Here is a 71,751-nt window from a genome sequence, read left to right on the forward strand (position 1 = left end):
AAACTACCTTGGTTGTGATTGTATTATTATGGCTATATTGCTTAAATATCAAAGTGAAGTTTTCTATGGATTGCTCCTCAGATTTCAAATAAACCATGTGTGTAGTGAATTTAGGCCAATGCCTCATTTGTGTTCTTATGGATACCTGTACAACTTTACTTTTGATTTGAAGTTTTTCACGCCTCCCTTTGCTCTTTTCTCAAAGAAAACATTATCTTGCTACAGTTTCCAACTCTTACATTATCTGCTTCACCTTTATTGTTATTAGTCAGGTACACAAAAATCAGACTGAACAGCTAAAAACTGTGCAGTATTAAATGCACACTTCAGGACTTACAGCTGCTGTAAACCCCTCACCTTTTTGCTTACTGGCCCAAGAACTTCATGTTCCCCTTTTATTACACACCCATAACTTACAGCAATATAAAAGCACATCATTGTTTTCCCTGATAATTTTGCCGCCCTGCTATTTTATGAGCCAGCCGGTTGGTCTGCAAGTACATGCACCAGGTACTGTATCTTGATGAAGGAATTGGATTATTGCCAAATAAAACAGGCAGACTATTATTATGGCTAATACGCTAGAAGTGTTTGCAATGGGTTTTTAAATAATCCTCTACATTTATATTGCACTATTCATCCTGAAGAGATCCAAGGTGCTGTGGAAGGCTGATAATGGGTCTTTTTGCTCATTGCTAGAATGTGACTGCTACTAAGCTGGAGAAATAGTGACCATCCTGCACAAACAGCATTAGTGAGCGCAGCAGGTAATGAAGCAAACAATAATATTGCCATTTGCAATTGCAAGGTAATTGCTTGATTTGGAATTTGATGAGGACATAAGAGCTGATATGCTGCTGCTTGTAAAAATATGCTCCAAAGTATTTTGTGGTCGTTTCATCACTTGTGAGTGATGACGGCACTTCCACAAGCATTAGATTCCCTGTGACCATGCTCAGCACAATGTTTCCAACTGAGCTCAGGGACGAGGCTGTGACTTGGAAGGTTCATTTCTAGCAGTGCATGGGTTCATCTAAGATGTTTTCTAAGCAGTCCAGTGACTTGTGAAGCCCAGCTCCCTTTGGCTCAGGACCTGCGCACACACAGCTTTACTCATTGCAGCCCAAACATGTGATGTGTGGGAAGCTGGATGACAGGCAGCCTTCAGCCAGGGATGTGTAGGTGCTTTGCTGATGTCTGACTAGTAATGCAGATAATACCACTTTATTTAACAGACAGCAAAGCTTTCCTAAGTGCAGTAGGAGGATATGTAGCATTCTACTGGACTATGAGAGATGAGGCATCCTTAGTATGTTCCCACAGTCTGCTCTAATTTCTGCTTTGGGGCTGGCTCTGCCACATATACTCAAAGGATAAAATCAGAGCTAAAATGGGGAAGGTGAGAAATTCTTCTATTATGTCACTTTTAAAAATTCACTGTGTTCCTATATGTACTTATGAGAGGACTTAGTTATTACCTGAAATAGCAGATTGTTCCTGGCAGACTGTCCATATCATGCTGCCTGTATAACCTATCATTATATGAATGGAACTGTACCACAAGGGATGACAACTGATCAGACCTTCTCTTGAAAAACTATTGCCAAAGGCAGATGGGAAATACCAAACCAACATACACCAAAGCCGAAATCTCACATACAGGGAAGATATAGGAAAAATTTATTGTAAAAGTAGTGGGTTATGTCCAAATTGGATACAATGCCGAATTCTTTGCAAATTAAAGGTTCCCTGGAGCTTACAGTTGAGTGCCATTTTTGAAGCCAGGAGCCTAAATCAGACAAGTGTTGCCCAAGTGGACTCTTGAGACTGAGGGTAAGAAAGGCCCATCCCTCACAGTGGGATAAAAGCTGAATCCAAAGCCTATGCCATGAATCCATTACAGTGTGCACTGATGTCCCAGAATATGTTTATCCTAATGCCCATCTTTGCCCTCACTCCCACTACTGGGAACTGAGATACTCATCCTGCAGTGATGTTTTCTCTCTGGCTCCCATGCATCAAGCACTGTCAGTTTTAGATGATGCTTGTTTTTTGTGCTTAACTGAAATCATTGGGTAAATTATATACAGTGCATCAAGTACTGTAAGTCAGTTTCAGATGATGCTTGTTTTTTGTGCTTAGCTGAAATCATTGGGTAAATTATATACCAGGGTGCACAGGGATTTAGAAGTAGGATTCCCATTAATATGGTCAGACATACATGGCTAAATCCTTGGCACTAAAATTTCCCTGCACAGTATTGCCTTAATAATATTTTTAACTTCAACAGATTGTTCTGTCTATGCAGAGATGCTACAGACAAACTGAAAGTAAACTTTTCCAGATTTTAATCACTCAAATGTCAATATTCTCTTTCTTAAGGCTCTTCAAGCAAGAAGAAACCCTGTGATGACAAAAGGACAATGTACCAAATTAAAAGCACTGTAATTATTGAAACCAATTGCTATCATTTAGTTCTCTGGAGGCTGACAGCTCAACTGCTCTCTAGAAATAAATTTCTACAAATTCCTTAGGAGTCAACACTGATGCAATCACTTATTCATAGTAAAAGGCTGTGTTGACTCAGCATTCTTCTTCACCTAGTTATGTCAAAAGGTATCAAAATACCAAACTTCAACAAATGGGGAGATGGAGACTAGAGACATTAGCATTCGTTTATGTAGTGTTAATGATGACAGAATGTTTCGTCACCACACCCTAACTCAAATAAATATAGGGATGTACAGAAACACAGTCATAAAGACACCACCAGTGAAGGTATTTAGCTTTAATGGTGAAATTCTTATTTATCATTTTTGTTGTTTAACCATTGAACCCCCTGTAAAACTTATCAGTGGTACAGAACAAACTTTGGCTGAATATCAAACAGATGCCTCAGGGTACAAAAAAGGTTTACAACATTACTGCATCAACTGCAGCTACTCAGGTAGCTCCAGAGCCAGAGCAAGAGACAAGGGGGAATGCTCTGGGAGAAGAACCACAGCAGTTGTTGCGAGGCATGCGTGAATCAGAGCACTCTGGAGTGTTATACTTCTGTAAAACCATTAAAACTAATAAAATTATAAAACTGTGAGGGTTCCTCTAGCTAACAGAGCCTATCTTAGCTCATTTATAAGCTACATACAGAAAGTAATGACTGAAATCCTCTGCCTTGTGTTATCAAAGAGGCAGACTGGATGCTCCAATTCCAGCAGGTGTACATTTATCAGACGGAAGGAACCTATTCTGACCTTTTTCATATCCAGTTGCAACCTCCCTGTTGCAAATACAAAGCAGACACAAAGCATCACCAAGTCATGACTACTACTACCTGGGGAAACAGCTATGTGGGCTGTAGGGCAACCAACCTAGAACATAGGCCCTTCGTTTGTCTGGCAGCTAAGAAATAAATATTGTACTTTGGGTGATAAAATGCTTAAATTTGGTCTGGACTCAGTGAGAGCAGCTTCCTGCAGCTTGGAAGCAACATCTTCACCAAGTCACTTTTCACATCGGAACACAATTTTCAGTGTGATATTGGGGTTGTAAATGTTTGTCTCAGCATTCTCATCTTACCAATATCACCAGGAATTAGGCAGTATGTTTGCTAAAACTGATCTCGTATTCAGGAGTGTGAGCTTCTGGGCCAGACTTTGTTACCAAGCCCTGCTTCCTCAGAAGTGTTCAAAACCCTTTAGAATCGAGATAGAAGCTGTTCAGGTTGGATCCTGCAGCTGCATTCTACCTCCCTCCATACAAACCTTACACATGTGCATGTGAGGCTGCAGGACAGGGCTGTAAATCCACAGAAAGGAGGAGAGGGGACAGGATAGCATGGATGTTTTAGGATGAAAACAATGTCTCAAAGTGAAACAACAGCTAGAGGTCCCCAATGCACCTAAAACGCCTCCTGATTTCTCATGAGGCCATGGCTATTGGATACAGTGCTGTTTGGCCAGGAATTGCTGCAATAAACCCCCAGACATTTTCTTTGTTGGGCATCCAGCTGGACACCATGAACAGAAAACTTGACTACATCATGCAAGTGTGTTGTGTTTTTACCTTCCAGGGGAGATTAGTTTCCATTAGATTACAAGTTAATTAACAATAAATGTAGTTTATTGTTATTGCAGTTGTTTCCAATTTGCCAAACATTACATACTAGCAAAACCATTTCTTTATTTTAAAATGAGATTTTTACCCTTTTATGAAATCTATAATTCTAAACTCTTTTGGAGAGCTACACAACAAATTAATTTAGTACACTAAACACTAAAGAATCTGACCATGACTGAATAGAAATCCACTCACAAAGTGGCTATCCAGAAAAAGTGATTAGCAAATAACAAAGGACAGAATACAAAAGAAATGCTGTTCTACACCAATTTCCAATTTCTACAAAAATAACTTCTATCTAAGTGGTTAAAAAGGAAGAATGTTTTCAGGAGCAAGTCCCTTAGATCAAAGATCAATGCACAAGAAAACAAATTGCCTCAGAGTGTGGTAACATAGTTTAATGGAATAATTTTACAGCTAGCAAGCCATATTGTGAAAGAAAAGTGATTTGAAAAGATGAACTTGATAAAACTGCCTTTCAGGTTGCCTCACTAGCACTCAATCTTAGGTGATTGAACCAAAACACATGTCCAAAGAATTACAAGCTCTACATCTTTGGCACCTCTAAGGCAGATCTAGCTGCTATCTACAATGTCATGTGGGAGAAAAATGAGATTCAAGACATATACACACGTACACAGAAAAGCCAAACCCAGCCTCTCACTCAGAACATGCTACATTAGGCTGTGAACTAAACCAGCACAAAAGCCTGGCCAAGATTAAGGTCCCAGAGTGTCAACTGCTGCATAAATAAACAGCTCCACTGACTTCTAGCAAAGGATGGAAAACAAATATTAGGGCTCTGACTCACACACAGATGGCAAATGACTGCAGTGATGCACCTTTGAGTCAGCTCTTACCTGTTTCAGCTCCACTGAGCTTGTGCCTGCAGAATTATCATCATCAATAGCCTGATCACGGTCCAGTCCAGCTGAGGCACCAATACAGAACCCCCTTGCCCCAACACACCTCCTTGGGAAGGCTGCTAAATACAGGCAACAGGCACAGACCTGAATGCAAGTCTCAAATTTCCTGTTTTAGAAGTGGGGAACTGGGTCATGGAGACACCAATGGTTTTCTCAATGGACATGAAAGCATGACTAGAAAGTTAAGTCGTATTGCAAGAGCCAGCAAATCTTTTGGAGAAACCCATCCAGTAGATGGGGAAACCAAAACTCAGCAGGTTGAAGGGGTCTGCCACACCACAGGAACAGCAAGTTTTACATTGGATATAATGATTCCAGATTTTGTGCTTTGCCACCTTTTGTAACAAATACGGGCCCCTGCTGATATACCCAGCAAAGGACTGAGTTGTGCTCAAGTGAGACAACAACTCTCAATCCCCTGTAGGCAGCCAGAAAAATTAACTCCCTCTGGAACTGCAGTGGCCATTTATTAGCTCAGGAATATAAAAGAGAGACAAGTAAAGTAAACTAATTACGTTTCATGGGGGCTTTTTGGATCTGGGTTCTGAGTTACGAAATAGATTGGGAATGGCTGTTTATTGTCAAGCCTCCAAAGAGAGATTGAGGGCAAAGGAGAAACAAGGATGTTGCTATTATTTACGTTGCTTGAGCACTGGCCATTGGAAATGCGTTTCTCATTGAGTGATTAACAGATATCCAGCACAAAGAGCAAATAAAAACCTTGTCTAATTCAGTCAGTCCCATTCTCTCTGCCCTCACTGCATTAAATCACATGCAACTGGCTGATTTATTTACTGTCGCTTCTTAATATCATTACTCTGCTGTGATGCCATGTTTCAAAATCAGGAATAATTAAGAAAACATAAGAGATTTTTAACTAAAGTTCTTTGCTCTTGAAAATCGATAACTTTAGGCTTCATTTAGCTCCCTGTGGATAGATTCACATCCCTGCACAGATGAAGTTACTAAAATCAATACAGCTTTGCAGAGGCACAGGGGGTCAGTCTGTGCAGAGCTCCTCTGACTTCATGAGCAAAGCACTCGCTGCTGGGTCCAAGCTTCCATCTGCATTTGGGTTTAAAAAGGTTTCTCAGCTCTAGAATACACTGTGAAAGCCCTTGATTAAGTCATTATGATGCATAATTCCCTGGCATGCCAAGAATCTAGTCCCAAATTGATACAAAGGCACGTCTGCTGAGGATGAGTGGGTATTCTGGGGTTTTATTGTGAAAACTCAGAATTATGTGCACTGAACTGCTGGTATGGAGTTTGCTTGCTCTTGCTACCGATAGCCATTAAAATGCCTCACAGATTAAACACAATCACCCTCACCGTGTCCTAATGAAAGACTCTCACAATCCCACTCCTGCAGTTATGTGAGGCCAGTGGGGTTTGTGTTGGCTCAGTGCTTCTCCCCATGCTCCATGAGCTGGGGCAGGACACTCCTCCAGGCTTGGATGGGTGAATTCCCACCACAGAATAACCCCCACTCCCAAGTGGGGCATTTCAATGTTGCTTTATTGCCCATAACAGCTGGCAAGAGTTGAGGTTATTTGGAAGGGTCTAAAAGAATTCAGCTTTCTTAAAGACAGAGCATTTTAGGGCCTGAGCAGGCCCTGGGATCAGTATCACTGCTAAGATGCTTACAGGCTTAATTCCCTCGATGACCCCAGGCTCTGTACACAGCCATGGCAATGAAGATGGACAAATGTAATTCAAAGCACAGAGTACTGTAAAGATCCATCATTAAAAAATGAGCTCAAAAGCAAATCTCTTTTTATTCTGTTTTGGTTAAAGAATGGCAGCAGGTTTGGATAACTAGTCACGGTAGCATCAGCTTCCTTCACACTTATTTAACAGGACATCATTTCACTTAAAAAGATTGAGGGGACAGTGTTACATGCTCAGACAGCACAGCAATGAATGTGGTATAAATACCTGGGGAGACAGATTAGTTTGCTATTTCTGCTCACAGCTTTCTCCTAGGAGCACAGAAATGCCATCTCAGCATGCTTTTTGGAGGATTAGAAAATCATAATAAACACAAGGATAAAAATATGCCATGGGAGTTACAGCTAATTTCTTGCTATAATTTGCAGCAATTTACACATAATCATTTGAAAATACTGCAGAGTGCCAACAGCTGAGTGTCTGCTGCAATGGTGCAAATCAGGAAAATGAGAAATGCAGTTAGGGCTGAAGAACTCTCCAGAAGGGGCATTTGGGAGATTAAGTTCACAAGCTCTTCCTTGCAGTTGAGTAATGAAGGAGATTTTATTCTACCACAAGGAGCTCAGTTTCTTAGGCTGCAGGTGGATGGAATGACCTTCATAACAACTGACTTTAGACTTCAGAAAAGTCCCACCAAACAGCAATGTGGTCTGCCTTTTTCTTCTACATGAAGGGGTTTTTAAATTTTTTATTAAAAAAAGGAGGCTGCAAGCAGTAGGCACCAGCATCACGACATTTTCATGCAAATACACATTTGAAAAGGTAATAAAACTGTAGTAAAATTACTGAGTTAGGGTTCAGAAATGTGTTTTAATATGAATATTTATTTTGAACATATGAAAATTACTGAAATCCCATTACATATTCATTTCCTAATCATAATTTCCATCCAAATATCTGGATCGATTATAAAAGAGGAAAATATCTATGCACTGTACATTTGTATTTTTGTCTATTTTATAACTTTAAATATTTCAAAACAATTTGAAAGGGGAATAAAAACAAATGTGCCCCCAGACTGGAACCCTGCATGTAAAACAAACTAAAGATGAGTTATGAACCTCCATGAAGAGGAATTTATAGTAGAAATACCAGTGTTGCTGCAACCCTCTTTTATAGGGTCATCAATGGAGGGGATATGAAAAAAGGGGAGTTAAATGAATTATTAAGAGAATACATTCTCTTCTAAAGGAAAGATATCTAATCTGTGGATCACCAGCACTTGACCCAGGGTTACCAGCAGTACCAGAAGCAGATGCAGCCTTGATGTAAATAATGGCAAAGTGCAGGAGCAGATGCAGGGCTGATTTAAAAGATAGAGAAGCACAGAAGCAAGCACGCTCCTGGGAGGGCTGATGGAGAGGACTGCAAAGCTCCAAGGCACCCAGGTAACCAGTAATTGGGAAGGGGAGCTTGAATTTTAAAGTGATTTATTTTAAAAACATGAGATACATAAGCTTCTCTTGGAAAATCAAACAGCAATGAATTTAAAAGCATGCCTAACTTTAAACTATTAGTAGCTTTAATGAAGAGCTGATTTTTTTTTTTTTTTTTTTTTTTTTTTTTTTTTTTTTTTTTTTTTTTTTTTTTTTTTTTTTTTTTTTTCCCAAAGACACCTGAAGGAACTGGGCATCTATATTTTATCCATGCTCAGTGGAAACTCTTTACCTAAATCTTGTTCATATATTGGAACTATGATTCGTGGGACTCTGTATGCTAAGCAAGGCTCAGATGTGTCACTGAAATGCTGTCTCACCACATTCTGAGTATCACCAGTGTCTAAAATAGGTTTAGATGTTGAATCCTGTCTCTCCTGGCAGCATTATCTTGCTGAAAGACACAGATCTGAACAAACATTGCTGATCAATCACAAGTAACTGTGCCCATGTTCATCTGCCCCAGGAGAATGAACCAACACTCAAGACCACCCTTGACTTGTGACACCCTTGACTCGTGGGTGCCAGGGACATGCAAAGTTTTGGTTATCATTTTGAGGCATGAGCTCTTGACTTCTTATTTCATGAATACTCAAAAGCAGATTTTCATTTCTTCCTCTTCTGGGAGCAAGTATTTCCAACCATGAAGCTGACTCCAGTGTTTCTGCTGGCATCTGCAAGAACTTGCTAAGCTCCTACCAAGATTTGTTCATGCTCCATTGTCTGGGAAGCTTAGGGACCTTTACATTTCTGTGGCTCACTGCTGACAATGATGACTGTGTGCTCAAATTCTCCTAATCCGAGATAAACATTTGGAAAGGCTTATGAGAATGTAGAGCATGTGTCTGCACACATGCACATGATGACCCATGACACATGCCCAGTGCAGAACTATGTTTGGCTGCTCCTTGACTCATGGTGATGACAGACCTGGGCGTTCAGAAGAAAACAGGCTTTGACTTGAGATGAGTTCACTTCACCAGGGGAAGTGACACAGCAGCAGCTGAATCCTGAACAACACAGCCCAAGCTGGCCATTCCTACAGTTCCCATGGGTCTCTGGAGTGCTACAGGGGAGTCATAAGGGGAGTTGAAAGACCACCTTGTCATGTTTGAGCAATGGAGAACCGTGGTGAGCATCTGCATTCGATGTGTGGTATTTTGGGAGCAGGTATTTTTCCTGTGTGGTATTTTGGGAGCAGGAGAGAGCTTATGCCATATTGCTCAGCCCTCAGTCATTCTAGATGGCACCACAGCTCAACAGTGAGCTGGAGTAGTTACTTGTTTTAGTTTATGCTGGGAATCACTTTGGCTTTCCAATTAGCCCAGAATGCCTCAGCTTCCACAGAGGATGCAAAACCAGCTGCCTCCTCCCATCCCTTCTGGAGCTTCCCTTCAGTACATGTCTGACACACAGAATGCAAACTGGGTCAAAGTCTCTCTTTCAATTGCCACAGAATTTGAGATCCAGGATCCTGATATTTTGTCCTCATCCTAGAGACATTAGGAGACGGCCTTAAATGTTTTGAAGCTAACTGTTCTCAAAATTAATGGAGATGATCTTTCCATGCTTTGGACAGGAGGCTTTGGTGCTTCCTGGCTGGCAGAATTCATAGAATCAGAGAATCTGAATGGTCTGAGCTGGAAAGGACCTTAAAGACCACCTGGTCCCAACTCCCTTGATGTTGGCAAGGTCACTTCTTGCTAGACCAACCTGCCCAGAGCCCCATCCAACCTGGCCTTGAACACTTCCAGGGATGGAGCAGCCACAACTTCTCTGGACAACTTGTTCCAGTGCCTCACCACCCTCACAGTAATGATTTTTTTTCCCCCTAACATCTAATCTACACATATCATTTTGCAGTTTGAAGCCATCCCCCCTTGTCCTGTCATCCGTGCCCCTGTAAACAGCGTCCCTCCATCTTTCCTGTAGGCACCCCTTGGGCTCTGCAAGGCTGGAATTAGGTCAGATTGAAGCCTTCTCTTTTCCAGGCTGAACAATCCCAATTCTCCCAGCCTTGGCTCATAGGAAAGATGATCCATCCACTTAATCAACCAAGTGCCTTCCTCTGGACCTGATCCAACAGGTCCTTGTTCTCCCTGTGCTGGGGGAGATGGGCGCAGCCCTAGAGAATCCCTCCCTCGCTCTTTGGCTGCAGCCCAGAGCTTCGGGAAACGCAGTATCACTCATTAACTCAGCTCAATAGGTCTGTGGTGCCCAGAGAGCCCCAAAATCGCGGCTGTGCGGAGCAGCTCCCCCGGCGCTGCAGCGCGGCCGGCTGCGACTAGATGTCAGCACTCCACTGGGCAAGCGGCCCCAGCGAGCATCCCCCGCACAGCACAGAGCATCTCCCATCGCACCTCCCCGAGCCTCGCACCGGGGCTGCGCAGGGCAGCTGCAAAGCTACAAGTGAGCAGTGAGCTGTTCTTTCTCAGTGAAATCCAATATCACAAAAAAAAAAAAAAAAAAAAAAAAAAAAAAAAAAAAAAAAAAAAAAAAAAAAAAAAAAAAAAAAAAAAAAAAAAGCACCAACAACACAAAAACCACCCCATTGCAGACCTAAAAAGGGAAGAAAAACAGGGGGAAAAAAGTCTTCAAATCGTTTTTTTAAGGCCTTGGACTGTTCTTCCAGACCAAAAAAAAAAAAAAAAAAAAAAAAAAAAAAAAAAAAAAAAAAAAAATCACAGTTCCCACAGTGACCTGGAACTGGAACAACAGATGCAGCACGGAGAGCTCAGCAAAGCTTTTGTTATTTGGCTTGGGTTTGTCTCGAGCGCGATAACATCGTCTCTCACAAGTTTTATGAGGATCTGTCATCTCAGTCCCCATCTGTTCTGCAAAAATAAGCCTTTTCAGGTTAGAGTAGGATGTGGATTCAAATCCACAGAGCACAGATTTAAATCAAAGTACCTGAAGCCCCTTCCAATTGCCAATTGGGAGGGTTTGCATTTGAGCTTCCCTATCAAGCTGGTTTCTGTTTCAAGCCTTTTATTAACAATTTACTGTTAAAGTATATCCAGCAAAGAGGAAAACAAGGAAGAATCCGTGCAGTGTTTGAGAATGCAGTCCATGCAGCACTGGGAAACAAAGCAGGCAGGAAACAAAGTAGAGTTTCATTAATTCAGAGGTATTCACTTACAACAACAAAATAAGAATAAAGTCTCCTAGAAGCAAGCAAGACACTGCCTAATGCAGAAAATGAGAATCAAAGCATTTGAGTGGCATGATGCAAGAGATCCCAAAATTGATTTCTTAGAGTGCTCAGAGTTGACCATTAACACTTGTGTGTATAGATACATCACCTGTCACTGCTACTGAACATCCAACACTTGAAACTGCACCCTGCACCTGCACACTGTTGAAAACACTGAAGGAGAGAGACCCTGGGGCATTTTCAACAGCTCCATCCTGAGCTCTGGTCACCAGTGTCACAGCTGGCTGTTAGAGATGTCTGCTCAGAGCTGCCACCCCATTCTGGGAGCTGAGCCCTCAGCTTCACCTCACAGCCCTTTAAGAAATCAAGAGACTGTAAGTAGCAGCATCTACTGAAATTGCCAATGTATTACATTGATTTCTTTCAATAATGGTGACATATTCATAGACTTATTTCATCACCCTCCTCAGAATCCTAAATGCTTCACTGATGAAGAAATATCTGCATCTGCCTGTGCTCTGCTACTGTCAATGATGAAGAAAACAAAACTGGTCTTCTTAGGAATTGTTCACTCTTCTCATATTCAACTATTATATTCTCAGAGAAGACAAAAAAACTTTTCATTAATCAATTACTAAGAAATTCAGGAGCAAGCTATAATTTCACAGACTGCTATATAAGAAGAGGATTTTTATGATGTCTGCTCTAGTACCCCTCTCAGCCCTGTTTACAGCAAACATCTGACAGGAGGGGAGCTGGCTGGGTGAGCAATGACTTCCCTCTGGACCAAAAATTCCTGTCCAGTTGGAAGGAGTTAGGCACTGTTACATCCTTTTTGTAGGCTTTTTTCCCCCCCCCTATTTGCATTCCTCACAAAATGATGTGATTTTGCTGAAATCACTGAACATAACAAAGGCAAAGTCAGCCTGACAGCTCTGCCAAAGCAACAGCTGCAGGTAGTGGATAGGAAACACCTCTGAACTTCCAAAATGAGCTTTGGTAAGAACATTGGTGTTTTGGTGTATGAAAGAGGGGAGATTCAGCTTCCCACACCCAGCCCATTCCCAGTCCTGGCATCACATCCTTCCCTGGGGGTAACATCTAACATTGCAGTTTCCAGCTCACACTGCCCTCTGGAACACATCCTCTCTGAAAGGTGAACACAACACTAAGCCCCCTCTCTCTTTGCTTCCAAGAGAAAGGGAGGGAAATAATCCCAAAGTGCTGGATGCTGTGCTGGTTCCAGCTTGAGGTTTCAAGCCCCACTCTGATGGAAGATTACTGTGTCACTCTCAGCCAGACTCACCACATACAGAAAAAACCTGAGCAGGAAGTGGAAAATACCCTGGTCTACTCAATGGGTTTCTGCAAAAACTGTGATGTCAGAGCAGCAGCACACGTATCTGGGGGAGCTGGCTAGGGTTAGCAGTGTGCTGACACCAGAGCTGTTCCACAGCCCAGACAGGCTTTCCCCACTGTAATTAGGTGCCAGTGCTGTCCTGACATCTGAGACAGCAGCTCTGCTCCTCTTCCACAGGTCTGAGCATTAGGGAATGCCCAGGACTGGAAACAGGCTTATAGCCACGCCTGGGACAAAGAAAAGCTGTTGGTGCAGGGTGCTGGGAGTACCTTTTGCTTTCAAAGGTACAAGAGCAGTGAAAGAGAGGTGGGTAAAAAGTAGAGAGATAAAGAAAGATGGAGAAAGAGAGGGGTCTCCAGACATCAGACTGCTCACTGCTCTTTGAAGCCTTTGCAATGGGGTGAAGCTCTCTACAGACACATCCCAGCCCTTTAGCAAGATCAGATTGCCTAGGAGAAAATGTTTGTAAGGAAAAAGCTGGCTAGATACCCCTGCTTCTTCTCCCCAAAATAACAGCTTGACAGAAGACTTGAATCTAAGAGCAGTTGTAGGTATCATGATACTTCTTTGTTACCTGTCCTAAAAGATTCAGGCAGTATCACACATCACTGGCCCCGTATTTTCTATCCCATGTTCTGACATGCTGCCTGCATTAGCATTGTCTTTCATACTTAAAATGTCTTTTACAGCACAACTCCCCATGGGGGAAAGAAATCTTTGAAGCTTCCCATTCAAATCTTCAAAGAAGGACCTTGAAGAGCACTCAGAGAGAGTGTGGAAAAGTCTGGAACAGGGATAATGCTATAAAACTGGATTTTCCCTTTGTCCATCCATAATTGTACCACTGGTGTGCTCTCACTTTTTGCACTTCCTCAAAACTCCCTGACTGCTGAAGAAAGTTCATCCATTCCTCCATCCTGCTGGGAATGTCTACCAGCTTCTTCACAAAGCTGTGATCAGAAATAACCCATAAACCTGCAATACAGACTGCAGCCTTAACCCTGGCAGCAATGAGATTGAACTGGGGGTGCTGGGGGGCTGCCCTCTCCAGCAGCATGCACTTCTTGGGCATGTTTTTTCAAGCCAAATGCCTAACCTTTGCTAGTGGTATGTAGTAAAAGTCCCTAGAAAATGCCAATTTATGCTGCTAAAGAATGTGGTAAAATCTGGCTGATTTTAGTTGCAGAATAGCACTATTTGGAGAAATAAATCACTCAAGACATAAAAGGAGACTTTTTGTTTCATTTCCTCTATGACATATTCCCCAACCCATACTATTAAGTCACTACCTTTTACAGGAAATTCTGTGGTAAAAAACCCAGAAAGATTCCATCAGAACCAGACGAAACAAAACCGTGTGCATGTCCTGTGCCTGCTCACTGCCGACCCTGACCGAGAGCAGTGAACTGCTCTCTGCATTTTGTATTGAATGGAAACTGCTGAGTTCTATTACGTTTATTACTTAGCTCAGGATTATCTGCAATATGTACTCCAGGAATCCCACCTTGGACCAGCCCAGACCAGGGTTGCTCATGTCTTGCGAACCATCGCATTTTCCCTGCAAGACCAAACCGAGGAGGCTCTCAGGCCACTCCTGGACAAGATTGACATCACCTCTGTAGCTGTTGCCAAGAGAATTTTCAATGGAGTCATGGATGAAAAGTTTTCTGATGGAAATACTAACTGGGGACGAATCATGACCATATTTACATTTGGAGGTCTCCTCACCAAGAAGCTTCAAGAGCATGGGGTTCAGCTGACTGCAGAGGAGAAGGAGGAGATCTCTTATTTCATCACAGAGTACATCATAAACAACAAATCTGAATGGATTGATGCCAATGGTGGCTGGGTGAGTTTCTCATTTTCTGCCAAAGTCTAGATTAGGAGATTTCATTAATTTTTGCAATAGACACTGTCAAAAACATTTTATTCAGAGTTTCATTTGGTGGTTTAATATTTGGTGTCTGGAATGTCTAATTGAGACTTAACAGTGAGCACTTTGCTTCTGCTTTAAACAGAACAGTGATGAAAGACAACTAGTTTTTTAAAAGGCACTTTCCAATTTTGAATAATACAATCATAACATAATTCAGGTTGAGAATGACCTTAGAAAACCATTTGGTCCAGCCTCCCACTCAAAGCAGTTTAAACCACATATACCCTGAAATTTCTATTATTAAATCTAAAATTAAGTGGCATCCTAAGGTCAGCGCAGCAATTTTTATTTCATATAGGAGTTGGTCCAAAAATACTTAAGTTCAAGGTAAGGAAAGAATACACAGGTGTGATCCTCACAAATGAAGTCAGCACTTTTGCTGGGGATTTGAACAAAGCCATTATTTAATCCCCAAATCAGTTTTACTTACAACAAATGTACAAGTAAGTACAACTGGCATGAAATCTTTTCTATTTGGACTGAGATAATCCTAGAACTTCATCTATGAATGGTCAATGCTGAGAAAAATACTTGTATACTAAGTGGACTGTTTTGCCAAGCTGCTGAAATTCCTCTTCTGCCAGTGAAACGAAATATCATTTTGCTCTGCAAAGTTTCATCACACCAATACTTCTTTTTTTTTTTTTCTTTCCTGTAATTAGGGGAATCTGAAAATCAATGACACCAGTGTCAGTTATTTCCTTGGTACTTTTTTCCTTTACTTATATGTAAATGTTACTTTCTCTTTCCACCCCCTCTCATCCCACTTCTTTCATATTTCCTACTACTTTTTCCTCCGACTTATTTTCTAGTGGTTTTGTTTTTTTTTTTTTTTTTTTTTTTTTTTTTTTTTTTTTTAATCTTTCCCTGTAGCAGCAAAAAAAAAAAGGTGATAGTGACTCATGGCCCCCTTGATGCATTGGATTTATTATAAGGGTTCTCTTTCCATCTCTTTCAAATAGAGTCAATTTTATTTCAGAGAAGTATCAACTCCTGGCAACATTCTGTCATAATAGGTGGCTCATCACAGTAGAATAAGGAAGCATAAAGGAAGATATTTCTGAGTGTATTACTACATCAGAAACACAGTACTTGTACCTTCCTGGAAGATCTGGACTCAGATGATAGAGTTCACGTTTGTATTCTATTTACACAGGGAGGGCATAATCTTGACTTGGAGATAAAACAAACATTCAGCAATGTGCAGCTATTTTCAGCAACTATTTTTAAAGCCCTATTCATCTTTTGGAGGTAGAGCTGTGAAAAGCTGTCCCTCACTGCACAGTGCTGCAGCACTGTTAATCTGACACACAGAGTGCTGTGGCTTCCCTGCATTCCCTGCTGTTTTTAAGCTGTCCCTAACTGTGCGTGTTCTTTTCCACAGGAAAATGGCTTCCTAACAAAGTTTGAAAGAAGATCACTACTGTCTTTCTCCAAAATTACAGCCCTGTTGATAGCTGTTGTTTCCTTGTTCAGAGAGTACTACTGAGGCAAAAGGATCTACCATTCCTGTGTAATCTAGATATTGCCACAAGCTTCACTTCTCAGCCTTCCTCCAAGCAATATCAACAAGAGAATAATTTCCTTCCATAATTTGTTTTTAATTTATTTGTATTTATTTTGACTAAATACAACGTTTAACATGCTATCCTAATTACCAAATCTGAAGATGAGATCCTTCCAAAGGGGAATGTGCACGACATCATGCAGCAATTCAAGTCCACCTTTCCAGGCAGGATTGCTTTGAGATCATTTTCCACATCCAGACAACTCTTGGAATCTCTCTTGCATCTCCATGAAAGGACATTATTTTAGTGAAATACAATCCAATGGGTTAAGAAACAAGTTTTTATGTCATTTGTTTTGTAAATGAAATAACTACTGTAATGCATTTTATTGCAACCTCTGTATAAGAAAAAGGGGGGCGGGGGGGATTTTTGTGAAGAAAAAAGAAATAGGAACTCCAGTATAGAAGTGGGCAGAAGTCACTGACACAGACTAAGCAAATTCTATGGGAAGAACTGTTTGTGGAAGCTAGCAATTTAAAAATGTGCACTCACTTACTATTATAGCAATGGTATGTGTTTCTGTGCTGTATTTTTTTAATCGCTCACATCTACAATGAATGTTCTTTCATATCTGTGTAATGTAGTCATCTGGCTGAAAGTTTTTTAAACTAAATGTTAAAAATAGACAAGTAAAAATATTTTTAAGTGAGAATTTGTGTAAATACACTAATATTTTAAGAAAATACATTAAAATGTGTACTTTAAAGCCTTAAGATTGATCTCATTTTTTCCAGAAAAATTGGAGCATGGGAAAAGATCTGCCTGAGTAAGATAATCTTAGAAGAGTTATCACAATGCTACTGGAAAATCCAAGTAGTTTATGGGTTTGACCTGATGTCTACAGCTGTCAAGACTTTCATTTTCTGTAATACTTTTCAGGTACTATCTGGTAGCTTGTATAAGAAACATATCTTGTGGCAAAATAAATGAAGTGGATCAGCTCTGATGACAGTAACTAGTGTTTTGGGATACATCATAAAACTCAACAAATTCAGAAAGCAATGCAAGAGTCTTCCAGGCTTTTACAGTCTGGGGCAATTCACATTTTTACTAAAATTCTATTTGCTTTCAAAAACTAAACAGTAGTTCTTCAAGAATTCAATCTAGAAGGGTTTTCTTCAGCTGTAGTGATTTTCCATTGGGGAACTAAGGCTGGGTCTAAACACCCTTCTTTTTTTAGATGTGTTGGAGGTGAACCAAACTGAGCCAGCACCTGCCTGTGGCACACAACACCACTGTTCTCTGAGACAGATCCTCTAGAAAATCCAGCTTTGTCACACTGAGAGAACAAATCAGCTCTTCTGGTAATGGGCTCTCCATCTTTCATCTCAACATAAGATTTTTTTTTTTTTCTTCAGTAAGTTTACTGGAACAACCTGCCCAGGGATATGGTAGAGTCCTTCTCTCTGGTAGTTTTCAGGATGCAACAGAACAGGGCACTAGATAGAGTTTCATCTGGGCTCCCTTTTCTAGGAAAGGTTGGACCACACGAGTTTTCAATGTCCCTTGCAGCCTGGGTTGTTCTGTGATTCCATGGACTAACATGGTGGGTTTAACCACAGAACACAAACAGATGCTAATGTTTGTTAGAACACGTACTTCTCCCTCTCCCTCCCTAGTGAAAACAATAAATATTACTTTGCATGCAGGCAGGATTTGTGAGGTGGACTTTGTTGCTGTTGAAGAAAAGATGGCAGTGTTCAGAGAGCAAGGGGCAGCTGAAGGAAAATGCCCACCTCCAGAACACCTATGGCAGCACCTGTCAGAAATGACATTTTGAGACATGTTTGATGTGTATTTATTAGCAGTCTAATAGGAAGAACAGTAATTCTTAGTCAGTTCCTTTTTGAGCACTGCTGCAAGCACGTATTATAGTGGCTAACACTGATCTATTAATACCACATCCACTTCCTTTTACACTGATCTACTAACCTATTTTATACTCAGAAGCACAATTTTTTAGTTAAATATAAAGGGCCATGTCTTTTCAAAATATAGATGACACAATAATTTTAGAAGTTGCTTCCGTGGTAAGGGCAGGGTTTAAACAAGAGAAGCCTGGATCATTAATGGTCCAGCAGGCTCCAGGTTAACTTCACCAGGACAAACCCTCCTTTTTTCAGTGCAGAGCAAGAAAAGCAGTGATGAGATGTACCACCCCAATTCTAAGCACAGTAAAACACCTGAAAACAGCAGGGCTATTAGCTAAGTTTTATAAAATAGTGTAGATGTAACTGTCATGAAGTTATCCATCCATGACACTGAGTAGTGCCCAGGTCCAGGGGCACCGCTGTTTAAGGGATCCTTGGATCTGCCAGGGGAGAACAACGTGCTGCTTCTAGAGCAAAAGGTGAGGTCAAAGAGCTGCACGGTGGCACAGCTGATGACTCCATCCATGCACACAGCAGCTAAAGTGAGATGCCATCAAAAGTCACACAGAAGAGATTTATGAAAACAGCTGCTCTCCCACAGAAATGTCTCTTTCTGTGCTTAAAATCACAGAGTCAGTTAGGTTGGAAAAAACCTCTGGGGTCATTGAGTCCAGCTTTTGACTGGTCACCACCTTGTCAACCAGACCACGGCACTAAGTGCCACATCCTGTCATTTCCTGAACACTTCCAGGAATGGTGACTCTACCATCCACCCAAACCCTGGGCAGTTAGAGGTGTTTTGGACCCAAAGGCCTCTGTGGGGACGTGGCCGGCACATTTCCCCGGGCTGGACAGCGATGACCACCCGAGCCACAGGCCCGGGCTGTTCCCTCACACCCTCCCGGAGAGCTCAGGGCCCCGCTGGACGCCACAGGGATATGAAACCGCTCGGCAGACGGTGCTAAAACATCCCACCGAAATGTACTTTCCCTTCGTACAGCAAAATTAGAGAAGGGGAAATTCTTTTAAATTCTTTGCAATATGCGTCAGGAGAAAAAAAAAAAAAAAAAAAAAAAAAAAAAAAAAAAAAAAAAAAAAAAAAAAAAAAAAGGTGGTGTTGGCAGGGGCCCTCCAGCAGCGGGGCCTCGGAGCAGAGACCGGGCGGTCCCGGGCCGCCCCCTGGCCCTGCCCGGCCCCGCCGCGGGCCCGCCCGGCGCACTGGGCGCATGGAGCGGGCCGGGGACGGCGGAGCCATGGCGGCCGCGCTGAGGGCGGCCAAGCAGCGGCTGCGGGGGGAGCTGCGGCAGCGCCTGCGGGCCATCGGCCCCGCCGAGAAACAGCGCCAGTCCCGCCTGCTGGGGCGCAAGGTGGGTGCGGACACCCGGGCACGGCCCAGAGAGCCGGGCACGGCCCAGAGCTGGGCACGGCTGGCCGGGAAGCACGGCCGGGACTTTCCAGGCCCCGCCGGCGAGACCGAAACCGTGACTCAGGGGCCCTTCCGCCGAGCGCGGGTGAGCTCCGCCTCGCTGCCTGCCCTCGGCCCTTCCTCGGCACTGCGGGGACCGGGGCTGTGGCGCCGCTGTGACAGGAACTGCCCGCGGCACCGGCTAAAGCGGGGAGTGCTGGGGACCGTCACTTCACCCTGGAGCGGTGGGCACACATCGCCCCTGGAGTGGCGTGGGGATCGCCCTGCACCCCTGCGGTGCTGCGAGCACTGCGGGCAAGGCTCCCGGGGGGCGGTGGTGACAGTTCAGCCCTGGAATTGTGGTCACCCTTCTCCCATGGGGCCGTGGTCACATTTCAGCCCTGGAATGGTCATCACCCTTCCTCCGTGGGACATTCCAGCCCTGGAATGGTGATCACCCTTCTCCTGTGGGGCCGTGGAGACACTCCAGCCCTGGAATGATGATCACCCTTCTCCCATGGGACACTCCAGCCCTGAGTGGTGATCACCCTTCTCCCGTGGGGCCATGGAGACACTCCAGCCCTGGAATGATGATCACCCTTCTCCCATGGGACACTCCAGCCCTGAATGGTGATCACCCTTCCTCCTTGAGGCCGTGGTCACTGTACAGCCCTGGAATGGTGATTACCCTTCTCCTGTGGGGCTGTGGAGACACTCCAGCCCTGGAATAGTGATCACCCTTCCTCCTTGAGGCCATGGTGACACTTCCCCCGTGGATTTTGGGGACAGTGGGGCCCCACTGGATCCCCGAGGGCTCCTCGGGGTGTTTATCTCAGACATTTCACACCAGCCTGGCTCTGGCCATAGATACAAAACCCAGCCACTGCCTGGTTTGGCCTCTTGTTTTACGCGCTGTCATCTCCCTTCTGTGTCTTCCAGCGGTGTTTCTTCCACACAGTTTTATTTCTAATATAATTTTTACACGCTAAAAGATATCAAGCAGGGTTTGTCTAACTGGTATCCTAGCACAGAGTGATATGGGTATGTACTTTTGAAATGTCCTGTTTGTGTTTGGATTACACAGTTTTTATATAGACGTATTTTATCATTTTAATAAACATAATAAAATTTTATTTTGCAGTCACTGCATGTAATAGACCACAGTCCTCATTTTTTTTGCAGCACCAGCGGGTACTTCTAGATGATCTACATTTATATGGTTATTTTCCTGCCAGAGGATCTCAAATCATTTTATAGACTTCATTTACTACTAATGTGTAGCCACTTCATGAGTGGGATGTGGCAGCACAGAAACTTTAGGTTGTAGGAAGTTTTAACTGCAACTTACATAACCTTTTTTTTTCATTGGGAATGCTTTTTAAAAACATATCCACATGTAGCATCCTACTCTCATGGTAATGCATTTTAGTAATTATACATCCTAGACTTAAATCACTCAATTTTTAGCAAATACTGGCATGCATCCTCTTCAAAAATTCAGAGTCCTCAGCCAACTCTTAAGCACCTAGCCCATGTAGTAATGAATTTTTAGGAGCCCTCAGCTTTTGTCTAGCTGCTGCTGATAAACGCAGCAACAGAGCACTCATTTCTTCTAGTGAGCACACTGAAAGATACAGCCTTTGTTTTGCTTTAAAGAAGGCACCAGGAAATATGACATAAATTGATGTTATCGTGCCATTTTAATAATCTGACAAAAACTAAAAATCCTGAGCTTGCTTGCGTCAGAGTGGCCCTGTGCAAGTGGCAGAAAGTAGGGTCAGTTTCCTCATGGGGGTGGGTAATACAGCCGGCGTGGAGAAATTTTGGAAAAGGCTGAGGGAATATTTGGAATGATATAAGGCCAAAAATGTAGCTTTGTAACATACATCAGTGCTTGTAGCTAATAAAAGTGAGCAGGTTATATAACACCTGAATAATATTTTTAGTAGTAAAATCTCATTTCAAAATAATCTTTAAATTCAAAATGAAATAGCTTCACAGACCGACCAAGCCACCAGTATTTAATTAGCTTCTGGATGATTATTCTTTTTTAATGCTTATGTTCATGATTAAAGTCATGCTATTTGCATGTCTTGCTCTGATTCTGCGAGGATTGCCATCAGCTGGTGAACAAAGGACAGATAATAGTTGTGTGTGGAAATTTTTTTAGTCTTCTCAGAAACAGCTCCCAGTCATAGCAGGAGCATCTGCACAATTCTGAGAACATCTGAAATCGTGTCTTCCTGCTCACATGTGGGTTTACATCTTCAACCTCATTATTGTTCCTATACAGCTTAATTAATGTGTTACTGGATGCCTCAGAACAGAGGGGACCTCTGTGCCCACAGCACACAGCCCTTGTCTCTAAGTGTCTCAGTTTCTCTCTTCACCAAACCCATGAGAAGTTTTGGCTCTGGAGGCCCTCAACATGAGCCACAGCCGTTTTCTGGAGTCTGCAGTTTGACTGAATAGTCTGCTTTTTGCAGCAAAAGCTACCATGGAAATTCTGTTCTTTTAAGAGCTTAATCCTGTGGAAAAATCCATGTGTAGGGTTAGGCAGATAGAAAAGGAAATAAAATACGGGTTTGAAATGTTAAGATGGCTCTGTGGCCAGGCAACACGTACACCATCATTTAGTCTGGAGTGTTTCTTTCTTTTCCTCTTACAAAATTATATCCATCTTCTAAATATTTCACCTGGGTTTTTAACTGCTGTGATGGAAAGAAGATAAAAAATGTAGTGGGAACCATATCTTGACTCAGATATGGGCATTTGTATCTCAAAACAAGGCCGGGGCAAAGGCCAAAGCTCAGAAGAGTGAGTTACCCTGCAGTTATACAAACACTGAGCAGGAGATTGGTGATCTCTGTTCTGTAGATACTAGAGTGTTTCTCAATTGTCTAATATTTTTGACAGATTTTTTAAAGTGTAGAATAAGAGTAAATCACATCTAAATGAGTAGGGTCACATTTATATTTCTTTTGTTCAGATGTAAGTGACAAAATATATAAGCCGCTAGAGAATGAGAAGACAAGCTTTTAAAAGCCTCCTTTCAAATTTTAATGTGGAATTCAGTCTGGAATGGGCAGAGACAGGTGAGGTATGAGTCTGCTAACACTTTTTCATCATATAAGCATTTTTTATTTTCCCTCCTATATTCAGCCTTTTATAAGCCTGGCACAGAGTCTCATGAAAAGCAAAAAATGACAAAGCCATCTTTCCTTCAAGCTCTGAAAAATGTGCAGTAATAAGATCACCTGTTGGAAGCAGGAGATGTTTGAAGTCATGTAACTCATCTTGCTGGAGGGAAGACATTCAGGCTAACAAAATAAAGAAGGGCCTGGTCTTGGAAGACTTTGTGCTCCTCAGTCATCTGCTCTGGTGCTGATTTTCCTTTGAGTTATTGTTGAGGCGCTTCCATTCTACCTCGGCCACAGTGAGAGGTGCAGCCAGTAAAAAGGATGGGAGAAAAGGAATGCTAAACCCTCCTGGCTTGCATAAGCTGGCAGTTCTGGCCTGCTGTATCTTTCTGCAGTGATGTTGGGCATTTGAGGATGTCTGCCCTGCATGGCACAGGTCTTTATGGGATTGGAAGACTGTCTGCAAAATCGTTTTTTGCTGGACCAAACCTGTGTTGCAGTGTTTAGTCCAGTGGATGTAAAAAGTTGCCTATTTGGATTTTGCTGATGGTAGAAATGTTGAAATAGGCAACAAAATCAGTTTATTCTGTTTATGATACATCAAAGTTTGAATCTCTGTCCTTTTCAATGAATACTGTGCTCCAATTTTGTGTTAAATTAAAGTAAGTTGATCTTTCAAAAAACTTCCCTAAACTGATTGCGTCCATTTCCCATGTAGGTGATTGCCCATCCCAAGTACCAAGAATCCAAAAGAATTGCAATCTTCCTGAGCATGCCAGATGAAGTCCAGACAGAAGACATCATTAAGGACATTTTTAAGCAAGGCAAAGAGTGTTTCATCCCCCGTTACAAACCTCAGAGCAATCACATGGACATGCTGAAGTTATCATCAGCTGAAGACATTTCTTCTCTTGCTTTGACATCCTGGAATATTCTTCAGCCCAGTGATGATGACACTGCAAGAGAGGAAGCTCTTGCTGGTGGTGAGTATTTTCTTGCTGCATCATGGGATTGTTGAGCAGGAGTAGCCTGGAGGCTGGTAGGAAATACTCTGATAGGAAGAATGAAATGAAATGTTACACCTTGGTTTTATACCTTGTGGAGAGATGTTCCTTTCTCTTGCCTCTTTTTCTCTGCCCTGTGCCACCCCTGTGACATGCCAGCAGGGCAGGAACAAGACTGCACTGATCCAGCTGAAAGAAAACTCAACCCTCCAGATAAATCATCATCTTAGTCTGATCCATGAACATCCTCAGCACAGTCCCAGGCAGCAAAATATAGAGGCTTGTAAAGGAAAGAGGGGCTAGTTGGGGGTAGCTTAGGTGATCACTGATTGGGGAATGGGGGTCCAGGTAAGGATGAACTCTGAGAACTTTGGTTTGTGCTGCCTGAAAGGTTGGGAGCGTTTCAGCTGGTACCCACAGACTGAGAATTTTCTGAAATCTTTGATCCTGCAAATTGTATTGCATGGATGAATCACAGTGCTGATATGGAGCCTGCCCCTTGTAGAGCAGCTCTCTGGACTGAGGCCTTTAGACTGAAAATAAAAGGACTTATAGACCTGTATGAATATTGCAGTCTTTTCCAGAATTATTCTCTCATGTTTTTATTTTGATTTTATAATGCTGTCTCAAACACTGGATTCTTCATAGGATTGAGAAGGTACAAATTAATTAAGATCAAACTTGTGTATTTGTGTTTTGATCCCCAAATAACCTCTCTCTGAACCTAAAATTCCCCAACTCCTACTTGTAAACAAGTTTACTTTTTGTGTCTTTGTATTCATTATTTGCATTCTTTTTCTAAACACTTAAACATCTTCTCAAAACATCTGCAGAATGTTTAATCATATTAATGGAAAACTCATGTTGAGCTTGTGCTTGAAACCTCAGCCTGGGAAGGTTTTCTCCAGGTTGAAATTCACCATGCAGCTTCCACTTCTCAAACACTTGCCAGCTTTTTAGTGTTTGATAAAGGCACATAACATTTCTATGACTCTGTTTGATTGAACTTGGGCTTGTATTTGCTTTGGGATGCCAATTTACTTTCCCAGAACGCTTAACCATGTTTTTTTCTCTTTTATTTTCAGTCATTACTTCTTTAATTCAGAATCCTTTCTGTGTCTACATTTTAGCTAGCAAGGGATTTCACTGCTTCGTACAATCATCTTCTTTACATTTAATAGTCAGCACTGTTCTTCATTTTTCTAATGTTTGTCAAAAAATTGTGTATATTGGTGGGATTTGGGGACTTTTGAAGGTAACCTAAAACAAAATCCAGAGTTCTATGGACTGAGCTTAGTTCAGGCACTCTGGACAAGCTTTTGTACTACGGATGAGCTGCTGTTAATTGAATTTAACAAGTCTGTTGCAGATATCACAGAGTAAACACACAATCTGAGCTGTGATGGGAGCAAGGACTTCCAGGTATAGGGTGCTCTGAGGTATACCTGGGTGCCAGAAAGTGAAAATGGGGCAGGCAGGAACACACTTTGGCTAGTTCTGGAGCTGCTGCTTCCTTCTCTGCACCAGGCTGTGGACAGAGAGCAATGCCAGAAGAGCTCCTGTGCTCTACAGAGAGGTGCCAAGAGACCAGTTGTAAGAACTGATGTATGTCTGTGTCAGACTCGTTCTGCTTGAAGCTCAATATTAGTCTGTTTGTACTGTTTGTACAGTAATTTTGGAATATTGCCATTTGGATTGGAAGTCAGACCTTGGTCCTTTATACTGGAACAGTTTTTTTAAATTAGAGAATAAGTTTCAGGTTTTTTCCACTGTTGCAGCATCGGAGACACATTCCTAATCTGTCTCCACAGAAACATACACTTCATCTCAATATGTCTTTATAGTCCTCTTGCTATATTTTTTGTCACCTATTACATTTTTTGAACTTTGGTACATTTGCAAGAGTGCAAATTGCCTTGCTGCTGCATCCATCCTCCATTGTTGAAATGACGCATGGATGGCACGTTTATCTCAGAGATGTTATCAGATACTTTGGTGATCTGAGGCATTTACATTGTTCTAAGGAGATAACATGGTGTTACATTAGTAATGTTCCCATGGCTGGCATAAATTACTATGTAATTTCCAAGAAATAGCCCGTGGGTACATAAATAAACCACGTCATTTCTGAGTGCATTCATTTTCCATGGCAAAAAGCTTAAATTCACACTGTCCTTAAAACTTCAGGCATGGTTACTGTTAGAATAGCTCAGAAATAAGACTGGGTATAATTTTTGCAGAGTTTCCCAGTCTTTGGTAGCACTCATGGGCAGTATTGAATACACACGAGCCACTCATTTTGGAGATGGTATTTTTTTCTGTTGGACCAAGCTTTACTTCTTTTCATCTTGGCAGTGCTCACATCACACCGTGTTGGCATAAACAGAGATCACTGCTTTTGTGGTAGGAGAAAGTCCGATCTTCTCTATCATGTGTGGTTGACTCACTGGCATGTGAAAAGTTGCTTTCTTTAGGCAAAATGGACACAATAACAGAAAGAACAAAGGTGGAAGAAGTTCAGATCCTTTGGAGTAGGGATGTGTGTAGGTGCATGACCTGGTTCATTTCCAGCTATATCTGTTGAAAAGAGTTAGACAATTTCTGAGCAAGTGAGTAGTACATTTTCCTAATAGGTACCAAGTCCCATTTTATCCTCTCCCATCAGAGCTATAAATGTGCACTCACATTGGGTTTTGCCCAAGGTAATACTGCTGATGAAAGTCCAGGCAGGTTGCAGTATTTGTTTACAGAAGTGTAGAAACCTTGCACAACTTTGGAAGGGATAAATCAGATAAAACTGTACGCCCTGTTTGCTTTTTATCACTACTCCTACAGAAGTTTAAAAAACACTTTGCCAGCAGCTTCATTTTCAGTGTGGTTTAGGGAGGTGTTGTGATTCACCAAGCTGGACATGGGTTTCCTCATTTGTAATGTTATTCATTATTACTTAGACCTGCTCTGAGAATTATGAGGGAAAAGCTAAGTTACTCCTCTGAAAAAGAGTTTATTCTTACTGGGACATAAAAACAAAAAAAAAGAAAAAAGGAAAAAAGACTAGGTTGAGTGTTTCCATATGGTAAAATTCTTAGAGACTGCTTTGAAGGAGGCACATGGCCAGGAATCTCAGCTGGAAGGCTTGGACCTGAGCAAATATGCCTAACTGTTTATAACTGAACTACTGACTGGTAGCTGGAGGTGTGCAATAAATTATAAACAGCTTCTCTAACATTCACCTGCATGATGGAGAGAGGGGGTTTGGCCTAAATATTTTTCTTGGCCAAAAAATGAAGTGTTATTAGAAATTACAGCTCTGAATCTGCTTACTCTAATGGATTGGGCCATGCTTTTCTAAGAAATGTAAGAAATGGGATTATGTGTACAGACTTAATTCAGCCTCTTAATCTCTGTCAATTCTGCCCCGGTGTCACAGTACATTATTACATGGCCCTTGTCCCTCAGGTGTGAACTCCCTGAAAGGTGAAGCCAGTGAAATGGTCTGGGCTCTTTCAGAGAGGCAGAAGAGGATCACTGTTTGCTGTTAACAGTTGCTACTAATGAGTATCTGATCAGTTGTTTGCTTACTCCCTGCTCAGGTTAGAGCTGCAGGCCTTTTTACTCTGCGTTATTCAGACCTCGGGATGGAGATCTTTATTTCTGTATGGGCTCTTCATCACTACTCCATTCAGTGATACTAAGTGGTATTTGCTGATGGAGAAGCAGCAGAGGCTCAGGATCCTGTTGCAGCCTGAGTTGTGCAGAGGAGCTGCCCCCAGTGAATACAGACTCTTCTGCTTGCTTTTCCAGCATTAAGTTTTCTTCTCTGTTCCATCCAAAACAATAATTTCCCAGATTTATCTCAGCATTTGACTAGACCTCCTTTTCCAGCTTTAATTTCTCTACCACCATAATGTCCCTTTCCATCTTTCTGCTCTTTGCCCGGCCTCTCTGAAACTTCCCTCCTCAAGTGTCCTTCTGTGGCCTTTCTCACTCTATTCCCCACATCCTCCTGCTCTCAGTCCCAGCCTGTCATTTCAGGGGCAGCTGGGCCAGCATAAATAGCTTGTCCCTGCCAAAAGGGAGGAGATCATGTGTTTTGTCTTCTTTCACTTGTCTGTTTCCAGACATACAAGATTCTCCATCCCACTTTACTCATTTCCTTCCCCACTGTTCTGGCTTCTTTCTCTTTCTCCTTGGCTTAGAAAAAACTTCACTGTTTAATGGTGCTTTTTTTACTAAATAGTACAAAAAGACATAGTTTTGTGATTGTTTCTTTTGGGTAGTGCCTGACTAAATGAGCTGCTGCCATTTCTCCTCCTCTTGGTCCCCACCCCTCCTCTCCTGTGCCAGCACAGATGGCCCTGCAGCCACATTGGGACCTATACTGGGAAACCAGTCTTGCTTAGGAGCAACCCAGCACTGGTAAAAGTCTCTTCTCAGACAGAACAACCACAGAGGTTTGGACTGATGCAGCAGAAGGGCTGGTAGGAAGATGATGGTGAGGGGTTGTGAAAATGAATGTCATGCCAAAAAAAGTCTCAGTGAAACTTCAGTCATCATTTCCTTCCATGTTTCAGTTCCCAGTCTTGCCCCAGGCAGCAGGAATAGGAGCAGCCAGTGAAATGAAAGTCCTTTAGAGTCCTCACAGCTGAGATGGGTCTGGCAGGAGGAGCTGAGCCTGCAGCTCCATGTGCTCCAGCTGTCCACCAAAAGTGGCATAAGGAGTTTCCCCTCGTGTTTTCAGCCTATTCTTGCCTCTCTCTCATGAGCTGGATCAACCTGCTGCTCTGGGTGAAGATGATTTCCCTCCTTTCCCCTGTCCTGTTTTCGTTGGGATTTTTTGAACCCAGATGAGTGGATCCAGTTTTCCATGTGGCCAGATCAGTGCCATGTGTGTGGGAGGAGGGAATGAGGAGCCAGGATGGGGGAACATCACCTGTGGCACAGGTTCCTAGAGAGAATTGTGGGGCCACCTGTGCAGATGTGACTCCAGTAGTGGTACAGGGAGGGGAGGCACCTTCAGAGAGCCCCAGAGCTCACCCTGACATGTCTCTCCTAAGCCTGTGCCAGTTGCAGCTTTTCAAACATTTGCAGCATTGCATAAGCCTGGCCCAAATGGCTTTGAACAGGGCTAAAGCCACATCATCACCAGTGAGGGTACTACAAGCAAGATTTCAAGCTCTTGCCACAAGGCATGGAGCAACAGAGCTTCTCTCCTCTCCTCTTTTTTTTTTTTTTTTTTTTTTTAACTAGCTTTGATCTTGGAAACCAGTGAACCATTTTGCAGAAATAAAACAAACATTACCTCCCCACCCAACCTCAGTTTGGCATAAATACCCAAGCTGAAAAATGTCAGCATTTGACAATATATCATCTTTTATGTAATGGGGAATGCTGAATAATCTGCTACTACTCAGCTACAGCATAATGCATTTTTGCTTTAAGAAATGAATGTATTAAGACCTTGAGTTGTATTTTGTAATTTAGCTTGGAGACTTCTGGCATTTTCAGCACTGAAAACTTCGTGGCCTACTGATCACAGTACTTGTGTTGTAACTTCAAATAATTTGTGAAATATTAACTAGATAATCCCTGATTTCAATAACGGTAAAAAAGTTATGAATATAAAAAAAATATCCAAATTTGAAATAAAATAAGGAAATACTAACATAGGTCTAGCAGCAACTTCTTGCAGCTTTGTTTTCACATAACCTTTTGAATGTTGGCTTTTAAGGTTAAGGTAATTTTATCTTTCTGCCCTTTTAACTTCCAGAACACTGTGAGACTTTCTGTAGCATAAATTACAACAATCTGCTGGTAGCAGAAACAGACAGGGACAGCTTACCTATGTGCTGGTATTTGGTTTATAGGGGCTGTTTATGCCAGGGAACATGATTCTCTTGCAAGGAAACTGTTGGCTACCTCTAGGCTACAGTTCCAAACCTAAAATAGTTTGAAATTATTCCTGAGTGACCATTAACCCTATTTGAAACTTTGCTATGGGGATTTGCCCTGCAGAAGCATTTTTGTCTGCAGAAATGCTTTTTCACCTGTCTTTAAGTTCCTGATATTTATTCATGCATTCAAATATTCTGCATTTGCTGCCAGGACTGATGGCCTTGTGATGCCATCAGTATTCTTAGTTATTCCAAATTTTAGCACAGTTCTTCAGAAGTGTGACTGAATTGATGGCAGCACAGTCTTAAGAGGAATAGGTTTGACTTAGAACTGCAGAATAAAATGGGATTTTAAAAAAGGGTAATGGGTTCCTCCCCCACCCCCCAAAAATAATGCACCAGAAGTTAGAGGATTTTGAAAGATGAGGCACATTAGAGTTTAGAAATAAAAAACACTTGTGAGTAGAAAATGCTGTGGCTTGAAGCATAAGGAAGGTCTAATATCCTACTTCAGCTGCATTAGATGTTCTGCAGCTGTCCATGAAGGTGTAATGGGACCATACAAAATGATGCTAATCATTCTGAAAAAAGATATGTAGTAAATAATGCTCAGAGGTAACTGGGAATATTTAAATGAGCTATATGCAGATAGGAATGTGTCTGGAATAAATGAAATATGGGTACATGAAAAGCAGAGATGTTAAATGTTTCTGCTTAGGAAAAAAAAAAACCAAAAATAAATACCTCAAACAAGATTGTAAAGTGATTGAAGGTACTGTTAGATTTCTTTTCCTCTGGGAGACTTGATTAAAACTTGCAGTACAAAATATGTCAAGGGATAGATTATAATTTAAAATCTTTTTACAGTGGTCATAAAAAGAAAACCTGAGAGCATGGCACAATACAAAATTGAAAATCGAGGCTTAGCTGCTAATGTAATTTATTTTTTAATGAAATGATTTAAAGTTTGGAATGAACTTCTGTTTGGAGACAATGATCCGTAGTATTTTTGATACGCAAAAGAAGAACAAAATTCAGTGCAAATGAGGCATTAACATTCTGATCATGAATCTTGCTGTGGAGAGAGAGGATCCTTCCCCTCGCAGTGCAGGATCTGGATGTGCAATACAGCATCACATGTTTTACAAGAGCCAGGAAATCTCACAACTTGTGGCTGTGTAGCAATAACTGAAGGATCTTCCTACCTCTGCAGCTGCACTCCCCAGATTATTGCCTTACAGACAGGTTCTGGTTTCTCTTTCCAGCAGGCATTTGGAGCATTCCTCTAAGCATCTAATTTTATTTGTATTAAGCCTTTGGCTCTGCTGCCTTCCGTCAGCTGTGAGTTGTACTGGTTAGTTAGTTGTAATGTGAAATATTATGTTCCTTATTATGTTAATATTATATTATACTCCTGTGACGTGTGAAATATTATGTTTCTTTTATTAATTTTAAATTTGCTGCTTTCAGTTCAAGGGATACTTCATTTTTCTATGATGAGAAGTATGTAAGGATGTTTGAACTACATTCTTTTTACTATTCATTGTTTAGTTACACCTGTACTATATTTATTGTATTCTTTTCTATCAAACTATTGACTGTTTAATTTTTCTTGTAGAGAAGCTTTTCTGTAGGAGTTCCAGGCATTGCTCTTTCAGCCTTTGCAATCTCTCTGATGTTATTCTGGAAAAAAGGATGCCTGAGAGAAAATTTTATGCTCAGGTAAAGAAATACTGTGAAATACATGTAGGGACACTGGAGATGTTCATTCTTTCTGTATATACCATAACACTGCTCTTCAAATCAGCTCACTGGACAGATCTCCTACTGGTTTCCACACCAGTGTTCCACAATGACACATCATTACAAAAGCACCTGTTCCACTAGTAAAGATCTATAGAATAATTTTATATTATTCTATCTAGCTTGTTCCTTAGCAGGTAGAGCTAGGAAAATGCTTTCTTGGAGAGAAAACATTTCAGATGATAGCAAGTTTCCCTCAGGGTTTTTCTGCATCCCAACCTTCAGCTGAAAGATGTGTGACTCCATCCCAGCACTGGGGTTATTCTCCCTTGGAGCTGGTCTCAGCCCTTTCCTTGAGGTCTGCACCAGCTTCCAGAGCTCTCTGAAACAGCTCAACAGTCAACACTTAATTTGCTAAGTGAAGGCACAAATGTTTAGCTGAGTTTCTCCTAGTGCTTCTGTTCAGAAACAAGTATGACACATTAAGAGTGGCTTTTTCAAAAGGCTTTTGAAAATGTGCTCTGAAATGCAAAGTTCATGTGTTTATATGGTGTTGCTTTGTAATGCCCTTTGGTGTCCTTATGTCCTGAATTTCCCTCATGCAGACTAAACCACAAGCACTGTGTGGTTTAATTTTAATACCACCCATGCCAGGGTGTCCTGCAGTGAACCTGAAAGGCTGAGAGCTCTGGAACACTACAGCTTTTTTGCTTTCATAAAGTTCATTAAGGCTTTAAAGGAGTGTTTTTCCTTGTAATCATCTTAAGTGTCACATCCACGTTTGCCTTCTTGCAGAAAACTCATCAAAACAAATGAAAAGATTACTTCTGCTGTGATCAATTAAAGTTTGGAGAGAAGTGAAAGCAACATGGGCAAGGGCCTTGGAGTCACTGCAAGTGACTCTCGAGGGTTTTGTTTCAAAGAGGCTAATTTTGCTCCAGTGAGTGTGAACAGTAGCATTGTCAGATTTTTCATACAGTTTCCTAGAGACATGAGTCTTTGAAAGGCAGATAAGAGGTGAAATTCATTTCTGGAGTGTGGCAGGAGTCTGTACAACTCATGCAAGGGAAATGCCAATGTGCAAGTATCTCTGGCTGCAGTAATTAATCCAGACAGACATCTTTGTCTCCCTTTATTTTCATGTTTTGGAAGGGAAGACTCAGCACCCAGCTCGTCTCCATGCCCTTGTGCACACAATGTGGGGAAAACAGGAGAGGAAGCTTTTCCCTGCTGCCCACCTGTGTGGGGAATGTGGGTTGAAGATGTGCTTTGGTGAGACACTGAGCCCTCCTTGCAGCTGCCTGGTGCCAGGGGAGACAGTCCTGCTGCCTTTTCCTTGTGCCCAGCTCTGTGCTCCCCTCATCCCAGGTACCATCTCTAGGACTTGCTGCTGAGCAGATTCAGCTCATGAATCTGGCAGAAATTTGGGACTTTTTTTCCCTTTCTTTTTCCTGGGATTGGTGTTCTGCCAGCTTAGTGGGCTATTAATTCAGGTCAGCACTTTTCCAGCTACAAAAGATTTGTTTTTCTGGCACAGTTAATCCCTGCTGGTTTTGCTGAGATTCAAAATACACAGTTTTCCCCCTGGATGGTGGGAAATTCCTTGGACTGGCCCAGAGCTACTGGTTTTCAGGGAGCAGGAGACTCATGCTGCTGTTTCATGGTGTGGGGATAGCTCTGGATCTTCGTGTTTGGTGTCATGCTGAACTCAGTCCCTGCTTGGGCTGGCTGCTGTGCATAGGAATGAGTTTTTGGGATGTAGATAAGGGCAGATTCCAGTCCGGGAGTGACATGAAGCTTTTTGCCGGCAGGTGTCAGCATTCCATACATTTGCCATGGAGCATTGGTGTCATTTCGGCTGTTTTCCTATAATTAAAATCTCATCCAGGCATTGCACTCACACGCACAGGAGAACAAATGCTCCAGCCTCATTTCCCATAAAAATAAGGGATTGGAGCGAGGGAGGGATAAGATCCCAGGGAGAACCGGATTTTTTAAACTGTGCAAGCTTAAAAAGATAAAAGAAAATCTTGTGCTGGAAGAAGCAGGATTTCTCAGCTGTTGTGGTGTTAACACATTTGCAGCAACTGTGAAGGTGCCATCACCTCCCAACCAGCTGACTCTGCATGTACAATAAACCCTGCCTGTAAGCAGCCTGATACTCCCATCAAGTGGTGTCACTCCTTGCAGGAGCCAGGTTTATGCACTGACTTGGAAGTTGTTGTCTTACCTGTTTATATTTCACGAGCAATTCTGGGTATTTTATGATAGACTATCTGCTGAGTGAGTCAAAAGGTATTGGAAATATTGATAGCGATGCATAAAGTATTGAAAAAACCCCAGATGATTCACCTCTGTCTTACTTTGGCTAAAAAATACCCAGACAGAAGTATGCAAAAGAGGACCAAGAGTGAAGTCGTGCACGTGTATCCAGTGGGAGTATTTAAATGAATGCTGAGGCAAACATCATGAAAGTGTAGCTGATAAGAACATAAAGAAATTCCCATAAAAACACATGAAGATACACAAAGATCCTTGCATTTTAGGCTGCAGCAGTATCCTCACATAAACAGTTTGAGCATCAATGCCTTGTGAGTTTCTCTAAAGGAGCAGATTTGCAGTCAGCATTTGCTGATTTAACAAGATACGTTGATGTGCTGTAAAGTGGCTCTAATGCCATTTCTCCTCTCTTTGGAATTGCTCCTTGGTACATCTGGTTTCAGAGTATTTTAGTAGTTTAAAATCATGGGAGAATCCAGGTGCAAGCCTTGGAACCAAACATTTTTGATTGCCCATGTTTTCCCAATCAGTGCTTACATATATGAATATCAGAAACAGATTAAGTCATTTTTCACAGACTGATAACTGAAAAGTCCTAAGCTATTTTTTCCTTTGCTCTGAATTTGCAAAACCAGACATTTTGTGGGTGGCATTGAGTGATCATGTTTTATTTACAGGGCTTACGAAGGCTCGATGAATAATACTGAAATAGAAAAATGCTTTTCGAATTTTCTTTTAGGTGGAACTCTCAAAATGAGACTCTAGTCCTCATCTTACTGTAAGTTAAACCTCAGGGGAAATGAGTGTGATGGTTATAGCCTCACACATTGTGAAACCAGCCAGAAATACAAGTCTTAGCCTTGTACAGTACCTTCTCTGGTGAAACGTGGAAGGATATTTATCTGTGGAGCAGGATAGGTTTGTTTGAGCAGGGCTGACAAAGCTGATGCTGTGCAGTGCACTCAGCTTTCCGGATGCATTGGCACTAAACCTGTAAGATTTTGGTTTAAACTAATTCAAAATCAGAGGTATTTACTCAAGCACAGCTCAGGAGCAGAGGAGCTGATCAAGCAGCTTTATTATGTGTTTTTGAGGTTTAATAACGGGCGAGTGGCTGCCACTCAGTTGTTTTAAATCTTTATGACTGATGGCTATCATGTAGCTTCTCAGGGAGGCGGATAAATATTTTATTATGCTGTAGTTCAGCAGGGCAAGTGTGAACTGTGAAGACCAATGTTTCATGCTGACACAAGGCACTGACATGGATGAGTAGACAGATAAACGCTGAGTTGCTCAGTGCTTGTTTGTAGATTCTGCTGATGGTTCTATTTTCTGCAAAATATTTTATTGAAGTAATAACAGAAGCTGTCTCTGTCATGCCAGCAGCTGGGATTGCAGAGGAGCTAGTCTGCTTAGCATCTGTGTGGCTGTAAAAGGTGGGTCATGGGTGTGCAAAATACTTTTTAGAGGACAAAAGGAGACAAAAACCTTCCTAGTGCCTGCAGTTCCCATACACAAGAATGAAAATAAAGCAATGACCCCTGGTGTTAAGAGCATTTCTCCCTGAAGGATGCTTTGAGGACCTAATGTTGTGTCTCATAGCAGGAGGCTGTGGATGGAGTCTGTGACATTTGGATGTGATACTTTGACTTTTAATTCCTGTGCTGGGTTAAAGTGAGTCTCCCTCTGGCTCCTGGTGAAGCAGCACCCTGAGATGAGCTCAGTTGGTCAGAGCATGGTGGCTGTGATGCCAGGGTTGTGCATTCAGTCTCTGTGTGGGCTGCTCATTTAAGAGTTGGGCTCAGTAATCCTTGTGGATCCCTTCCAACTCAGAGTATTCTGTGATTCTGTAACAACAGGTGTTTGTGAATAGGTAGAAAACAGTATGTCCTGCTGAAGTGATGTGGTAGTGCACAATTAAAGATGTTCTCACAGGGGAAACACCTGGAGGAAAAGCTACTGACTGAGGTTTAAAATGAGCTGGTTTTTCAGTCTAATATGAAACACAACTTTTAGTCCTGTTAAGTATCTGTTTGGGATCTTAAGGAGGCTACAGAGTGAGCACTCAAGGAGAGCTTTTTAGGAACACCACATATCTACAAGAGAGAAGAATTCATTCTTCTCAAACTCATGTCAGTAATATCAGATTTTTTTAATATAGTTCCCAAGGTGGGTGCAGAGAGGAGTCAATGGGGCAATGTCAGTTTAGAGCAACTGAGGATGAGGTCCTTCATGTTGTAACTTCGGTTTCCATGGAGATGAGAAGTCACACTGAGTTTCTGACAATGTCTCATGTAAGCAAATAATTATCAGTTAAAAGTTTCCTTTCTTTTTAAAGGATTATATTTGCATTTTAGCAGACTGGCTGGGGTCAAGGCAAGCAATGTTGCTGTTTATGTCTGCAATTCTCTGTGTTACTGGATGTGCACCTCATTGGGTTTGGATGAATGCCTTTTTCTCAAATGTTTATGAGTTGCAGCAAAGGATAATGTTTTTGTCTCCTTGGGCATATTACAGTGTCTGTCTTCTCCAGGGGTTTGTGGGGAAAGGAGCTTGTTTCCTCTGGAAGCAATCCCAGCTCTTTGGGAACCATGCACCTCATCAGGGTCTGGATCAGGTCTGTAGTGAACAGATCTGGCATTTCCCTTTCTGATCTTATACCAAGAGACGTGTAAGAGCAGAGATGCTGTGCTCGAAACCCAGGGCAGGTTTTTTCCAAAGGGCAGAAACCTTTTTATCTGGAAGGAAACTGTAAGTGTTGGTAACCTCAGGAGTGGTGCTGAGGCACCCTGGGTGTTCTAGGAGAAACCATAAAGGGGAAGGGACTTGTCTTGCTGCAGTATAAGTGAAATATTTTTGTGGACTTGTTTTCCCTGAGATCTGGTGATTAACTCAGACCACAGTGTTAAGTGCTGTGTAAATTCAGAACAAGATGGTGATCTGTGCCCTATAGAATATGTGTTGAAAGCAAACACCTACCCAAAAGGCCTAACTATGCTAATGCTGACAGTAATTAAAGCTGCAGTGATGACTGTCATAATTTAGAAATTTCTGAGTTATTCCAATTCATTGGCTCATACCCTGCATGTCACCAAGACTGATACTTAGATATTAGGATCAAGTGGTTGTTTTTTTTTCTCTCTGCTAGGGTGGCAGATACAGAGGCAGCAGATGGTTACTGCATTCTTTTCATTCTGAAAAGTAAGGTTTTCCTGAAAGGGTTTGCCTTTTGATCCATTATGGTCTTTGCTAGGTCAGAAAAGGACCAAAGTAAGTTTTCATTCCTTGTAATCAACAGCTTTCAATTACTTGTGAGCTCAGCAGAGGTTTTGCACAGATCTGACACTGTTTATGGTGTGCATAGCAACATGAACACTCCTTTCCTTTAAACAGAAAGCTGTTCTTGGCATGGTTCTTCTGCTCCTGCACCTTATATAATCATTTCCATCTGAGCAGAGCACGAGCAAGGTGTGTGTAGAACAAAACCAACCACTGGAAAACTCATCCTTGCCTGGGGTACCAGACCATGAGGATCCAGCCATCCTTGTGGTGATGGAGTAAACAACACACAAACTTGTGTCCTTCAGGGGAAGCTCAAGCTGCACAGCTGCTGCTGTGAGGAGCAGCAGCAGTGACACAGAGCTGATCACTGTTGACCTCTTGCAGGCTCAGGCAGTGTCTGTGCTGTGAGCATGGTCCGTGTGAGCACGTTGCTGTTCTTCACAGGCATACAGGAGTTGCTGCAGCTCAGCCTCTGCCCCGTCCTCTGTCAGTGCTTTTGAGGAGAGGATCAAAAGAGTCCTAGCTCCCACTTTGACAGGTCCCAGGCGCTTTGCTGTGCCCACAAAGCAAGAGGCAGCAAGGGATGAGAAGTTGGGATGACAGAGTATTTCAGTTTCAGCTTCCATTAAGACTGTCAAGCTGTGCAGGGGGAGATGAGTGACCCCACACAGCGGGTGACAACGGGCTGGTGGAGCCCCTTTGAACCTGGGAGGAGAGAGGCCGTGCTGGCTGCTCCTTCTGAGGGCAGAACAAGTCCCCAGCAGTCTTTACATGACCTGTATCTGTGCAGTTTGATGGACTCTTTCTATAATTAACCATTGTCAAGAACACTTCTGAAAATGCCGGCTGGCATTTCAAATAGGAACATCAGATTAAGGAGAAGAGAGGTAATGAGGTGCAAGGAGAAAATCCTTCCCTGGGGAACAAATCAAACCTGATACCATCATGAAAGGTAATGAGAAATGCACTGCCAAACTGAGGTTCATTGTGGCTGCCTAGAGGAAACGAAACCATGTATTCTTATTTAAACACTGAGAGGGGATGCTAATGCTTTGGTCTGCTGCCTAAGTCAGGGCATGTGCAGCTTGCCCACCTGCCTCTTGAGTGTAGTTTTGATACAAGTTTCTTGAGTCCTTGGGCCAGTCATTTCACTTCTCTGTGGCGTAAGGTATGTCTACACCATTGTAAGGGAGTCAGTGCAAACAGAGTGTGTCTGTACACCCACAGGGCAGGTTCAGAAGCTGTGGCTGCATCTACTCTGCCAAATAACACAGAGCTAAGTGCACAGATAAGTCCTGTCCACACTACACAGAACGTGGCCTCTCTTGTCTGGAGGAGCCAGACCTGTACCCTTCTGTCTTTACTGCACATGGCAATCTTGTCCCCTGGAGCAGTCACAGGTGTCACCTGGTCTGGCAGTGCCGGACACTGTGCAGACAATTAAGGTATTGACCACCTGTGATCCTGTAAATCAATTTGTTTTCTGGCTGTGCTGCATTTAGCAGTATAAATGAAGCCTGTGTGGCCGTGTCAGCATGGCTGTATGCCCACACTGATAGATAAGTCAGGGTGTATTATTTCACGCATGGTGCTACACAGTGGAAGGAGATGCAGCCACAAGAGCTTATGCCATGGATACATTGAGTATTAGGTGGCTGTCATCATAATTACTGACCTTACTGGGATACCCAGTAGCTTCAAGTGTGCAAGAACCATGGATATTCTCTGCGCAGAAGCTGGAGCAAAATGTTGTTGCTTGAGACAGCGCTTTCAGCCTTCAGCAATTTGCAGACCACATGCAAGTTTTCCAGGAAAAGCACAGCTTACCTGTAATAAAACTCTCTTGGCTGTGGAAGCCAGCTTTCAACTGGGCTCCTGGCATGTGGTCAGAGGGCCCTTGGGGATCCAAGAACCACCAGTTAATGTCTACAAGCACGTTGGAGACAGTGGACTTTACAAGGAGATGGGCAGACATCAAATGTGAGACTTCCCTTAACGTGTTTTATGAGGCACTAAAACACCTGATGTGTTTGATTTTCAAGTACCTGCTCTGTCTTCTCAGGGACAAGGATGCCATTTCACACAGTGGGCTGTAAGAGCAAGGGCAGTAGGATATGAGGACAGAGCAAGCCACAATCCTGGGTGGCAGACAGTAGTCCTGCAGGCCTGGGAGAGTTGGGGAGCATAAGGACCCCATGCCACAAGGGGCATGTTCTGATCCCCAGCTGCCATCCTGTTGATGTACCCTCAGTGCTGATAGAATCTTAAGTGTCTCTAATCTTGGTCTCATCTGTGTGTCACCTCTCTTCCTGTGACACCTCTTCCCCCACACTGCCACAGACACCACAAGAGGTTTTGTTGCTCCCCAAGTTACATGTCAGGGAAACATTTACTCCATGCAGCTCTCTGCCATACATTCTAGATCCTGATACGAGATTTGGGACTTGAGCTGCTTGAGCTGCCCTTGGGCTTCTTGCAGGGTTAGTTGTGTCATTTTTTCTACTGAAAGTCTTGAAAGACATTTACTTAAATATTGTGTAGTGTGAGCTGCATGGATATCAGAGAACATGTGAGTCAGAGCAAGGCAAGTCAGTATTGCTGTGCTCCACAGAAGAAAAATATAAAGGTAACTATTACAGTATTTACAGCATAATTTTTCATACTGAGATTTGCATAAGCTTGTTTGAGTTCTTCAGCGTAAAACTCCCATGATTATAGAGGAGCCAACTTGTTAAAAGAGTCCCTGTTTCTCCAGAGAACACAGAGGAAAACAGTGCTTTAATACATTCTAAATTCACTTGAGGTGCCTGATGCTATCATTTCAACTCTACAGAAAATATATTTCTTCCCTTCACTGTTTTTGCTATTTCCCTCTTCCCCTAGTGTTTCTCTTGACTTGTCTTCTTTGTGTCTCTAACACAAATGTAAGAAGAAATGGCACCTTTTTTTGCTCTGCAGATTTGCCCCCAGTGTGCATTCTTCCTGCCAGCAGCAGACTGCAAATGTTTCCTGCTTTTTGTCTTGAGAGGCACCTGGAGTGAAAACAGCTCAAACAGACTGTGAGGCAGAGTGTGTTTAGTTCTGAGCATCGTGACTGATTGGTACTTACTGGTTTCTAGGCCACCTGAATTCCTGCACAAGGCTGGTGTGATGAAGGATGTGGAGTGGATAAGTAGGGGTAACTTGGAGAGGATTGGACCTGCAGAATCTATTCCTGACCTTGCTAACAGGGGGGCTGGTTTCTAGGTCCTAGTCCACAGGCCTGACAATTGACAAGAGCAAACTGAGGGGATGTGACGTGGTATGTCCAATATGATGTACATGGTGGTACCATGAAAATGCCATCTCTTCTCAGGGAGACCACACTTCTGCCTTTGGGCCTCTTTTTCTCTTTGTTTGCCATTTGTTATTTCACTCATTTCACTGTCCTGTGAGTCAAAAGTTGACTGCAGTGTGGTAAAACACCCCACTCCTTTTTAACCCAACCAGTGTTATTCTGTGGTCTGTCCTTTGGCTAATTCTCTCCCCTTACTCCCCTGGCCTCCTTAGAAAAGCTATACTTAGTGACTGTGAGATGCAAGATTGATGTTCTCTAAGCATTTTGCACTTGTTGCCTTGCATATTTTATATCAATGTTCTAATTAAGACATCAGATTATGATGGGTGAGTGTTCATGTCAGTGACTCTTCTCTGAACAATGAAGAGTGGAAGGAAATCTCCAGGAGTCTGGGAAGTGTGTGCAAATGAGTTGGTCTTAAGTGAACTGTTAACATGCTCTTCCAGGCAGGGTTTGGAGTTGATATGTGATCTCAGATGGGATTGCCTCTAAACTGAAAAACCCTGCTTTGCTCTGGCTTTTCCAGTACGTGCTCCCATGCATCTCCTTCAATGGTGAGCATCATCCCTCAGCTCAGCAGCTGAGCCCAAAATGGCAGGAAGGAGTAGGTGTGGACATGGAAAAGCAGAAAAAGACCTGTCCAGGTCCAAGCTCTGGTGAAGGAGCAGAGTCTGGTCACAGAAAAGCTGCTCAAGGCTAAGCACTGTGCCTGTAAGAAGGCAGAAGCAGCAGACTGAGACTCTGTATTTGCTTTTTTTCCAGACTCATGTCAGCTGTCTTTAGTCTGTGCTTCCTTTCCACTCTCTGCCCTTCTCTCCTTAAGTGTCTGTCTGCTACAGCAGCAAGAAATAAAAGACCTTCCTTTGCATTGTGAAAGGACTAAGTGAGATGTTCCTGGGTTCAGGAGTCAGCACCAGGCTCGTTTGTTTAGAGGATGTCCGTGCAAGGCTTCTCACACTGAAGGTACCAGCCTTGCAGAAGTGATGTGCAGCAGCCTCCTGCCTGGTGGGCACCCCTGGTGGCTGGCGTTTCAGTGATGTGAATCAGCTCCTGAAACAGGTGTCCAGCCATGTGTGAATTGGAGCTGGCTCCCTGGCATGGGGCCCATCCACATCCCCTCACAGAGCATGAGCAAAGCAAGAAGTGTTGCCTTTTTATCTGGAGCTGGTTGGTAGGGTCTTCTGTTGGAGTTTCACCAGCCAATCCAGGTGATTTGCAGCTTATGCATGTCCTTTCAGGTTTTTAACTGATTTTGAGTTCCAATCAAGTCCAATCTCACAAGAATCCTGGAAAGAGGGATATTTAGGGCAGGGAAGCAGAATGCCTGTGTGTGCTGCCAGGACAGTGAAAACTGCTGGAGGCTGAGAGAGAAAATCGTTTGGGACAAAAGGAACCTGATATGACAAAGGGACAAGCCTTCAAATCTTCATCTTGATATAAGAGGTCAAATTACCACTTTCAGAATATGTTGTATTCAAGGCTTTTTGGGTTTGGAAAGTCAAGAGAAGGTTCATGGCATCTTACAGTGGTGTCAAGAAGATGTCTCCCCTCTCTTACACATCTTCTTTTCATTCTTTTCTTCCTTTTCTATTTTTGTGTCTGATGTTGAAGTTCATTTGATTTTCTGATTCCTCCTGCATTTAATTTCCCTGAGTTCAGTCTCTGTCTGGATTTAGAATCATAATCATTTGTATTTGGAAGTGTGGGGTTAAAATGATAAAAAAAATTGTTAAAATGTAGGGGATTTTTTTCCCATCCAGCTTTTCAAGATCTAATTATTTTTCAGCTGAACTAGTATGCAGTTGATAAGATGAAAATGTAAATTTACAGGTTTAGTATTCAAAGTATTTTTCATCTGATCAAAGAAAGGGAAGCATTTGACAATACACAAAGCTTGCATTCTTGCAAATGTCTGAAGTTATGTGGTTGTAGTCAAGCCATCAGGAAATCCACAGGGCATCCACTAATGCTTATTTCATTTTTCTGCAGGAGGTCTTGACCTTATCTTCATGCCAGGCCTTGGGTTTGACAAAAAAGGCAACAGATTGGGAAGAGGGAAAGGATATTATGATACCTATCTTGAAAGATGTATGAAACATCCCCGTGGAAAGCCTTACACGATTGCTTTGGCTTTTAGAGAACAGATTTGTGAATCAGTGCCTGTGACAGAAAATGATGTTCCAATAGATGAAATCCTTTATGAAGACTGCTGAAAGTGTTTTGATACCAACCCACCTCCAGAGCAAGCAACCAAAGGTGTCATATGCAGCAATCATGTTTTTTTCTAATTGTCATATATGACTTTGGGACCAATAAAATACACTATTTCTGTCTGGGGACAACAACCTCCCAAAACCGTGTAACTGTGGTAATCGTAGTGAAGATTATGTTGATTTGCTCTTAATTAGCAAATGTCTGGTGTGAATTCTTATTCTAGAATCAATGCAAACACAAATGAGTGACTGTTTATTACAGTAGGGACCATTTCTTCTCATAATATTTTTGAGGTACAAGCCTCTTGATACTTGAACAGTTTTATTATTCTGGTTTAAAATTGAGCTGTCTAGTAATGACAGTTCTTGATCCATTCTGGAAATAGATACTTGTAATGGTAAAAGTTCTTAGTACTTAAATATTGTGTTCATCCATGAGCAAAAGAAGAAATTGATGGAGACATCTTAGAGTAAGCTGGGAAAAAATGGTGATGGGAAAAAAGCCTTAATTAATTTTAGTGTATGCAGCAATTTTTGACTGTTTACTTGGCTCCTCACAGTTGTTTTAAAATAAAGGGAGTACCTGTTAATAAAAAAAGATTGATGTCCAGAATTTTTGTATGTTCTTTCCTTTATCTGAATACAAGATTATAATGTGGTCTAAAATGTGACCAATGAATTCTCTATCTGGAGCCAGCTCTTTTTTGGTTAAATAATATTCAAAATTACTTTAAGTTCTCTGGTTTTGTATATAAGCCATTCATAATGTCCCAAAATACTGTATGGTGCTATATTAAAAAATGAGAGATGCTGAGAATTGCAGAGAGCAGGTTTTATGGATGGAATAAATTTTTGTGTGGGAAGTTGGTTTTTCTCTTCTTTTCCAGACAATCATGGAAGTCCAGAAGAAGATAGTGAGTTTCCTCTGCACACTGTCCTTGTAGTATAAGAACACAGTATTTCCCGTCAGGATCAATCAAACTGTCAGAATTTTGTGTTCCTTCTTCAATGCAACTTCATCTTTTCTATGCATATTTAACTCTTCCCTCAATCAATAAATCAGTGCGTTTATTTTTCACCAAACTACTCTGTGTCATCTTTAAAAAATCCATAAATTCTCAAGGACCAGCTCCAGAGTGGAATGACCTTAAGGCTTTCTCAACAACAACCAGTTTTGTGAACAAAACCATGTCTGCAGTACCTGAAAACCTTTTCTTCTCAGAGTGCTTGTATTCAGTGCTGTTTCCACTCTGCTAATAGAGGAATTGGGGTGAACATAAGCTTAGCAGCTGAGGTCTCTCTGGCCTGTGCTCCCTGGTGCTTCTCCATCCTGTGTTAACCAAGGTCCATCTGGCCGGGCTGAAGATCCCTCTGGTGTTGGCCTGCTGGGCACCCCACCCGTGTGTGCAGGAAAGTGCAGTCTGGGCAGGGCAGCTGGTAGCACTTTGCAGTATGGGCTGCTGAGTTAAACCAGTGGTGATCAGAGCTGGCCTTCCATACCTGCCTTATCACACTCTGTCACCCCTGCAAACACAAGTTGTGTCCATGGGTGCACGAAGGGAGGTGCAAACAGAAATTGAGATGGCAGCATTGGTGCTGCTGCAGTCGTTGGAATGTCCCCCAGGTCCTCTCAGCTCTGACTACTGCCAGCTGTGCTGCCTCCCATGAGGGGGACAGAGTCCTGCCATTCCAGACCTTTGGGGAATAAAACTGATGAGAAAATCAGACCTTTTTATTTATTATTTTTTTTTACCATCTCTGTCGTGTCAGTATTTTGATCCCTTCTTCATTTCTGAACTTCCATTAGCATATGGAGAGCAACAAAACGAAACAATGGGGCAGGTTCTGTGTGTGGCAGGCCTGTTCCTGGGTTTGTCTGCTAAGCTGCTTGAGTTCACCTACCACATTAGGCTCAGCACTGTGCCATATGGCACGGCCTGCCACCAACATCAACAAAGCCACACTGAAGCCAGTGCTTGTCACAGCAGAAACCTGGAACCTGCATCTGATACATGTTTTAAATGCATATATTAGGTCCAACACTGTGCGGCCCTTTGGCTTAGCTTTTGATCTTCCTGTCTGAACTTTGATTTATTCACTAGATTAAGGGCTGCTTGGCTTGTAGGTGTTTCACTACAGATGATACCAGGTGAACAACTGTGTACAGAAAGGCCAGCATATGGGGAAGAGGCTTCAGAGCCAGCACTAGCAGCCATACAGAAACAAAGGGCTGAGAGACAAGGACTTGGTTTTGTTGTGTGAGAGTTCAGAATAGGAGGGGGGAAAGGAAAGACAAGAATTTGGATGCAAAATACAGGCCCTCATCCAGCACAGCCGCAGATAAACACCAAGCTTTGTCCTTGTGGGCTCACTGGAGTTGCTGGAACTAATGGTGTAGAAAAAGCAAGCAACAAGCTTTGAAGGTTTTCAGGACTTGAGGCAATGAGTGTCCCCAGACTTCTTATGTCTCAGGTCACTTTTCAGTTCTTCGTGTAGCCATTCTCTCCCACTTTTACTCCAAAATGCCCTTTTGGCTGCAGCTGCAGAGGGAAAAGATGAGGAGACTATTTAATGTACTGTATCACTGGGAACAAGAGGAGCTGGTGCTTTGTTCCTTGCCAGCCTCTCCTGAGTCAGGAGTTGATCATTACAGGCTGCTCTCCTACAGGGGAGCTGCAGGACCCTGGCTGATGCAGATAGCTCTTAACATTTAGCTGGTGGGGATAGTAAAACGATATTTATGTATATTGTCTTGAGAATCACGGAGCTAAATAAATGTGACAGTTTTCATTTGGCATCCCCAGCCTTGCTGCTGTCGCTCAGGGTTTTTCTCTTTGCCACAGAACATGAAATCACTGTCAGTTTGATAGTATATAGCAGTGTTCCTGAAGCACAAAGGTTAGGGGGGTGGGAAGCGCGTCAGGATTATTTACGTTTGCTATGCATGAAGTGGCACTCGGGGAGCGAGGCAGGCTGCCAAGACCGAGAGGAATCGGGGCTGTCTAGTTGCTCTCTTGTATCTCTCCATGCTGGATTGTCAGGGTAGGATTTATAAAAATTGCTTCAAAACAGTATCATCTTTCCTCAAATGGACGTGCCCCCGTCTGGCACAGCGATTGCCATTATTGCTATTCTCATGACAAAGCGTCTATCAATCTCCACTTTGTTTATAAACAAATCTGCCTGCCCTGCATAAGAAATAGATAGGCTGAGGAAAAACACCATTACCAAAGGAATAAGTTAATTATATTTCAGGATCTCAGCAGGGAATGCTATCTCAGACTATTCAGTAAGATCTGACCAGTGGAGTTATAATTAAAAAATGTCCCCAGGGAGGAACTTGTAAATTATTTACTGTAAGGGGCTTTTCCAGGCTCTTTTAGTTTAATTACACACTCTGGAAGAGAAAGGACTCAGAACCAAATTAACTAAGATGTTGAAATGGCTTTGTTAAAATCATGTTTACAGCTAAGCAAGTGGGTGACTGTGAGGAAGGTTCAAATATAGGACAAATCTTTGAAAGCTGACATTACTCATGGTTTAAAAATCATACGGAAAGCACCAAAAAGTCTGTGCATAGAAAATGCAATTGATGGTTTTGTCCAGTATTCCCATTAGCCTCAGAAGACTTAGTATGAGCCCAGATCTGACAGTGCCTCATGGTCATTTCTTTTGTGGAAAAGGAACTGACTTCTGTGGGCTTTTCTGTGGGGTACAGAGGAAACTGGTTGAACTTGATGGTCTCACAGGTCTTTTCCAACCTGAACGATTCTATGAGTCCATGATTCTAAGCCTTGACAGAGGGAGATGAAAGATTAGAGGTGATGATGGAGAGGCAGAATAAGAGGATTCTGGCACGGTCTGAATTTCCCATCACTCTCTCACCATTTGGGACATTTTAACTCAAAGCAGGCTGGTTAACCTTTAGTGGAAGGTGGGCTGAGTGTGTCCATTGGTGCTGAGGGACAGGCACTTTTCAAATATGTAGATGTAGACAGTTGGCATGATCTCTGGTCAGATGTGGAGAATGGAAGTCAAGAAAGTTCCCCCCTCCATCTCAACCACTGACTCATTGCTTGGCCAAGAAGGAGGCATTATCTAATATCTGTTTGCTAAGGCATAAGGCAGCCAGGAATACTCTATCTGCCTGCCTGTTGATGCCAAATTCTATGTATGTAATGGCCTTTCAGCTGCAGTTGCCCTTGAATTTGTTTCATTCTGAAAAGCCCCACGTCTGCTGTGGCACCTTCACCACAGAGCCAAGGGCTGCACAGAGCAGCCAGCCAGGCACAGCTGCTGGGGCCCATATACATATGTGGGCACTTCTTTTCACCCTGGGCCTCCTTTTTCTTTCAAATTTATTGCACTTACATGTCTTGCTTAGATGGAAACTGCTCCAGAGTTAAGGACCTCATACCCCCTGCATGTGTACAGTCCTCAGCAGCTGCCATGTGATTGTAGCCTGGGGGTATCATTATCACATCCTAAGCAATAAGTTCTCCACCTTCAGGCAAACTATCTGCAAATCTGGAGATGAAAGCTGCTTTAGTCGTTCATCAGGCAGATGAGATCTCTGCTTTTATTTTGTTATACTGTAAATCTGCTACTTAGTTTTCTAGTCTCTCTGCAAACTACTGAATCATAAAAATGCTCGTAGCAAATGCCAGCTTGTCTGTCACCAGTATAATGCATTTTAAATGGCTTATCAGCTCCAAGAGAAGACTACAATACTTTGGAGATGATTTGGATATATAGTTAGGGAACAAAATATGTTGTCAGCTTTTGAATTGTCTTGATCAATAGATTTTATTTTGTATTTTACTTTAGTGCATCTAGTAGTACTTTGGGAGGAAAGAGAAGATATCCCTAAATTTCTGCAAGTGTAGCCTTTTGATGGGGAAAACTGCAGAAGAAGAGTGGAGTAGGACAGAATGTAAACCAAAGGATTCTTCTTGAAAGGGCAGGACTATAAGGTTCAAATACTCTGAGCAGAAGTACTGCCATTTCATTATTAGAAGCGGTGAGTCCATATTAACCTTTATGGAAAAGTACTGTAGGCTATAATAAAGCTGAATACCTTTCTATAGCATTTTTTATCACCTTGTCAAATTTAATAAAATATTACTAACAAAAAAGTTCTATTAGGATGGCTAAAAAAAGTACTGGAAAGGATCATTTCCTATTGAATAGTTTAGATTCACCATTCCCCCCACAGTATATGAGTGTCCAAATGGTGGAGCAGGTCATTGGTCATTTCCCACTGAATTATGGGGACTTCATTCTGCTCCTTATCCCTGTTTTCCAGATCAGGGGGCTGGGTACCTGAACTATTAGAGACCAAGGCAAAGAAGGTTTTAAGTACCTCAGTTTTTTCCTCATCCTCTGTCTCTATGTTTCCCCTTACCTCCAATGGACACTGTCCTTAGCCCTAAGGGCACCTGTGGGCACCTTCCACAGCAATAGCCAGGTTAAGCCCTAGTTGGGCTCTGGCCCCTCTAATTTATTCTCCCTCTGTAGCCTCACAACATCCTTGTAGCTCAGCCAGGTCAGTCTTACCCATTGGTTTATCTTTTGGCACATGGAGGAGGCCTGTTTGCACCTTTAGGGTTTCTTTCTTGAAGGATATCCAGCCTTCCTGGCCTCCTCTGCCCTTCAGGAGCTGCCTCCCAAGGGACTCTGTCAGCCAGACTCCTAAAAACAGGCCCAAGTCCAAGGCACACATTCTGCTGACCCCCCTCCTTCCCCAAGAATTAGGAAACTATTGATAATTTTCTGATCACTGTGCCCAAGGAAGCTTTGAACTATCACATCACCACTTTTGTAATTCCTGGTGTGGGAAAAAACCCGTGGTCCCCTGGGAACACCACCATTGGAACCTACCAGCCCTTTAATACAGGCAAAAGTGGAAAACTGGCAAGAAAAAACAGGGAAATTTAACAGAAAGCTGGAGCTGAGGCAGGAATTTGGGGAGGTTTAGATACAATCAAGTCATGCTGAAAAAAGGGGAAAAGAGATTACCCTCTAAGAACTGGATTGCAATGACTTGGTGGGAGATGAAAGAGCTTAGCTCAGACTTCAGCAGTTTTGCAGCCACCCTCCTGGGGACACCTTGCAGGAGTCAGTGACCAGATGCAAACTGCCCCTTTGCAGCCCTGATAACTAGGCTAAAAAAAACTTTACAAAGGCTGGTAGACACTTGCTTCCCTGAGGCTTCTCCTGCCTGGGCTGGTAGGACTTTGACAGACCCCCCATGCTGTAACTCTGCCGTGTCCCTAACACAGGACACTCACGTATGAACACGGTTGTTATCATAAATTAAGAGCCCTGGGAAGAGCCTGGAAGTTGGCCGTAAATCTGGTGGTAAGCGAGCAGCAGGGGCTGGGCTGCACATCATTAATAAAGATGTTGAAGAGGCACAGGCGCTGTGTTGCTGTGGATGTTGTTGCTCAGGGCTCCACCACAGCACAGCTGAGATTTGGTACACACAGGGCTATCAGTCAAAGACTCTTTGCTGGCTTAAAAACGAGCCAGGTTACTGTTGGTAGAAGATGTTCTTGGTGATGAGGTTTTCATTTTACTTTTATTTAAAGCAAGAAAAAAAGTCTGTCTCCATTTCTCAACATAACACAAATTCCTGATGGAATTCCACAGCTTATTGAACAGTGCTGTGAACACTTTGTTTTGAATAATTTGCGCCAAAATTAAAGTGAGGTTTAAAGCTCTGTGTGACACTGGTCTTGGCCGTTGTGAGCACAATCTCCAGCACAACAGGCCTCTGGCTGGGATTAGTCCCAGCACAATGCAGATTATTCAAGAGGAAGAATAAAGAGGTAAGAGGAGGGGATTATAGTGCAATAGGCTTAAACCTGGTTTTGCATAAGGGCTTGGGAGCAGCAGCAAGACCAGGCAGGCTATTTTCTCACCATTTGAATACTTCAAATCCAGTCTGATGTATAACTTTCTGCCTTTGCCTCTATTTTCCCTGATGGGTATACAAATTTTTGGAATAAGCATCCTCCTTCAACATTTATAGGACACTCTGTGGTGCATGGACAGAAGCCATAAGGGGCACAGCAGCTGTCTTACTTACTGTGGCACCCAGAAATGAAATGTTTCTCCCTGAGGACAGCAGGCAGAGGGCTGCAGCTGTCTGGGCATCATGGAGGAGGGGGAAGAGGAGCAGCAAGGGTGAATGGCCTGGGAGGAGGGAAAGGAGCAGCTCTTCACTGGGGGCTGTCACAGACTCACCCCCTGTCGTTCAGGAAACTTTTTATACGGAGCCATGGGAACACAAATATTTATGGATTTTTTTTAAACAAAATGTAAGTTGGATTTTAAAGCAAGCATTTGTCTAAAATTAGAAGCCATGGGCCTCAGATGTTGTAGAGTGTGACAGGAGAAGGAGCTAATTGCAAGCAAACTTCTACCCCTCTTGATTATTGTTGTAACACAGAGATCATTAACATGATGGTCTAAACATGAAGTAAGTTGTTTGAATATTAAACTGTAGAATCCTTTTTCTGATCTCCAAGCCACTATCTAAAGTAGATGGGATGTGTGTGTAAAAAAAGAGGTTTGGACTCTGCCCCCATCTGATGCTGTGTCGCTCCCTGTCAACATGTTAACTGCTGCCAGGAGGCTGCAAAATGGCATTTTCAACATTCTGATTTGTTTGTGGGTGTATTTAATACCTGATCCACATGTTCATCTGCAAGCTCTCACGTGGCCATGGAGGTGCTGCCTCCTATGGTCCTCCCTTATCTTCTGGTTTCCAGCACAACTGGCCCTGCCTGGAGATTTAGGGCATTTGAATCAAGGGAGGTGGGAAAGGAGAGAGGCCATTTGCCAAATGAGCATTTCCAGGGCTTTGGGAAGGTGCCCAAGTTCCAGGTTGTGTGCTTTCAAACTGCTGTCTTCAGGCAGAGGAGGAGGAAGAGGAGGTGGCCAGTATGGACAGCCTCCCGGTGCAGGAGGGCAGTTGAAAAGGTGACCAAATTCTACACTATTTTCCTGTTTTCTGAGCGCATGGAACAGCACAAACATCCCTTTGGTGCTTAAAATACAGTAAAGCACTTCCCAGAGAGGAAGAATTCGCCTGCAGCTGAGCACCCTGCTTCTTTCCAAGGTATCCACAATGCTGCTGTTCCCTGAAGTGACCTCTGTTTGGTGTCACTTGGAAGATGGGTCAAGAGCAGTGTAAGCACACTAAAATCCTATCATTTACCCTTCTACCCTGATGAATTTTATTTCTCAAATAGCTGTTGTGCCATACGAGAGGTGGTGTACAAAGAAGACCCAGTATAGGAACTGTTTTGCAAGAGAATAATGATGTTGGGAGGCAAATACAAGCTTATTAATCATATGCAGACCAAAAAATCCAAAACAAAGCAACAAACTAATATTCAAAAACTTCTCTACTCATTTTGAGTCTGGTTTTAGGATGTGTGTGTGAGACACAGATCTGCTTATCCTCACTCCATTATTCTCCATATTACTCTGACAGCAGGTAGTGTTTGAGGCAACACTGAAACTATTATTGTTATTATTAAACACTATTAAAGGCATTGAGCCCAGAGCACTTATTAAGGAAACTATTTGTTCAAGGAGGAGACTTAACAGCTTTGGCTTCGTGGCTTCCTTCCTGTGTAACACTTTGGAGCACAGGAAAGCAGATCTTGACTTCAAGGGTTATAGCTGTGTCTGCTGAAGAGCTTGAGAAGGATCAATGTAAAATGAATCCTAGCACAGCCTATCCCCAAGAGCACAGCAAATTAATCCACCACTAGTTTCTCTCTGTCTGGAACTGGAAAATACAAACAGAAAGTGAAATTTGTGCTGATAATTACTTTGGCAGCTGTCACATGTGCATGGTGTAAAGGATCAGCACAGACAAAGCTTCCAATATGGTGATAGCCTGTGGTAATGGCTATGATTAAGAGGAAGCTAATTAGAATATTTTACACATTCAGTCCCCACAGTTCACTGCTCTTTAAGTAAATTTGCATTTGGGAAGGGAGTCTTGTTTTTGATGTACATGGATAGTGTTCCCTGCAGACTTCCATTGATTTACACCGTAGCCATTTGTACCAGAGCATTTTCTTTGGTAGCTCACCAAACATTACAGCTTACACAACAAAACTCAGAAAAGATTTGTCCTAGTTCTTCTTACAAACAAGCAGGTACAAATACACAGAACAGAGATTTTTAAGGTTACCTTAAAAAATAAAGGAATTTCGTCTAATGCTTCTTTTTCAGTGTTGCTTCAAACACTACCTACTATCAGAATAATATGTGAGGAATAATGGATTGTGGATAAGTAGATCTGTTTCTCACACATGTGCCCCAAAACCAGATCCAGAATGAGTGAGAAGCTTTTGAGTAGTACTTTGATTTCTAAGTCACGTAAGTATTTGCAATTTTATCCAGGATGGAGATGCACAGGCAAAGAGACTGGTTTCAAGCAGCATGAGCATCCTCAAGTGCTTTTGTGTTGGAGGTATTAATCCACATATGGGTATTCAACTACTATCAGAACAAACTGTGCCACTGCACTAGAATCAGATGAAAATATGCAAAGCAGGTAGCTTGAGGCTCATTTGTACTAAAGTTCCTCTGGCTGTTTGAAGAGACTTTGTAATGTCAGCATACTCCCACCTGAGCATATTCTTTATTGTGAGCATTGTAAAGTGGCCTTCCTGGATGCAAAAATGGGACCTGAATACATTTACTTCAAGGATGCAAGCTTTTTTTTTTTTTTTCCTCTTAAGTAAAAAAATGACCAGAATCAAACTAACCTAATTTCTTTCTTTCTTTCTTTCTCTCTTTTTCACTTTCTCTGTTTCTCTTTTGAAATTATGGAAATATAGAGTGAGAATTGGAAGAAATATATAAAAAATCTGGATTATCCCCGTCTTATTTCTCCTGCTTATGTTTTATCCTTTCCTGTCCTTGTCATTGCTCCTCTCTCTCCTCCTCATAGTTATCATCCTTGTTATCCTTATCAGCATTATTAGTTTTGCTGGCATCCAATTCAAAAGCTCTCCATCCCATCAAAGGTTTGTATTTTCAGATGCAGGAGAGAGGCTTTGGATAGAATCCCACCTTTTGGGGGCCCTTGGAGATGCATGGGGGAGAAAAGGCAGATAAGAACAGCAAGTCTATAAATCTCCACATCTATAAATCTTAAAATGGATTACTGATGACAGTGACTCTTTAATGGAAAGAGTGACAGTCCATGTAGACGAAAGGCAGTGTAATTCATGGAGGCTATTAAATTTGAGAGGCCTTTTCATTCTCATTTGTCTTTCAGTGTTATGTGTTGATCGCAGGGAGATTATTCTCTGGGGAGAGATGTGCCCTACTCACCAGGGCCCGAGGAGTGCATGTGTTTGTCTGTCTGGCATTTGCTGTGGTGAGTAATATATTTGCTTCTCCTGCACCAGAGAGGAAAACCCACAGTGCTGGTAGTGGATGGAGAAAACACAACTGGCTGCCCTTCTTGTGATATTTGAGAGCCTCCTGGTTGCAGACAATGTGTTTTTAGGGTTAGAAGTATCCAGAAAGCAAATGCAGAGTAGTACAGGGCTCATGGTCAAGTTCTCCCCATCTGTTGATCAGATGGGATGTGGCTGTGCCCTTCACAGCACAGCAAGACTGTCACAGGACACAGGCCACCTTCACTGGCTCAGATGTGGTGGTGGGGCTGTTTTCTGGGAACAAGAATGAGGCCTGAGATCTCAAGCCACGATGGAAAAAGCAAAAGCACCCAGCAAAAGCAGCTTGTGGCTTTTATAAATACTGATGCTTCAGAATTAAGAGTTCAGAACAGTGAACGGGCACACATCTAAAAGCATTCACTTTGCCACGGTAGCATTCTTTCATTTTGGTCAGGGACCTCCAAAGCTACTGTGCAACCCATTGGAAAATAAAACCCAGCTGAGTTTCATGAAGAAATGAGTCACTTCTTTTCCTTGGGAGAGGTTGGGAGCAGGACAGTTTCACTCCAGGGTATGGATGGATTCACTGTAACACAGTCATTTCCTGCAGGTGATGGACTGTTACTGCTGGGATGTGTTCCCTTTGCATCCTTGCAGTTGGTGCAATAGTTCATCCAATTCCTCCCCGTGCCAGCGGATGCGATCCCCATCAAAATCAATTGACTGAAGTCACACCCTGCATCTTCAGTTGCTAAGGAAAGAAAAATCAGTGTTGCTCATGAGAGGGCCACTGGTGCAGAAAGTCACTTAGCACCAGCAGCTGCTTTATGGCAGCAGAGATTCAGAGGTGCCAGCGGAGGCTGCAGCAGAGTCTTGTGTTGCACTGGAGTCCTGGGGACATGCATGGGAAGAAACCTTGAGGAGAGGGTTGCTCCTTGTCTGCGTGTGGAAAATTCCCATTCGTTTCTGAAGGAAAGCACATTGTGTAGTTTATTTATGCACTTATTTACACAGCTAAAAAGATCAAGGACATTGCTGACAAACTACAGAGATCTGGATCCACGCTCTCACTGCAGCCAGGGAGATGACAGCGGCTTCAGTGTTCTAAATTACTTATTGGCTAATGAGCCATTTTCTATTCATTATTAGCTTATTACTATTAGCTAATTAACCCTTGTGGCAGCCCCATCTCAGCCGTGCACCTGCAGAGATGACAATGCCCTCTCTCACTCCCAGGTCTGTGTCCAGCCCAGGTCAGGCGTGACCTCCTGGAGTTGCTGCCCTTTCCTACAGCGAGTGGGTGTGTTGGGCTCAGCCCGAGCACTGGTGTGTGGCACCTTTGTCACAAGGCCCCGCTGGCATTTTGGCAGCCTTGCCATTGTGCTGGGGATGAGTCAGAGGAACTGCGCTCCCTGCTCAGGGCTGGGACAGGCTCGGTTTCAGTGCTGAGTCACGGGCAGTGTGAGCAGTGTGGGCAGCCTGGGGCTGTGGTTTCTATCCTCCTGCTTTATAAAGGACTTTTGCTTATTTTTGCCCGTTTAAAAGGTCACTCATCCCTAAGCAATCCCTCTGTAGATGTTCCTCTGGCACATCTAGTGAAGGATGGGTTTGCTGTTCATGGTCCTCACTGTTTAACATGAGGGTTTCACTATGGTGTATAACCCTCATCCACATTGTGTCTGCTTCCACCAAGACAGATCCCACTTCTTCCAAATATTGTTATTGTGATGTATTATTTATACCGTGGAAAAATATTAAGGAGACAGAGGGGGAAAAATTAGCTCATTCTTTCTAAGATCTGCAAGCAGATGAAAGACAAAGAATATAGAATTTAGAAAAAAAAACCCCAAACCCTCAGCTAATTTTGGAGCACGTTTCATCTTCACAAAAGCCACTCATTTTCTAGATAATTCTTTGTAAACCTTTCTTCCTTTTGTTGCAAGTTTGGTATAATTTTACGTTATACCAAGTTCAATGGAAGGAAAAAAAAAAAAGGCATGATGGTTTGAATTATTCCCCATCCCCCCATCCCACAAGAAAACCCAGGTTTGAACTTCCCTTTTTAATATGCAAGGACCCAGCTAAGGACGCCCTTGGCTAATCTTTCAAAATGCAGCATTTTGCTCCTTCTAAGTCTTAAAAGCTGCTTGGATTTTGACTGAACGTGTAACCCTGTATTAAACTTCTAATGGCTAATGAGACAGAACTTGGTTATGAGGACTAAAATACAGAAAATATAAATCAGTAGCCTAGAATGAGTACTCATCCTCTTTCACTTTCATTAAATCCATTTTAAACTAACTTTACCATATATCTTTCATGAGATTTTCATTACTTTGCCATCCTTTGAGGACAAGATGGGACAATCAGTTTTATTGTTCATTTGTCTAATTTTTGCTTCACTGTGGGTTATTCAGGCATTTGAGTGTGATAATTCTCTGCCAGCCCAAGCTGGTGTTTTAATCTGTGCTGTCCCTTCTCCTCCTCCTGTTCTCTGCCTTTTTTCCAGTTGGAAGGACAAAATGTGCAACTTCAAAAAACCCCAAAAATTAAAAAATCTCTTGCAGTGGTGTTCTAAGCTGGAACAAATCGTGGAAGTGCTAAAAGTGGCTTTTGTCAGTTCCATTTTCCTCTAGTCATTTGCATCCTAAGTCCATACAGATTTTATAGATTTTTAGCATGGGGTGATTTCCTAAATCACTTTTCAGGCAGAACTGCTGCTCTGGATGTCCCTTGGTCTACCATTTTTGCACAGTCTATAGGAAAGATGAAGCTGTGTCTGTCCAATGGTGTTTCACTGGCTAAATCCTTCTTAATGTGGGAAACAAATGTGGCAGGAGTTACCTGGGCTTTATCTCATGTGAATAACATAGCAAGGTCTTATTTGATAATGTCAATGAAGTTTCTGACTTTGCCCTGACTCTGAATCTTTAATTTTGTTAATGCATACTCATGAAATCCCTCACAACAATGACTCCTGTTATCTAGAAAACATTTGAAGAACAACAGAAGGATTTATCTAATTGTACAGTTATTTGTGGGGACTGCAGTGTAACTCTGCTGGAAATAATGGCAATTCTGCAGTTACTCATGTCAGCGGAGTTATGATATTCCCTGATTGCTCTCCAATTAACTTGTGCCACTGCAGCAGCCCAGGAACAGAGTAGGCAGGACACATTGTTAAGGAAACCAGGCATTTTAAAGGGGCTCCCTAATGCCCTCCAGCCCCCAAACAGTTGTTCTGTTTAAGCCAGGGTTGGATGAGCACTGGCAGTGAGGATCCAGGGCTGTTTTTTGGAGCCAAGCTCTGCGCTCAGCTCACGTTATTGATGGGGTCGTGTGTGAGGGAGGCTTACACAAAGGGAAGAGTAATGGCATAAAGAGAGAGAATGGCAAATTGGCTGCCTGAGAAATGACCTGTGCTCAGCCCTGCTGAGTGAAGCCCTGGCAGCTCGGGGCTGGCTGGAAGGGCAAAGGCACAGCAATGCAGCTGCTCACTGAAAATAGGGGAAAAGCCATTTTTAGTGGAAATGGAAATACTGAGAGGAGTTAAAAAGAACAGGTCAAGGGATGTAGGCTGCTCCCTCTGAGGTGGGGTTGGATGGAGGATAATGATTTGTTATTTCATCTTTAAGGAGTTTTATTAATTATTATGGAACAGATGCCTGTGATGGGAGCACTAAGAGGCAAAGCCAACCAGGCACATGAGCCTTGGGAGCCACTCCTCTTTTGGGCACTGAGGGAATTTACAAGTGATTGATCCCTTCATAGGGCAGAGGTTTGGTTAAGGCAAAGCATGGCAGGAAGGCCAGATTTGCTGTGGATGTTATTACCAGCAATAATTCCACTCCTGTCACCTCCCTTGGTAACAACCAACTGCTGGAGCAGAGCAGAGGAGATGCTGGGTAGTGACAAGTGGCAGGGACAGCAGGTCGAGTTTCGAGCCTGGGGGACAGAAATCAGGACAGACAGGTCCCAGCAGGAGCCTTGGTGGCTTTCTAAAGCCATTTCTGGGCTCTTGGTAAACAGAAATAGGGTCAGATGGGTGCAAGGAAAGCAGATGATGCTGTTTCTTAGACAGCAGATGTGGATTCCCAATGTGTGCTCATCTCTGCCTCAACAGCTGGATCTCATCCTCATTCCTATCTCTCACCATTACTGCTCTGAGCTATTGCACATTTAATATGGGGAATTTGATTCATTTTATGGCAAGTCTCACCCATCTGCATATGTTGGTGTCGAGTTGGCTTCTGTACAGAGCTCCAGTGCTAAATGTGGATGGAGAAATCTAGGATGAAAGGTTTGGTCCCCTCAGGGACACCTCACAGATAACAAGGTGTGTGCTCTTCAGTCCAGTGATCAAGGAATAATTCACTGCATTTTCAATCTTGGCAGCTTGTTTCTTATAATTCCTTGAGAAGTGGTAATTAAATGTCATTGCATTAGACCCAATATGTCCCAAGTAGAGAACAAACTCATACTCATAATTATGTAGCCATCACATTAAACAAACAAGCTGCTCATTAAAAATAGATGCAAAAGATTCAATTAGATCTAATGCTGTATTAAGGATTTGATGACATGCTGGCTTTATCTCCATTGGTTCTAGGCAATAATGAAGCAGCTTTTCAGAGTGACCCAAGAGGAATATGTTTCTTTTTTAAATACCCATTTTTGTTCTTAATCTTAAAATTACAATTAAGTACCTTTACCTCTAAGTAAAGAGGGAAGAAAAAAAAGGAAAAAGGAGCTTTATTGTTTTCTAGCATTCCATATGGGTTTAGAGGCACAAAAGATTGAGGGAGCCCAATCTTTATGCTGTGTGCGACCTCTAATACAATTCAGAATAATGTAATAGGAAATCAAATCTCTGTAAGGGAGATTATTGAGTGTACAGAAAAGGATGATTATTGAATATACAGAATTTCCTCTCAGCATTATCTGCCTCCCCTATATGTGCATCTCTCCTGTATGTCTTAGCACCAGAAGAGCTGTGTGATGGTCACTTTAATCTGTTCCTCCCGATGAATCTGCTGCCTTTGGTCCATCCTCCCCACCCGGCTGGGCACTGCCTGCAGCTCCCACTGAGCTATAGATCTTTCTCTCACAAGCTGGTTTTATTTAAACCCCTGTCTGTGGCCCTGCCCCTTGTGTTTTGGAAGCACGTTACATTTTGCCAAGCGATCAGGACTGTGCTGTTCCATCGCTGCTTTCTTTTCTCTGAAAAATCTGCCCAGGGGACAGAGCTGTAAATTGTATCCCAGCTCCATCTTAATCCATCACTTGGACCAAGCCAGCAGAATCTTTGCAAAGACTGAAGTAAAATCAACTTTGTTTTTTCCTTCTCTTGCCGAGCTTGCAATACAGAGGCTGTTAATTATGTGTGGGCAGATTATCCAGTTGCAAATGAACCCTGTTACACCAAAAATAAAACACTTTTATTCCCCTCATTGACCTTTCCTACATTGTCACTCCAATTTTTGCTAAGATTATTATAGAAAATAAAACATTTATTTCCACAGTCTGATTTACATTGGTTTTGTTTGACTGTGCTTCCCTTTATTTGGGTTAATTCAGCTCCCTCCCTGAGTCTGGATAATGAAAAGTTGACTGACTATAGTGAGGAAAGACATATTAAAATTTATAGTTATCAAATAGCCTGATGCAGTGTCTGTTGTAGATGGCAAAATGGATCGGAATGATTGGGCATTTGTCTCTGAAACAGAGGGTGGTTTTGATGTATGTGCATCATTTGTAAGAGAATTTGCCTCTCCATAGCACTGCTGTGGTTGATGCAGCACAATTAAGAATTTCATCACCAATCTGAAAAGTGCCCTTTGGTTTTGAATGTGGTTTGATTTCACACAGAAATCACCTTCTGGATATGATGCATTTGGAACCACAAGAATCCCACTATGTCTAGGATAATTGCTATGATGGAAATTTAAGAGATGTATGCTTGTGAGGGATATTGTTATAATAACCAATTTCTTAACTCCACCTTGTAGATCAGTATATTCCAGCAAAGGACACAAGCTTGAAAAGTTGAAGATTGACATGTCCATGTTAATCTACAAGAAATAGGGATAAAGGAATATATTGGGTATGTTTTCAGTTCAACTTCATCTCTTGCTACTGTGTCCAGTCTAAAGATAGCTGTGAAATCTCTCTTGCATTCCAAGGTGAGGTACAATGTGGGAAATAAATAACTCTGCAGTGCTGCCAGTGCAGAACAGGAGATGGTGGTGGGGAGGTGAGATGGCTTTGCCAGCCTGGTGCTTGCTGTGTTTTCATGCTCTCAGGGAGATACAGGCTCCTTCAGAGTGTAACAGTTGCTGATTTGGTCTGTAAAACATATAAACTTGTGTTTTCAGGTAGAAAACTGCGAACTGGAAAAAACCAGACTGTTGGTTTCTGCTGAAACATGAAGAACATATTTTTTCCACTTTTACTCACATATTTTTCCCTAGTCAGCACATTTTCCTTTTAAAATATTTCCCCCCATTTTTTTTCTTTCCTTTTAAAATTTTTTTTCCAAATGAGTAGCAATACCTTGGGTGCCATTTCGCTGTCATCTCCAAGTGCCATTTCTTTTCCTCCAAGGAAGGAGCTGCCATGAAAGGAGTAGAGGAAGTTTATGGGAGAATTTTTCCTGATAAGGGCAAAACTGTGACCATCCTGAGCCATTGTTGGCATTTTCCTTCACACCACTCTCTGAAAGCTCTTGACCAGAGGAAAAGGATATGCAAAAGGTGAGGTTTTCTTTACACTTTTAGAGCCTTTCATCCCCCAACAACTGAATTAATTTCATCCATAAAACAAGAGCCTTGAAGGATCCCACCCTCTTGTGCATGGGATGGGTTAATTTGTATTCTGCTGCTGGTTCTGTAAGATAACAAATACAGGAAGAGAACATCAATCCTGATTTCTTTTCTTTCTTTATCTCCCCTCCTGTTCTCTGTTGTGCCATGACTGCTAATAACATTCTGGTTTAGTGGTGGATGTAATAAGATATGGATGCTGGATATTGTTTTTTTATACCTGTTGCATCTATATGTGCATGGCAGACTTCCCTCCTCCTCTCCTGCTTTGCTCTGAGAATTCATTTACCTCAAAATTACAGAGCTGTAGTCACAAATCCATCAGGTCAGAGAGATACTTAGAAGAAAGATGTAGTCCACTCACCCCTCCTATGTGCTCTTACATTGTTATCAATCCCTCAACACTCTCTTCTCTTTTTTGCTGAAAAAGAGGGACAAATGCTCCATTTTTTCACTTAAATTTCAGATCATTTGCTAAAGTCATTTTGTGTAAACAACTTTCATTATTAATAAAGGTGAGACTTTCTGTACTTATAATAAATTTTTATATTCATAAAAAGCCAGGGATTCAAAACACTCAGCTCTAAATTATTTATCAGTTAGAAGGACGGCTGGATCCACAGTACAGGACATTTCTAAGGACTTCAGCTGACCACAGGGGTCATCTGCTTCAGGTATGACATTGCTCTTTCTGCTCCCTAGAGTCTTCCTAACAGAGGGGGGTGGTGGGCATCATTCAAGCATGGATAAGACCTTGAAATTTATACATTAACTGGGGAAAATGCATGGAGACGTGATGTGAAAGTCGGGAACTGGATGTCTGTCCCTCATCCATCAAATGCAAAGAGTGAAGGTGATCATCAGAGCCCCTGAGGGCTGGTGGTGCAGGGCAGCACCTTCTGCTGCTGCTGCTCACACTTTGCCCAAAGCCCCAGACTTGGCTGGCTCTGAGCCACCTGAGCTCAGGTGGTGTCACCTGTCCTTGCTCCTGGCACAGCGTGGCTGGGTGGGTGTCAAAAGGCACCCAGGGGTGCTGGATTTGGGCTTCAAAACGTGGGTTTCGAGAGGCAGAGGATGCAGGTTCACCCCCACAGTCAACAAACTCGTGTCCCCAGTGGGCCAATCTCCACCTCCAGTCTCACACAGACAGATCCCTGATAACATTTCACCACCCCACATGTTTTTCACCCATTGTGTGCACTACCCCAGAGTTATCTGCCTTCACAGCAGTGACATAACCTGGAGTTCCAGCCCAGAGCCTTTGCCCATGCAGAACCTGTTTTTTTCATTCTTTTGAAGAAATTGCAAAATAAAAAAAATAAATAAATAAAAATCCACCTGTGCCCAGGAAAGCAGAACTGAGAAATAGAACAGAACAAAACACAGACAGAAGAAGAAAAAATTTCCACTTACCAAAGCTGTTAGGTGAACCTCATCACACATTCATAACTCTGCCTTCCGCCAGCAGCAGGGCTTCAGGAAAAACATCTCCACAGCAGACAGCAGCACAGGTGATCTAGTGCAGAGAACGAAGGGCAGGAAGTTTCCCTAAGATTTGTATTTTTATGAGTAACTGAGACTTTCCAGTTTATTTGCACAATGAAGGAAGTGAGCAGAAAAGAAAAAAATTCCAGCTCCTTCCATCATGAAATACATATTGTGGCAGAATGCTGCATGCCTTGTGTCAAAGGATCCATAGTATTGATTTCTTGAAATGAAAAATAAGTTTAAGGTGGAGTGCTTGAGGAAAAAAAAATCAATAAAATTTCAAGTGACTGAATAGAACTATCAATTGTAATGACAGCAATCAAAAAGCCTTATCCAGTTTCATAACATTTTGGTGTCTGGACCTTTATTTTCATTAAATTTGTCATTGACAGAATGCTGACCTTACCTTACCAACCTGTCTGAAATTAGATTAAAATTAGTGTGGCTGAAAATGCTTGATTTCATTCCATACAATGTGTATAAGCAGAAACTGGAAAACATGGAGCACAAGTGTAGATGTCTGCAATGCAAATTGGGATGCAACAACCCAGTCAACTCAAGAAGAATAGTTGAAAATATCTCCTGAGATTTAAGGAAGAGCCTCAGCCCCCAGCAGTTCTCACTGAAACCATCTCCCAGGGTGTTAGCAGGAGGGCCAGAACATGAGAACCTGTGTCTCTTCCAAAACCCCTCATTTTTTTGGTTACTTTTCCCTTTCGTTCCCACAATATTCAATGAACAATCAGCCCATGTGGGAGCAAGGGCTGCAGCTCTCTGGGGACATTTCTCCCTGACATCCCTCAGGATGAGGGACTTGCATTTGAGCTTTGCCCATCACCATCATCACCATCATCGCCCTCATTATAGGGCTCCCAGACAGCTCTCCAGGACTCAAGGCTGTGCCATCCCTGGGCACTCTGCTCTAAGGGCTGTCATGTTTGTTCCCTAGTTAACACATGGAGGAATTAATTATTCATTATTATAAATCACCTTATCTTGCTATAAATCATGTAAACAACATCATCCTTTTCCAGAGGGGATGTTCCCCAGATGATGCATCTCTGTAACCCTGGTGTGACTGAGGCTTTTCTGGTGTCTGGGGAAGAGCCAAGGCCAGGCAGGGATGGGTGGGTTTTCTCCCTGCTCGTTACATCAGAGCCTTGCTCTCTCCTTCCTGCTTATCCCTGCCTTGTTCAGGGCTGCTTTCTCTGCTTCTCCCCCTCTGTGCAGTGAAATGGGGCTGTGGCTCAGCAGCTCCCAGGGGACACACGTGGCAGGTCCCCACAGCCACAGGAGTGACCACAGCTCACCTTGGCTGCCCTATGGTTATCCCCTGTCCCCTCCTTGTTACTCCACCAGAGAGAGCAGGGACAGAGGCAGCCTGGGCTGCTTTCTTCTCATAATCTTCATCCTCTCTATTTTCTGTCTTCAGATTTCCTGCACTCTTTTTTTCTCCCTGTGATTTTGGAGCTTTTGCTGTTAAGGCTTCCCAAAACATTCCTGGAGCCACCTAATCCTCTACAGCCCCAGAGCATCAGGGTCACAGATGCTGCTGACCTTCACTGCTGGGAATGACTCTCCCAGCGGACATACAAAGCTCAGACCTCCCAGGATGTCTTCCTCTCCTACTTAGGGCTAGAAAAAACATCCTCAGGATGAGACAAGAGAACCTGTCCTTGCATTTCTTGGCCAAGAGCTGTTCTTTGTGTCTCTCTGAAGTCCAGGGTGTGCATCTTGCAGCTGCTGGGCAACAAAAGGTGCATCTATACAAACCTTTCAGGATAAAGCATCTTGGCCCCCTGAGTCACTGCCTGGTACCACAGGATCCATGTCTATGGCTGAAGACCATCCCAGGAATAGAAAAGAGGGGAAAATGGGTTAAAAGTCTACATTTTCCAATATTCCAAACCTCTTTTTTATTTGTGGCTCTAGGCTGGATTCTGGTTTGACTGTACAAATGGTTTCAATGCAAAGTACTTGCTTTTCCTATTTCAAGACCTTTCTTAAAAGGCACAACCACAAGGAGCTGCCCCTCAATGTGTAGCAGTGCCTCTGATTTGGAACATACCAGACACTCTTGTCTTGGTTGTCATCAAAGGTATCATGTCCTCCAGCATCTAGAGGTTAAATTATGCTCTCTGATGGAGAATTTCTGCCTTCTTTTGTTCCAAGTGATGACACAGAATTTGTATCATTTTCCTGGAAATATTTCTTTGTACTTACAGGTAAATAAAATCAAGACTAAATAAGAAGCTGGTTGTCAAGTGATTCTATCTTTCCTAAAGCCTTTTGAACTTTTCAGGTCTCAGAGTCTTTGATTTACTTTGCTGTTCAGGTGTCATCTCGGGCTGATTACTTTTGAGACTTGTTCTCTTGTCCCAGGTCGTTGAGTTTTGTACTTGGTCTTCAAGAGCACCTTGGCTTCAGCTATTTCTTTGGGAATACACAGGCTTGCATTCACCTGCAGGGAGAGCAACCTGCACTAAACTACTGGAGTTGATTTACAGGAAAAGGGCCAATTTTTTCCTTTATCGCTTCTACTGTTGCAGAGAGATGAATTCTCCATGGCATAATAGCAGAACAAAAATAGATTGCTTCTGTAATACTCTATACAACAGCCTGGAATACATCAGCCTTTTCTCCCAACAGTTCTTTGACAAATGAAACTTTATCTAACCATGCTCACCATGTTATTCTCCTTCTCCTTTTTGCTCCATTTTTCCAGATTCCTGCAAGTGCCAAAATGGTGATTGTGCAGTGACACAACTGCTGTGGTGCTGCTGCCAGAGATAGGCAGAGGGACTCAGTGACATTGTGAGCACTGGATTTCATGTTGGATGGACAGCATCCATCCATTTATGATAGTGCCATTGAAGACAGGTGATACTTGGGCTCTGGGCTGGGTACTGGTCAGGTTTCCCTTTATTTTGGGCTGTATTTGGTGTCTTGGATAGCCCTCAGCAATTTTTGCCCCAAGTTTCCAATTTCGTTCAGTCTTGATGCAGGACAAGTATCAGGGAAATGTCCTTGTCTGTAGAAAACCTTCTAATTAAAACAACTGCTTGGCTCTGCGCTATTGAAAGCAAACAACTCTGAGGGGAGCATTTGTTTTATCTGAACGTGGAGAGAAGGCAATAAATGCTCACAATCTGGCTAAAAATAGATGTCAAAGTGAACTCCCTATTTTCAGGTCTAAAAAACCTAAAACCTTTTTTATAAAATTATGCTATTTGTCAAACACATTCAGACTCTGAGGAAAAGCAATTCCTTTTAATTTGGGTGAAATGTACCATTCAAATTGAGGACTTTATGGTTTCATCCTCCCCCAGCACCTCAGCCCAGTGTTTCTGCAGAAAAGGGTATTAAATGAGATTAGCAGGAAGTCAGTTCCTCCATAAATTAGGATTTTGTATCAAGTATGTGTGCTTTGGCCACTTTTTCTTTAATTTGACTTATTCCAATCCCCATTACTTTTGCAAGTCCTTATGGATGCTTTCAGGGCTGCATGCTGAAGGCTGCAAACCCAGCCAGCCCCAGGAGAAAATGCATCTGCTCCTGTCCCACCTCCTTTCTGCCACTGCCCAAGGACTTTTGCTATCAAATTCAAAGGAATCACCCAAAATTGCAACATTATATAAATGTATTTGGAGAGCCTGGGTTTAGGGACTGCTGTGCAGTGTGACGGGCACTGCACTCCTGGTGCTGCCTGAGGCCAGCACAGACCCAAGCAATGCAAACAAAATATTCTAGCAGGAAAATGGGTATTTTCTGATGGGTGAGGCTGACAGTTGGGTGGTACAGTGAATCTCAGCAGATTCCAAGAGATTTCATGTGGGAAGAACAGGCAAAACTTCTTCAGAGCCATTTCATGCAAACTTTTTTCTTGGGATAACAGCTAAGAGGCATTGCAGGGCTGTGTGCCCTGAACAGTGTTAGGGTATTCCCTGCAGCCCTTCTTTGTCATCCCTGGGAGTGCTGAAAACATGTCCTCAGACACTTCATGAACAAACCACAACAGCCCACCTGCATCCCCAGAGAACAGTGACAGCCCAACTCTGCCCTGTGCCATGCCAGGGTCCTCCCTGGCTTCCCATCCTCGTGGTGGCATATGGGGTTTGTCCCAGCTGGGGACAGGTGCACAAAGGTGCTTATGGGAAACTGCTGCTTACAGCCAAGACTGGCAAGTTCGAAATTAAGCAAAAGGTGGGGTTTGGCTTCATTTTAGGGTACCCCTGCTCTGACTGGTCCTGCCCATCACCTTGGGCAGGGGGCTGGTTGGGTGCTTTGGGTGAGGTCTGCCAGGTTTTGGGCGAGGTCTGTCAGGTTTTGGGTGAGGGTTGCAGATGGCAGACGCAGTCTGTGAGCTCACTTTGCTGCCCCAGGGCCTGCTGGGCAGGATTGATTGCACAGCTCAGGAAGAGGCATTAGCAGATGTTATTGATGTGGGACTGGCATTATCCACAGCACATGCTGTCGATGGAGAGAAAAAACCACAGATGGCATAATTTTTTAAAACCCCTCTGCCAAAATCTTTTAAAACAAAACTTGCCATTTCTGTTTGTATTGATCCTCCTTTCCTGCTATTGATTTTTGCTCTTTGCCATCACTGAAGCGAGGAGCAGGGATGAACAGGAAGCAGCCGCTGTTGTGCCAGCACGTGGATGAAGGAAATCCTCTTCAGCAACCCTGTGTTTGGTGGGGGTTTCTTGTTTTGTTTGGGGTTTGGTTTTTGTTTTTGCTCTACTCTTGCTGCTCTATGTAACATCAAAATAACAGGGCTGTTAGACTGGCTAGCGAGTCCCCAGATGCCCATAAGGAGAACTTGGTGCTGTATTTATGTGACGGCTGTACCATAAAAATGGATCAGGGAATGCTTCAAGCCGAGAGCTTGGCTTGAGCAGAGTGACCTGACATGAGCTGGAGCTGAGGAAGGATTTCAGAAGCTGCTGAAATAATTACAGCTGTACTTGTACCAGAAGTATACAGTTTTGATGAGAGCTTCCATATTTCAGTCCTCAGTTACCTGGACAATGACATCTGGAATAGGGATTGAAAGGCCAAATCTCTCCCCCTTTTTTTCCTAATGAGCAAACCTTCAGGATTGAAAAATAGGACAATCCAAGAAATGCAGATGCCTGGGAGCACCAGCATTAAATGCAGACCATAATGATTATGTATGTTTTCAGCATTATTCTGTTTGCAAGAACAGACTTTTGCTTGCAGTGTACTCACACAGAAGGTTTGTGTCAAACAGCAGATAATGGAAATCATCCAGGTTCCGATTACTTTGGTGGCAGCCTGCCTTCAATACAGCATTCAGTTCTGGGACACCTTGTTACCAGGAAAAAACCAAATTGCAGACAATTCAAAGAGCAGCTAAAATGATTTTGGGGTTGAAAAGACTGATTTATGAGAAAAGATGATGAACTTAATATATATACCTCCACTGAGTAATGACTTGTGTTACGGTTACTGTGTTCAGGGAGACAGAAAAGAATTATTTTGTGTGTACAAAAATGTGATGCTAAGGAGAGCACGATAAAAATGACAGAAGGGAAAGTCTGAGCTAAGAAACAGTACAAAATCTCTATGAAATAATGTCCTAAAAGGCATGGGAAAAGCTCCCATCTCCTTATTGACATTTTAAAAAAGACAGGGGGAAATAGAGATGATACAGTTATTAATCCAATTTATCCAATAGCTTTTTTATAAATCTCTAACCCCAAAATAAATAAAAAATAAAAAAGAGATTACTTTCTCGTATCCTCAGTATTCCTTAAAAATACGAACTGATTCTTTCTTGTCAAAAGTATGATGGAGAAGGAATTTGTTCAGACTGTGTAACTCCCTGTGGGAGATCTGGGTTTTGTAACCTTGGCAGTTCTCAGCATGCAACAAATACTCCCTCACACAAGGGACAAGATTTCTAACCTAATTAACCTGTGGGGTTTAGGGTTTTATTTGGTTTACTGCACACTGCAGGACCAGAGTGTCAGTTCCTGGGATCACAGTCGTGCCAGGAGTGGAGTCAGTGCCAGAGCTGCCACCCAGCACCCTCTTCCCAACCGGGCCCACAGGACCTTCCTAAGGTGTTGGGAAAGATGGGACAGGAAAGGCTTGTGGATATGATTGCCTGGTAAAAAATACTAGAGATGTAAAACCTGTGAGTGAAATAGAAATGAAGGCCAGGTTTGAGATGTAGGCATGGCAGGCAGGAAGACAGTGATTAGCCGGAGTTAAGTTGAAGGACCCAAGAATGTAGCCCCTCTCCACCCTGCCAAGGCATCAGGGAAAAAGTAGATAAGAAAAGTGGTCTTTAGAGTTTAGAATACAGGATGATACGGTAATATAGTAGTTCTCATACGCTGCATGCAAAGTCTGTAGGTTTTGTATCGTGCACCAGTTAAATCACTGTAAATTAGGATATTCAACACAAAAGGAGATATAATGTATTGTAATAAAGTCCTCGATCTCTCTTACCGCTCTTGCAGCACCCTCTCTCTTGCTCTTGCTCTTACCTCTCTTACCTCCCTTACCTCATACTCTCTCTCTCTCTTTGGGGCTTCCCTTCAGTCAAGGCTGGTGGCTGAAGGCAAAGCCCTCTTTACCCATGACCCTTGCAATAAAACCATGGGTTTCTAGAGTATCGCAGGTCTGCAGAGTTCTTTTTCCCTGCCATCCACGGATGCTCCTACACCAAGGGACAATGAAAAACAAGTCCTGCCTCCAACCTGCTCCTCGGACATTGTCAAACACCTCCTGTGTTTGCCAGCAGTGCAGGGCTGCTCGCCTGGCCCCGGTGAGCAGGGGACATTCCAGCAGAGTGGAGACTGATAACTGCATGGTGTTGACAAAAGGGACAAAATCCTTTTATCTGCTGTCTACAGAGAATGCTCAAAGCTGAGGAGAAAACACGTGGAGGGTGGGATGAAGTATTTTAATTGGACCTGTTTTCCATACAGAAATGCTATAGTTTGAGAAAAAGTGCTTTGGTCTGGCCCACCCGAATTCATTATTATCACTAACCTTGGAGGAGCTGCACAAAAGACTGCTGTTGATGCCGTATACAGCTGAGAGTTTCATGAAGAAAATCTGCACTTTTAAAATCAGCTAATCATCAGAATAGCTAAGGAAGTAGTTCTTTCCTTTGGATCACAACGGTGCCAGCACTTCATGCAGCAAAGGCTGTAAAGGAAGGAGCATGCAACATTAAGTGACATAAGTGAATGTGTCATTAAAGAACCAAAGGGCTAATTTTTTTCTAAATATGTCATTTAAAAAAATAAAGATGCCTCATTTAAACTCATCCAAAAGCTGTTAAACCGATTCAACACTTTGCTGTTTACTCCTGGAAGATGTTTATAGCTTATCTCCTCCTACCACTGTTCAAGGCTAATCAGAATATATTAATGCATCTCTTTTCCATTGCAATGAACCAGTAAAATGAATGTAGAGATTTCTGTGAACTCTGTTTACCAAAGACCTATTCCTTTTCTTGTCCAAAGTGAATATAGTGACTAAGAGTCTGGAAGGGAGGAAGGGACAGAGAAGCGCTGGATGACAAAGGTTCATATTCATGGAAATGAGCTACATAAAATCTAAATGGGAAAACAATGATGGCTGAAAACAAGCTTTAAAATGACTCAGGCTGTCCCAAGTTCCAAAATCTAACCATCACATCAGGCTAGGGAAAAATTATCTCTCCCTCCTCCCCAAAATTAACCCTATTTGGCAACGTGGAAAATATCAGCCCAATAATAAAACCATCAGTTATCTGCTAGGAGTGCAGGTTGCCTCCTCCTGCAAAGCTCTGGATCAAGGGCAGTGGTGAAGGACTTTGATATACAGCACACATCAGGACTTTATTTTGTTTGCTCTCCCTGCCTAGAGGGGGAAAAGTAAACCCAGCACGTTTCCATCCTTGGCTTTCTCTGTTCAAGAGACTGGGAGGGAGAAAATTTCAGGAAGGACAGAAGAGACTGTAGAAAATTCTGGGAGATAAAAACGAATGAGGAACAGGAGAAAGAGTGGAGAGCATAGTGCAAAGGATCTGGAGATTTGCTTGAGGCATATGGTTGGAAAATTGCTTTCTTTTTCTCAGTACCAAGCAGATATTAAAAAAAGAAAGAAAGAAAAAAGCACAGGCATGGTTTACCAAGGGTCGACAGATTTATGGTTAGCTTTAAATCAGTGCAACTTCACTGGGAGGTTTAGTTTTGGGTGTATTCAGGATGGGGAATAAGCATATGAATTATTCTGGTAGAGTGGCAGTAAATAGTCTGGCGGTCTCAGACCAATTTCTGTGGTGCCATATCTCATAAAGTCTGATAAATCCAGCATGTGCAGCTGCTGAGGACTTTTGGCAGCAGAAAAAAGCCTATATTGCAGTAAGTATCTATATACCAGAGAATCACTGACCATGTACCAGCCCTGGCAACTTGCTTTTGTGATGCTGAGATTTTGTTACTGCCTCAATCTCCTGTGTGTTGGATGAGAAATGAGAATGGTGCTGGGGAGTGCAGAACAACTATGGATGAGCTTGCTGGACTGTGTCTGACTGAATTCCCCAGGCTGATAGCAAAGTGCTTCATGTCTGGATCTCTCGTTTATGAGTTCATCACATTTAGAGCAGGTCCAGCAGGTTCAGATATTTGGGGTTTGTTGCTTACTGGGCTCTCAAAGTTCCCTTTCCTATCCAGTTGCATATTTGAATATTCTGGAAGAAAGAGGGAGGAAAATGATCTCCTACTTACTAGTTTTGGGAAATTTTATATATTCCACATATATTTCTTTACAGCCAAAAAATCCCTCTCCACTTCATTATTCCCTTAGCTTAAACATCTTAACTAAACTGTGTCCTTTTATTCCTTATTATTTGTGCATGAGATTCAACTTTACATGCAAAACACCCCACAGACTTTTACTCTCAAGGATAAATGTGATCCTTTTCATTACAAAGTTGATATTTATTATAGACAAAATAGTATTGGAAAGAAAACCTGTTACCATGTTAGATAGCAACTAAAGCTATCAATGCAGCTGAAAGAGTGACTCTTGTGCCCACTACAAGAAATTAAAAAGAAAATTGTAAAAACATTGCTGTGGATAATTTCAGCCCAGAAATACTGAGCAGCTTTTATGAATGTTCCTGTTTTCACTTCCTGGCAGAATTGTATCCCTCTTCACCAGGAAGAGGGGGGCTTAACATGTTTAGGAGGCTTGGAGAGCTGTCTGAAAGCAGTCAATCAGTCTGCACTGTGATAGTCTGGGTCTGACTCTATTTTGTTTAAAAAGCAGAGCTAAATATCACCTGAGGAAATAAAGAGAATTGAGACAAAATTCTGCCTATGGAAGGCCAGCTGTCAGTTATCCAAAACATATTAAATACTGGCAACTGAGTCTCCAAAATCGCCTCCAATCAATTTTCTCCTTATTTCCTTTTCCTCCAGCCACACACAGTTTTATTCCATCAGGGCACCCAGAGAGAGCAGAAGGTCTCTGCTCCCTGGACACCAGCACCATGAGATTGGTTAGACCAGCCTCAACATCAACAAAAGGCCACCAGGAGCACAGCTTGTGTGTGACACAGCTCTGGTGAAAGCTGGGTGTCCTGGGCAGCACTGAGTCCTGCACCACTCTGCAGCAGAGCCAACCCACAGTGCATTCAGAGCCCAGCCCTGCAGACCTCCCTCGGTTAACTCAAACCATCCTGGCCTCTAGGGAGGTGTGATCCCTGCACCAATGCGCTGCCATTTGCCTTGGAATCAACAAGGTGGAAACCCATGGAAAGCTGCCTTCCAAATCCTGACCTAACTCCCCTCAGAGGGGTAAAACAGCAGGATTATCCTGTCTGTAGTGCAACACACAGCTGAGGCTTTATTTGCTGAGTGCATTTGAGATGTGCCATCCTCTTCAGGGCTTCTGGTTGCTGTGTATATGTGTGTGGTGGTGGCTTTTGCCAGGGCACTTTGGTTTTAGCAGCAGAGGTTGTCAGTTCAGCATTTGCTGGATATTGCCCTTTGCTCAGGAGAACTCTTGTGTTTCCTCGTTTCCCTTGCAGCTATTGCTGTGCCTCTCCACGGTGCTCTTAGCACCAGGTAAGCTGTGCCAGCACATCCTATTTTTACACACTGGGAAATGGCAACCCTGTAATGAAATATGGGCTGGGAGCAGAGCGGTGCAGTGGGTAGTGCACAGTGCTCTCCATTGCAGGTGAGTACATAAAACAGCACTGTGAGCAACATCCCCGGGCCCTGCTAGGGTCTGGCAGCCTGTTTCCTTCTGGTTACAACTCAAGCATTAGTGCAGTCTGCAGAGACTTGCACACATTTGCTTTGGGCTGCTTGTCTGAAATATCTACCTCTGCATCCTGAGCATTCAGCATCAGATGGGGTTTTTTAGGCATCTGTTTTGGGAAAGAGCTCTGTAGGGCTGATGCCACTGACTCCACATGATACAGATAGGCTTATTTCCCTGACACTGGGTCCTAACAGTTGTCTGGTGTGCAGAAAGTTCTTTCAAGCTGCACACTTGATGAAGGCAATAGCCAAAGGACCAGGGGACTCATGGCCCCAGCCAGAGAAAATTACCATCCTGCATGGAGAATTGTG

At 42.7% G+C, this 71,751-nt stretch overlaps 2 protein-coding genes across 4 annotated transcripts; both read left to right on the plus strand.

Annotated features, from left to right (window-relative positions):
• The first annotated feature begins 14,076 nt into the window (after window positions 1-14,076).
• BCL2A1 (BCL2 related protein A1) lies at window positions 14,077-16,899 on the plus strand. Its single transcript, XM_083871114.1, has 2 exons — window positions 14,077-14,572; window positions 16,044-16,899. The coding sequence occupies exons 1-2, from the start codon at window positions 14,153-14,155 to the stop codon at window positions 16,146-16,148; spliced, it is 525 nt and encodes a 174-aa protein (XP_083727240.1). The 5' UTR covers window positions 14,077-14,152; the 3' UTR covers window positions 16,149-16,899.
• A 2,039-nt stretch (window positions 16,900-18,938) lies between these two features.
• Window positions 18,939-42,796, plus strand: LOC310914672 (5-formyltetrahydrofolate cyclo-ligase-like). 3 transcript variants are annotated; one of them, XM_083870995.1, is made up of 3 exons: window positions 18,939-19,465; window positions 23,362-23,626; window positions 42,173-42,796. In XM_083870995.1, the coding sequence occupies exons 1-3, from the start codon at window positions 19,325-19,327 to the stop codon at window positions 42,394-42,396; spliced, it is 630 nt and encodes a 209-aa protein (XP_083727121.1). In that variant the 5' UTR covers window positions 18,939-19,324; the 3' UTR covers window positions 42,397-42,796. The 3 variants fall into 3 exon arrangements, with proteins under 3 accessions (XP_083727121.1, XP_083727122.1, XP_083727123.1); XM_083870996.1 differs by lacking the exon at window positions 18,939-19,465 and adding an exon at window positions 22,499-22,603; XM_083870997.1 differs by lacking the exon at window positions 18,939-19,465 and adding an exon at window positions 22,525-22,598.
• Window positions 42,797-71,751: the final 28,955 nt, after the last annotated feature.

The sequence above is a fragment of the Zosterops lateralis genome (genome assembly GCF_965231275.1).
Source record: "Zosterops lateralis genome assembly, chromosome: 13".
NCBI lineage: Eukaryota > Metazoa > Chordata > Aves > Passeriformes > Zosteropidae > Zosterops > Zosterops lateralis.

Coding starts and splice junctions, on each gene's coding strand:
- BCL2A1 (XM_083871114.1), top strand. CDS start 14,153: ATGGAAACTGCTGAGTTCTATTACGTTTATTACTTAGCTCAGGATTAT. Junction 14,573..16,043: donor TTGATGCCAATGGTGGCTGG/GTGAGTTTCTCA, acceptor TCTTTTCCACAG/GAAAATGGCTTCCTAACAAA.
- LOC310914672 (XM_083870995.1), top strand. CDS start 19,325: ATGGAGCGGGCCGGGGACGGCGGAGCCATGGCGGCCGCGCTGAGGGCG. Junction 19,466..23,361: donor CCCGCCTGCTGGGGCGCAAG/GTGGGTGCGGAC, acceptor TTTCCCATGTAG/GTGATTGCCCATCCCAAGTA. Junction 23,627..42,172: donor AGAGGAAGCTCTTGCTGGTG/GTGAGTATTTTC, acceptor ATTTTTCTGCAG/GAGGTCTTGACCTTATCTTC.